General features: G+C 39.4%; 3 protein-coding genes across 3 annotated transcripts; all 3 read right to left on the bottom strand.

The window, feature by feature from the left end:
* Positions 1 to 35,379: 35,379 nt before the first annotated feature.
* LOC139467923 (uncharacterized) lies at positions 35,380 to 41,143 on the bottom strand. Its single transcript, XM_071249511.1, has 6 exons — positions 40,876 to 41,143; positions 40,119 to 40,184; positions 38,854 to 39,041; positions 37,399 to 37,481; positions 35,830 to 36,037; positions 35,380 to 35,493 (listed from the first exon to the last, which is right to left on the bottom strand). Exons 1-6 carry the CDS (start codon positions 41,141 to 41,143, stop codon positions 35,380 to 35,382), a joined length of 927 nt encoding a protein of 308 aa, XP_071105612.1.
* Positions 41,144 to 51,033: 9,890 nt separating this feature from the next.
* LOC139467866 (uncharacterized) lies at positions 51,034 to 59,818 on the bottom strand. Its single transcript, XM_071249377.1, has 6 exons — positions 59,551 to 59,818; positions 55,020 to 55,085; positions 53,974 to 54,161; positions 52,497 to 52,579; positions 51,521 to 51,728; positions 51,034 to 51,147 (listed from the first exon to the last, which is right to left on the bottom strand). The coding sequence occupies exons 1-6, from the start codon at positions 59,816 to 59,818 to the stop codon at positions 51,034 to 51,036; spliced, it is 927 nt and encodes a 308-aa protein (XP_071105478.1).
* A 5,632-nt stretch (positions 59,819 to 65,450) lies between these two features.
* On the bottom strand, positions 65,451 to 70,242 carry LOC139467924 (uncharacterized). Its single transcript, XM_071249512.1, has 6 exons — positions 69,975 to 70,242; positions 69,236 to 69,301; positions 68,353 to 68,540; positions 67,585 to 67,667; positions 66,032 to 66,239; positions 65,451 to 65,564 (listed from the first exon to the last, which is right to left on the bottom strand). The coding sequence occupies exons 1-6, from the start codon at positions 70,240 to 70,242 to the stop codon at positions 65,451 to 65,453; spliced, it is 927 nt and encodes a 308-aa protein (XP_071105613.1).
* Positions 70,243 to 72,089: the final 1,847 nt, after the last annotated feature.

Below are 72,089 nucleotides of genomic sequence, written 5' to 3' on the forward strand. Positions count from 1 at the left end.
CAAAATAGTTTCATACAAATACAACGAGCCGTTCAAAATTGTTAGTGGCCCCTTTCAGAACCTAATGACATAGGACTTTTTCACAATTCACTACGATGCACAACTACAAACAGTACATAACAAATTTGAAGGATTATAAAATGATGCCCCTATCATAGGCCAAACTGACATTTCAGTTTGATGGGGTAGAATTGTGTAACTTGGCAGTCAGTACCTCAATCAGTCATTGTCCAGTGCATGTTGCACGGAAGGCGCTGATAAATCCTCACCTTTAAACGATTCATCCTTGTAAACAAGCACCTTTCCATGTTCGTCATTACCAGCTCTGTCTTTGGGCAATGACTCCAAGAGAAAGCACGTTCTGTTTGGGTATGCAAAGAAAGGTTTATTGAAAACAACTGTGTTAGAAGCACAGTCGAGAAGTGACTTTACCTCTGTGATGCTGACATGATCCCTAATCTTCTTCAAACCGTGTTTGTGAAAATTTGACATTGTTAGTTCTTGTGATAAGACATTTAAATATTGTAGAAGAAGGATAATAAAGGTTCGCTCAAACATCCTGCCACCTGTCCTTAACATGAGGTGTGCTGTGTGTGCGAAGTAAGGTTGAGTACACACATTTCAGTTTTATTGACCTTTAGTTAGTAATCTTTGACTTTTTATGAAGTGTTCTAATCAAAATAATTTTACTAACGGTATTGGCGTTTTATAAGACGAGAATCAATCAAACAGTGCTGATTAAACGTATAGAAATATTTGAATGTCGTTTTGTATGAATAATTCATAATGTGGTATTACGTTTAGGAAATAAAAATTGTAAAATATCCTACTTTAAACCGTTTTGTGTCGTAGCAATTGGATCTCGTTGTTTTATTGACTTGTCGAGCTCTTTTTGTCTCACGGTGTTTATCCATCAGTGCATCTATGAAGTCATAATGGCCTTAAGTACGTCAATGGCCTCCCATCCTTGTCACAAGAGTCTAGTTCAACATGATAAGGCTGGTTACAATGTGTAACAATTGTGTCCTGTGTGTCCATGGTTCGCCATAGCCAAATTAAACTTTATTGTATTGCGGGAATGTTTATTCATGAGATCGGTAGCAGGCGATATTTGATTTATTGGTGTCAAATATTACTTCTCACATGAATGATTAAGGTAAATATAAAACCTCACTGACGTTGAATAACCAATCTCGATTATCCTACGAAACGTTGGGTATAAAAGGCAAAATAGCGATGACAAATAATATATGAATGGACTATATATGTCTGTTGCCTGACACTGGACGACCCCCTCACATCCAAAATATGATTAATTAATATCATGCTTAAGACACAGATGCACATATTTTATGACCCGTATAGATCCGGGGTAGAATAGGTCTTCAGCAACCTATGCGTGCCGTAAAAGGCGACTGTGCTTGTCGTAAGAGGCGACTGAAGGGAATAGTTGGTCAGGCTCGCTGACTTGGTTGATGCAAGTCATCTCATCCCAATTGCGTGGATCGATGCTCATGATGTCAATTACTGGATTGTCTGGTCCAGACTCGATTATTTACAGACCGCCGTCAAACAACTGGAATATTGCTGAGTGCGTCGTTAAACAACAAACAAACAAACAAACATTACTCTGATATCATTACACTGAAGGTATGAATAATATCATTACACTGAAATCATGGCACTGATGCCATTCCACTGATTCTATTACATCGATGGCATTACACTGATGTTATTACAACGATGGCATTACAGTGATGTTATTACATCGATGGCATTACACCGATGTTATTACATCGATGGCATTACACTGATGTTATTACATCGATGGTATTCCGCTGATGCCATTCCACTCATGTTCAAGCCCTAGAACCATTTGGAGGTGGTTTGTATTACGGTTTGGGGCGGCATCTGTTGCCAAGTCAGATCTTGTGAATTTGGAATGAAGCATCACTAGGCAGCGTTAAATTGACCAAGTTCTCCGCCTTGTTGGACTATCGTTATTGCAACAAAGTACTCAGACCCTGTTTCAGCAAGATAAAGCTGCGCTCCATACATCACGTCTTTGAAGAGATTTCAAGCAAGCCATACCGTAAACGTCTTGCTTTGGCCTGCACGGTCCCGAGAATTACCACCTATAGAACACTTGTGGCGTTACCTTGACCCTAAAATAAGAGCATTTCATCCTTACAACAGGAATTGTTTATTACAGGCCCCCCGAGACGAATGGTGTCGAATCCCATTTCTTGTGATCAGACGTCTCACATCTTCTGCTCGTCGTCTGGTTAGGGTGAGCAGATGCCCGTGGTGAGTGTACACTATGTTGATCGACAAGTGTTACATTCTCAAGGATTAAATGGAGTTTTATGTGCTGATTTCAGGCTTGATCTCTGGTCGATGACTGAACAACTGACCCCATTCTGCAAACGGTGTATTTTGTTTTGAGTCACGGCATAACGTTTAATGGTGTTGTTAATTTTATGTACCTTCCTTGACTTGGTCTGTTTTAGGAACAAACAATCCTGGTTGGTAACTTTTCTTTTTCTCGTCGATTTATGTTGTAGGAGCAATTCACATATACAGTTTTTTTAATTATGCAAGCTGCATGGATTTTATGTGCTTTTAAGTCAGTAATGTAAACTGTAAAAGACAGTTTTCAATGCGTTTAAAAAAAATTCTCTTGAAGGGGAGGTGTGTTATGTGTAAGTAATTTTATCGGTGTAAAATCGTTATACATATTCTCTGAAAAAAATGAGACGCAAAAGTAGTGAAATCGTAAATGTCTGAAAGAGTGTAGCCCCATACAAACTTTATACCAAATATGAATTGGTCATTTCTGCATGAACTGGGATTGATTTGTGTGGAAAGAATGAGGTACTGCAGAAATTTGGTGAAAAGATTTTTAAAAATTCGCAAAAACACAAACATGTGAGAGCCTGGCGCTGAAACACACCAATATGACATGCACGTGCAACATTACTTGTTGGGTTATTAAACGTTAGGGGTTTTTTTTGCATGCCATCTCAATCTTACAGCAAGTGAACAGCGAAAACATGCCACGACTGACGGAAGCCAAACGCAACAATGTCATCGGCCGACTGCAAACAGGAGAATCATCATCTTCAGCTGTAGCCAGATTTTTCCACGACGCAACAAGCACCATCACAAGATTATGGAACCGTTATGAACTGAACACCACGTGAGCTCCCCAGATACGGTCGTCCATGTATCACTACGAAAGCACAGGACAGATTCATATGGCTACGTAACTTACGTGAAAGAACCATCACGGCCACCGCTACAACAATACAAAGGATTGCGTAGGATATCAGCCCAGACAGCGAGGAACCGTTTACGCACTGAAGGTATTCTCTCTAGACTAGACAGTTCGAGGTTTCATTTGATGGACCTTCATCGTCGACTGCGACGTCAAGGGTGGGAAGGTCACAGAATATGGCCACAACCTCGAGGGAGACAAGTTTGGTTTAGTGACGAGCCACGTTTTATGCGTCGTCGTGCGGATGGTAGACGACGTGTTTACAGGCGACGCGGGGAACGTTGATCACGAAACTGCATACAGAAAGTGGACAGATTAGGTGGCGGTAGTGCGATGTGAGCAGCCATCTCCTTTACTGATAGAAATGACTTGGTGCAAGTCTGGGGAAATTGACGGCACAACGTTACACGGTTCAGATTCTTTGGCCACGCGTCGTTCCCATTATGTGAACGTTATTTTCCAACAAGACAACGCCCGACTTTACACGGCAGGACTGACAACAGCCTTGTTTCAGAAATTACAACATCCAGGTCCTGCCATGGCCCTCCAGGTCCCACAAATCGAACATGTATCAACGACTGCGAGCACGTCTGCAACAACCACAGAACCTCCGACTGTTGGCACAAGCACTGAAGACAGAGTGGGTGTGCATTCCCCAGGTCACAAGTCGAGATCCGATTGCTTCCAGTGGACGACGATGCCAGTCAGTTATGGAATCGAAGGGTGTCTATACAAGATATTGGGATAGGATGACCTTCACCTTGAAAATCTACAGTCCGTGTGTGCCATATGTAACCTGCAAACTTAACGTTAGAAACAACCATGATCCCCGTGCCAAATACATCACAATCGAATAAACATTTCTTTTTTTTCACTTTTACCCACCATAAAACATAGAGGTAAATGCCAAATTTGAGCCGCAGTCAACAGCAGCGAATGGAACATGAAAATGCTAAGCGTGTTTGTTCTAGAAGTTTCTGGATAGGACACTTTCTAAATGGCTGTTTGTACATGCAAAAGAGGAACAAGAGGAAATTCAAGGCCTGTTTCGGCTTGATTTGTTTCTGATCTAATTGCCAAGTGCGGCTTGGGTTGTTACATATTTGGATTGAATACACTATTCTGTATACACGAACGGAGACGGGCCTCTTTCAAGACATTCACCAGTGACAATGATCTGAATATTCGAGAGGGTAATAACATCGCAACTTATATCACCCTTTGTATTACATTTCTACATGGGAAACCTAATAATGTGTTTGAATATAACTTATTGATTATTCATTGATCTTCAGTGGTATATTAATGATTTCACAATTCATTCTTTGTATACCGATTTATGTATTAACATTTGCCAATAACCTCGTAACATCATTAGGGGCAGTGGGGTAGCTAAGTGGTTAAAGCGTTCGGTCGTCACGCCGAAGAGCCGGGTTCGATTCCCGATATGGGTACGATGTGTGAAGCCCATTTCTGGTGTACCCCGGCGTGATATTGCTGTAATATTGCTAAAATCGGCGTAAAGACATATTCACTCACTCGTAACACCATTAGACTGATGTCATTACCCGTCATTAAACATCATATAATTTAATTGATATCATTAAACTTATGTTAAGTCATCACATCGAATTCAGAGCACTGATTTCATGCCATTGTACCTGTGTATCTGTTCCACTGAACATGAAGCGTGTGTTCATTCAACAACTAACTCGAGGAATGCTGTATTGTAGACTATAACAAGAGTAACAGTCACTTGTTGCGTTGGTACCTATCAAACTGCGGGCGATGACATACCTCGTTGTTAGAGCGTTAGCTCTGTCTCGCCAAATGGCCAGGTTCCCTTCGAGGCTAAATTGTGTGAAGCCAATTTCTGGGTTCTCATGTCGTGATATTACTGTAATATGGCTTAAAGCGGCGTTGAACCATGTTCGCCCACCTATTAAACTGGCATGTCCGTTAAAGAAAAAACTTACAAAGTATGCCATTCATTACTTAATATTTACTACATTGTTAGCATTGAGTTTCAAAGCCATGGATAACGAGTAAGGGTGTATGGTTTTACGTCGCTTTTAGCGAAATTCCAGCAATATCACGGCGTGGGACACCAGAAAAGGGCTTCACACATTGTACCTATGTGGGGAATCGAACCCGGGTCTTCGGTGCGACGAACACACGCTTTAATCCCTAGGCTACCCCACCATCCCTTTGGATAATCCTAATATGTTAGATAACGTAACGCAAAGCAGCTGGAAGCCAGCAATACATGCATTCCGTTTCAGCATATCTCCAGGTTACAAGGTCACATGTGCGAGAGATGGAGTGTCAAGGGTGATAACTCTCCAAGTCAATATCAAACAGGTGAAAGGTGACTCGACTGTTACTACGACTGGATGTTGCATTGAACGGGTTTCTATTCAGCAATCTTTACAGATAAATTTATAAATTTCATATTGTGATTGTTGATTTAGGATCAACAACACTGATGAACACCAATTGTTTGTCACAGAACGTTTTCATGTGTGTTTACACTGTGGTCGAATCGTTCATCTGCTTCAAATCCATTTCATGTCAAGTTTGTGTGTTTGTTGTTTAACACCACATTTAGCAATATTCCAGCTTTATGACGGCGATACGCAAACAATCGAGTCTGGACCAGGCAATCCAGTGATTGACATGAGCATCGATCTACGCAATTGGAATACGATGACATGCATCAACCAAGTTAGCAAGCCTGACCACCCGATCCCGTCAGTCGCCAATTACGACATGCATAGTCGCCTCTTACGGCAAGCATGGGTTGCTGAAGACCTAATCTATCCCGGATCTTTAGGGTCTTGATGTCAAGTATGTGCATGCATGTTGGCAGTTCGGCATATATAGTTGATACAACGTTGCTTGGTTTGGGAATGGAAATATTCACCCAAACAAAATAATTACTGGTTTGCGGTAAATGGAATAATTCGAAAAAGTAGAAACAGGATGACATTCATTCTTTCAAATCAGTTTAATTTCAGCAGAAACCATAATGCATGCATATCCACGTTCAGGCCTTTGCGTGTTGTGACGGGTGCCGCCGATGGGGCAGGATACGCTCACATTTCGCAAACACCTGGTACTAAACTAAGAGGCAAAAGGAGTGATAGGTTTTTAATTTTCAGTTTTTAAAAACAATTTAACAGCTTATGAACAGCAAATTGGTTCACTAGAATCGTCCAACTACAAATAATAAGAATCACATCGCTTAAACACAAAACGCGTTACTGTACAGCTGACGTCATGCAAAATGTGCCTGGAACGCACGAACTGAATTCGGGTATAAATTCGCTTAACTGAAGCTTTCGTATGACAGCTTAAAAATGCACAAAAAAAGACCAGAATGACTTCGGTGCAGGGAGAGAGGGCTAATGGTATGGCACAATGGGTGCTTTTTCCCGAACGTTAGTCCGCGCACAGTGTTGCGAAGAATACTTTTTAAAGATCGGTAGGAATCCGGGCATATCGTCCCCTGCGAGGTAACAGCATCGACGTGCCAGACAACTCTTGGCAAGACAAGTCCGTCGATGGCAAGTCGATGGTTTTGTTTATTTCGTAATGATGGTAGACAAAGAGTCAAGGTAAAGTGTGTGTGTGTGTGGAGGGGGGGGGGGGGGGGGGGGGGGGGAGAGAGGAGGCAATATGGCAACGAGAAGACGCGCTGAGTCATAATGCAGGACAATATGAATGCCATTAAGTACAGGCAATATGTGTTGTAGCCGGTCGTACTCCCTTTCTTGCAGAACCAGCCACAGGGGATGATTCTTCAGCACGATAACGCCATACACCATACTGCCACAGCGACACAAGACTTTCCTAATTTGAACAACGCCAATGTTCTTCCCTGATCTGCATGTTCCCGGCTATGAATCCGATAGAACATTAGTGGGATCAACTTGGCCGACGAATTCGTTGTCGTCCTCACGTTCCACAGAACAGACAAGAGCTGGAACAAGCACCGAGAGAAGAATGGCAGCGAATACCAAATCACGTCATCCGACGTTTGACGTCATCCATGAGAAGACGTGTGATTGCATGTATTAATGCACACGTTATTACTGCTAAGATAGATTAATAAAATAAAGATTAATGCTTCATGACATTGCAGTCAGGTTCACATATTCGTAAAATGTCCCCACGTGTTTTTCTGATGTTATCTTGAATGTTGTGGATGCCGGTCTTAACGACGAACATCCAGTGATTACTTCATGCCATGACATTACTTTGAAACAAAAACCTATTTTTTTCTATATGTTTTATCCAAATTTAAAACCCGACCTACACTTTCTTTTGCCTCTGATTTTATAAAGATCTGATTTAGCTATAACAGCCGTACAGTGGACTTTTACGCAGCAGGGTTGTCTTCCTTTATGGAAAGGGTTTTGTAGCTTGTCTTACCATCTGTTCGCTATTTTAATGAACATGGGATCTTTATCCTGTGTTAGATAACAGTGACTTTCTCAATCCGCATGTGTTTCTTGCCATAGAAATTAAATGCATACGGCTGGCCTTTCTTCCTGTGTGTGAATACGTACGCTTCCTGTTCATTAAAGTACACCTGCAATGAAAACGAGAGAATGCGAGTTATACGAGTAAGATGAACGTTTATCTATCGTTTATATAATAGCACAGCAGTCCATTCTTATTCAGTGAAACATCGAAACGCTAACTCATTTACATTTGACTTGCTATTTTGTTGACAACGACAAGACCTTCCCTGCACCTGCTACAACGACGGCACAGCTTGTCACGAACTCGAATAACTCGATATACTTTCAATAGACGAGGCGTCACTGTATGTACAGTCACTTCAACAGATTTAAGTTATCAGTTTGGAAGTTTTTACCTACTCTTATTTTAGTAAACTCTGAATTTTGTCAATCTTAATTCAGTTAACTCTGAATCTAGACAATACATTCAATTCTCTTAATGTCAAAAGATAGTTTAAATTCGACACATTTAGTTGAGCCGTCATTTAGAATAAATAAACGTCTGAGACTCGCATCTTCGGGCTTCCTCTCACATTAACCTGACACGCCGTGATATAACTGGAATACTGTACAAAGAGGCTTTAAAATCAACTCGCTCACTCACTAACGCAACGACAATTAGGTAATGACCGAACCCCCTTCATCTCGAAACCCTGACAACTCGATTGACTGTCAGTACAATACTTCGAGTGAATCAGACAACACTAATATGGGAACCAACCAACTACATCTGACATGGGGAATTTCCGACTTCTGGTCATGCTTATTGATATGCTGAATAAAAATCAGACTCATGTTCCTGATTTCATAAAGCTTGAAAGTGAGTCAGTTAGAATTAACGCCGCTTTGAACAGTATTTCAGTTTTATCACGGCATGTCAACTTAATGTTGGAAGAAAGAACAAAGTAATGCAGGCGTACCGGGATTCCATTCCACGATCATAGGTTTCTGACGTGCCCAAGGGACGCAACTCTGCAAACCGAATGGGGCGTCTGAAGCAACGTGGCCACCTGTGCCCCCTTAGTTTGAAAAAAGTCGACAATGAATAGCTATAACCTGAAAGGTCATTCATTAACAACTTACCTGGAAACTATCTCGTGTATAGATTAGAGCGTATTTGAAGAGGACATTTTTCTTAAAAGTCGACTTTACTCGCACATTTCCTTCAGAGGTTACCTTCCCATCGAACTTGCATTCAAAGTAAATGATCCGTAAATTAACTATGAAGACAGTTCTAATGAGAACATTGCCTTTTCGGTCAGAAATATCCAGGAAACACCTGTTAAAAAATAAAAGGATTAATTTGATTATAGTCAAATATGCAAGAAAGTGAATGAGTTTGGTCTTACGCCGCTTTGAACCAGTTAATAACAGTTATGTCAGCTTAACGTAAGAGGACAGCCCGACGTGATGCAGGTCCCAGACGTTTACCACTCTGGTGAACCCAAAAGCTCGGGTATGGTGCTGACAAACCTGGACATCAAAACTTGATGTCTCGTCCGAAACATTGCTTTTATAGTTGCCTCAGCATAGATTAACGCTACTGAGAGTATGATGACATGCGGGGACTTCAGTCCAGAAGAAACATCGACCCAGTTCAAATAAACATAAAATGTCAACGCTAGAGAAGAACCTTTCTTTATCATCTGCCGCAACAGATCCCATCAAATGATGCTTTCGTAAGAATAATGTCCAGAAACATTGTTTATAATTTAAAATGTATGTATGTTTTATAATAATAGTAACAATAAGGGCATGATGTATGCCTCTCCGTGGTGTGCATGGATAGGGGGGATGTGTTCTCTTGAACCAAACGTACATCACCCAGTTTGGGCTAACCCCCCAAAGCTGGTTATCAATGGGTTACAGAACGACATGAAGAAAATAATCTTTCAACTCCGCAGCCTAGTCAGCCACCCTCCGGTACACAAACCAACCAAACTGGAGATGGGACTTCCCCAGGGGGAGGCACAGAATCCACCCAAGAATATCTTGGAAGCACCAGCTAAAGTCCACACTTGAGTATGCGAAAGAAACAAGAACTGACATTGGGAGAGTAACCGGGTAGGCTGCCAGCTGCAGGACTACAGCCATTCTGACAATCTGGATAATGCAGAAGGCTGCAGTGTTGGGGAGTCTTCACACGCTCCGAAAGGTTCTGGGTGGATTTGACTTGGCAGCGCTTCCTGGGAGAAGTCCCATTCGCTGTCTGGGCTGCGTAGAGAGGGACAAGAGCCCTTGTCTTATGATAAATCTAACCAGCATGACTGTGCCAGGATCACCCTAAGCTCAGATTGCTTGTACACACCGAGTGAGTTAGTACTATTCCAGCAATATCACGGCGGGAGACATCAGAAATGGGCTTCACCTATTGCACCCGTGTCAGGAAAAGAATCGCAAACACCTGCATGCACGTCGCTGTGTAAATGCAAAACTCTTGAACCAGACGTTAAACCTCATTTTAACGAACACCTCTGTGCCAAACCGTTAACATGACTAGTTTTGTTTGTTTGTTTGTTTGTTGATTAACCCTCACTCAGCAATATTCCAGCTATATGACGACGGTCTGTAAATAATCGAGTCGGCCAGCCAATCCAGTGATTGATATCATGAGCATCGACCCACGCAACTGAGATATGAAGACATGAAACAACCACGTCAGCGAGCCTGACCACCCGATCCCGTTAGTCGCTTCTTACGACTTATCATGACTAGTAATAATGTCTCTTAATCATACTTAAACCCCTATAGTAAAGTACGCACGGTAGTTAATAAGAGTCCGCTAACGGGATCTTGTGGTTCAGGCTCACTGACTTGCTTCTGGCATGTCATCGTACTTCTTTTGCTTCATCTATGCTCATGTTGTCAATCACTGGATCACCTGGTCCAGACTCGATCATTTATAATATTGGAATTTTGCTGAGTGAGGCGTTACACAGGAAACAAAAAAGTAAGACGTCTGAATAGCTATGTTAAAAAATACGACGACCAAAAATATTTAAGTAATAAAGAAATGATGTCTAAGCTGTGAGACATTAAATCCACGAAAGGCAGTGTCGGAGTGATACTTACTTGTCCAGGATGGGGTAAGACAGAGCAATGGTAGCTGAAAGTGTTGAACCATATTTGAAGCCGCACGGGAAAATGGCCTTTAAGGTAGTCTGAAGCAAATGCACAACTGTGAAAATTTAAATTATACAACACAGACTACAAGAGCAATTGTTGCAATACATAATACTTAGAGTTCAGAGTTTATGTTAAAACAACCATTTGTTAGTCCTGAAAGAACTTGTGTTAAAGACTTTGTACATGTTGAGTATGTCGATATGCAAATACCAGAGAACCAACGGTTCTATGATTTTTCTGTGACCACCAGTTTATGAATAATTAGTTCTGTAATAACACTACAGTTGTCTCCCTGGATACATGTTGTCAACGATTCGTATATGGGAATATTTGAATTGGCATTTTTTGAGGTATGATAATTAAGTGAGTGGGATGTGTTTAACGCGGCTTTGAACAGTATTCCAGTTATACTACGGCGTGTCAGCTTAATGTGGGAGGAAGCCTGAAGTGATGCTGGTCTTAGACATTTACCACTTCGGTGAAACCCATGGGTATGGTGCTGACAAACCAAGAAACAAAATCGGGGCGAACGGTGATTCCAACCAACGATCAGGTTTCTGGCGTACAAAAGGGACTAACTCGTCACCGCGAATTGCGGCGCCAAAAACGACTGGGCGACCCCTGAACCTGCTTGAAATCGAGATCAAGAGTCTTGAGTGTGTGACCACCTGAACTTCAATCAAAACACAACTAAATATTGTCATTACAACGATTCGTATAAATTTGGAATGTTTGAATTTGTTTTGTTTGGGGTACGATAATTTAGACCAAATAACTCGAAGTATTGCTTCTATGAATGTCATACATGTATATAAGATAAATAATGATGTTTATAAAATGCTCAATCTCATGATAGACTGAATGCAATTATAGTTTTGCAACACTTTAGTAGTCCAGCCCTAGCAATACAAGAACAATTGTGCGCTTTGGTTTAAAGCATAAAATTTTGCAAAGTCGCGACATGTCTTATGTAGATTATTTTCAGATATAACAGAAATATGTTAAAATGTATGTGGGATCATATACTCAATTGTGTGACTGTGAATAAGGAGTTGTGTTGTGAATGATAACACATATGTTCCCTTCGAACATCTTGCGTTCTTGAGTCCTCTGCTGAGCTCCTTCTCCATTGGGGGGCACGGGTGGCCCAGTCGTCTAAGGCGCCGCGATTCGCTGTGCAGAGTTGCGTCCCTTGGGCACGCCAGAAACCTATGATTGTGGGTTCGAATCCCGGTTCGCCCCGATTATGTTTCTAGGTTTGTCAGCACCATACCCGTGCTCGTGGGTTTCACCGAAGTGGTAAACGTCTGAGACCTGCATCACTTCGGGCTTTCCTCCCACATTAAGCTGACACGCCGCGATATAACTGGAATAATGTTAAAAGCGGCGTTAAACCAAACTCACTCACTCCTTCTCCATTGCATTCGGTGAGTGGCGAGTTCCTCCCACCTCACGTCGCCCATGTCCCACTTGCAGACATCTTTGAAGTGGAGGTGGAGACGTCCAGGTGTCCATTATCCAGTTGTGACCTCGCAGTGCACGGGGTCCTTCGGGGTCCCCCCGTCCTCCGTGCCACCTGCAGCAGACCAAGAAAGGGTCCGTGTTGCAGTCGGCGCTGAGGTACAAAGATCTGATGAGCATCCCCTTGGTGAGGTATGAAGCTGGTTGTAGAACTCGTCCTGTTTGCTGTATGGGGCAGAGGGTACGAGAGTTCACACTGATGAGGTTGACACAGGTCCGTCGGATTTGAGGAGTCAAATCTGGGTCCGAAGCTCTCCAAGATTATGATTCTGATACAGCGTGGTCTCCTGTTTGATCACCTCCCTTTCATTTCTTCGTACGCCTCTCACGCTGAGTGCCGGAGTCCTGCCATCCGGAGGTCCTTCCTGGTGCGAACATTTCAGCGTCCCAACCTGAGAACCTGCTTCATGAGTTTATTTCTTCCCTTTTTCTTTTCTTTTCTGATGCAAGGTATACAGTCTGTATGGAGACTGGCATATTAATTAATAGAATGAGCTAAAAAAAAAAAAAAAACCCCGAAAAACACCATGCAGCAATGTAATTTGTGTTGCAGACAATTTCCATTTTAGAAAGTATAAAGCAAACTTACCTTTTCAAATCATTTTCGGGGACAGTTTATTATTTATCGCTACTTCGTCAACAGAAAAAAATGTTGACGAACTATAAATTAGGTTCAAAGTAATTAATTGATTATGTGTAACATTACATGTATATCATTTGACAATAATTAAATTTTCGTTGTCTTCATTGAAATTCCTGCATTCTGATTAGCTGAATTGGTCACGTGTTATTGCATTCATTTCCCAATGAATGTAAGAAATTAAGCCACGCCTATCCAGGCGCACTTCTTGTATTACTGCGGAATGTCGCGGAATCCCAATATTGCTCGCTCGCCTGTTTTTTTCCCCGCTCGCCTCGATTCAACTTTCATGTCTTCGGGTTTGATTTCTAACTAGCATTTTTCCAACTGTGTTTTACCGTAATCAGGGAAGTAATGTTTGAATCTGGCGGTAACTGACCATGTCATTTGAAACAGCCGCCTTATCCCGGTTCGTTACAGTCTGACTGTTGCAGTTCTTTTCGCCTCTTAACTGACAGGTCCAATGAACATTGTTTTGATCCTTCTCTCCGTTGATTGGCTACTGACTGTGTAGCCGTGTCAAGTTATGTGCATAAATAAAACGATCACCTGATTCATGTCACGCCACAGTATGTATTCCTACAACTGGAATGTTTATCAATCTCGTCATATTTGTCTGTTTTGATGTATACAACTGTTTTGGTTTAAACTATTGTAGGTAAAACATGTTTTACGTTGTTCAATTTAATTATAAGCATTGACTCTGTATTTGTTTCGGTTTTCAGTCAATCCTTAATTTGCATGTAAATATAAGGAATCTTTTTGGCTTATATTCCGCATAATATTGTGTACTATGTAAAATATGTCATATGTGATTTCTATAGACTGAACAGATGCATAAAATGCATATCCCACTGTTAAAATGCCATGAAATTGAATGTTGATATTTGCAGAGTATAATTTTCATTGTGGACAAGAATAGTTGCATTGTAATAAATTATAATAATATATCAATTGTTACATGTTGATTCGAAAGTTGATCAATGAACAATCAAGTTATTATACTGAAATACAGGATCATGTTTAATAATACAAGGTAAGAAATATGTTATAATAAATGAGTCAAATATGTGGCAATATAGCAATATATAATAGGCCGTATTCCATTATAATTCAGTGCCTTCACGAATGTCCAGTATTTGGCACAGCTGAATGATTGGTAGAAGGCACGTGCTACGCTCTTGAATCCAGGTAGAAGCGTCGGTACATTCTGACAGGTATCCCGTCGGCACTGGGCAAGAAGACATTCATGTAAGTCGCAAGTCAGGTCACAGTAGGCCTTGAATCGCCCTAGTCTTGCTCTCACACAGGTACATCCAGCCTTCCAGAAACTCCCTAAACAGTGTCGTCGCTTCCATTGTCGATACGGGGGCACGGGTGGACCAGTTGTCTAAGGCGCCGCGATTCGCTGTCCAGAGATGCGTCCCTTGGGCACACCAGGAACCTATGATTGTGGGTTCGAATCCCGGTTCGCCCCGATTATGTTTCCAGGTTTATCATCACCATACCGTGCTCGTGGGTTTCACCGAAGTGGTAAACGTTTGAGACTTGCATCACTTCGGGCTTTCCTCCCTCATTAAGCTGACACGTTGCGAAATAACTGTAATACTTTTAAAAGCGGCGTTAAGCCCTACTCATTCACTCACTCCAGTGTCGTTATACAGGGTGGATGACGCTCATGTGTTCTTGTTGTTGCATACCGACAATAAAAACAAATCTAGAAACTAGGGACGCTTGATATTTTACGAGCGCTTCAATCTGCAGCCACTAGCAAACTTGCAGTAAATACTGCTACAAACTCTCTACCACAAGCCCACGGGGCGGTCGCATATCTGTTAAGAATATTTCGATATAATTATATTTCTTGTGGTATTTAAGTTGAAATATCATCTAATAACAAGGTCTCATGCGACGTTTAATGCTTTTGATACAAAAACTGAAACAGATTTACATTATACATTTGACTTGTTTGTTTGATTAAACTTTGTTGGTGACATTTTGAAAACGGCGGTCATATTGAAAAACATAATTGGTCCCGTATCTAAAAATACACCATGTAAGTAATGCTAGTATCTACCACCATGCAAAGATGCATGCCGTTGCACTGGTGTCGTCACTATTTGATAGGTCATTGAGAAAGAACGAAACATCGTTTATTACCCATATGGGCTCAAATATGCAGTGTAATAACTTTTTGATATTTGCACAGTGTGCAATTAGTGATTCTCGAAGCAGATTGGTCAGTGGAACAAAGAACAATTTTCATTGGACAACGGAACTATTTTTTTCTCATCCCATTCATTCCCAAATCCACGCCTTTCCCTTCAGATGTTTTACGTGCTACAATCTCACTGATTCGAGATTTTTAAGACAAGACACATAGTTTCATATTCACAACATGATTTCACAATATCATTTTTTTCATTTATTTCACATGATTTTCATTTTACAGTAAAAACCAAAACTACGTCCCCGTTTGTAAACAAACATATGGCTGGCCATTTGAGACCTGTCAAAGTAAATTACCTCGGAGATCTGACTGACATAAAAAGTTATTCGTATAATTCAACCTCTGAACACATTTAATGTCTTTGTTGTCAAAACTGCATATGGCCAGATTGAAGTTCCAAGATTCAGATTGTGATGGCGCCAAGATCATCACCACCAAGTCCTGGTTTGCGTCTGTGTTAGAGGGTTTGCTGTTCGATGAATTTTTCGACACCCCGAATCCAAAAATCGGACTTTGTATAGACAGGTTTGCCTTTGTGAACGATGATGACATCGATAACTGCCAATGAAAATGAAAACACAATGAAAAAGACCAAACTTGTGAAGTTGACATGAACTTAGTTCACAAATGAAAAACACGAAAAATATGACTACTAACACTTTCAACGATGGCATGAGAATAAAAACAAATTCATTTTGCAACAACATTTAGACTTTCCGAAAGACATCATAAAGATACACTATTTCGTACAATTTTGTAACGTTGTGTGAAGAAATAAGAACGTGACACTTTTTTATACAATGTATACGTTTTTCGTAACCGCGACGTCTGCAAAGTACGGCGCTGAGCGGTATGCAGGCTGACTGACGTCCGGGGACAATATGACTATGAGGTTAATGACACAGGAAAGGTGCAACTAAACATTATTATTTGCATCATTTGCAAATGTTTCATTTCGGCATGCACATCAGACAGTTCAGAATTCAGATCAAGGGTAGCATAGAGAGTTACCTTAGCGACATGATTACCAGCATCTGGTTGCGAAATCGATGCACTTTGCTGAATTCGGAGAGGTTTTGAAATCAAAACAAAAATAATTATTAAAAATACAAAGAAAAGAAAACTTACCCCAGCGAGCTGATCTTGTGTCCGACACTGAACTAAATGAACTCCGTGAATGCGGACAGCTTAGCACCAAGTCTCCAGATACCGTGATTGTCTATCAACAGGTATTCGACCATTATGAATCACATCAAAATATCAACAAACTCCCGTCATCTGACTGTGTCCACTCCGCGTTTGACAAATCCTCCTGAAATCCCACATGCACATGTTTCCCATCAGTGACACTTGTCTCAAATCACACACGATGTTAATCAAACTTGTTGTCCGGATTAAACTGTAACTGGTTCTCTTGTCATTCCTGGTTTCGGCTGTCTCATATCTGGGTCAAATCGGGTCATTCATTCCGACACTGTGACAGCAATCGTACTTTTCAAAGTTTACCTTCTTTTCGTAACTTTTCTCTAACAAACAAGACTTCTGTACATTCCGTCTATGTTGTTGTTATTGGTTTTGGCATTTTTGTCAAATGACATATAAAAAAATTGACAGGTTTTCCATGTTTCCTCTTCTCAATGTGAAATGCATGTATCTGCCGATGCACGACGGGGGCTGTCTGTCAGTGACGAGATCTTGTCAAAACAAGCTTTGATTTAAAAACCTGATGAACCTTTTTGGAAACCTGTCTTCTTTATCAATGCTAAATAGTGTACGCTGTGTAAATCGGACAGAAATATAACTGCAATAATGTGATCTTTACATTTTTTTAACAGAACTATATTTTTCACGCGTAACAACACGTTAATTGAGTAATGCGGTTGGAATGAGTGGACAGTGTTTTTTCACAAGCGGATTGATTCAAAACAGCTGATTCTTGATCGGCGACAGTAGATTGTTTTTTTCTTGAAACATGTCTTTAATAGGAATATGGGTAATAAATAGAATAACCCACTCGGTACGAGTGATTACGGAAAATATGTCACTCGTGAAATTAATGTTTTAAGTTCCTCGCTAAAGCTCGGAACTTAAAACATTAATTTCACTCGTGACATATTTTCCGTAATCACTCGTACCGAGTGGGTTATTCTATAAGTATTGGTGACAAATAGTACAAGATGGCTCGGAGCGGCTGCACGTGCAGTTCGATAGGTCGTGGGTGCAAAACGTGAAAGAATCACTCGAAGATGAGACTTTCCGTTATTTGGCTGACACTATCGTGGGAATGAATGCAGGGTTAGAACAAGAGTGTGACCAAACAAGAATTATTGATAGTTTCTTAATTACATGCTTATGATATAGTCGGAATCGTACAATGGACATCTGCTTTTATGGAGATTTTGCATGGAAAAAGTTTGCTACTGTAGAGTGAGACATGCTTACCCTTCTGTTTCAGAAGATTATCGGGAATGATTAATCTCTGTGGTTGACGTTTAATTAAGAAATGAACAACGGGTGGGAGTTGTTTATCGTACAATAAAACACTGCAGGGAGAATAAACTATGAGGGGCGCAGCGATCTTTCGGCCATCGCGTTTATCTGCGAAGCCCAGCTATATCTATGGAGAACAACTCACTAGACACTCCCCTCTCAAAAATAACGTCGTCCAATATAGGACATCATCAAGCTGCGAGCGCATGTTCGAATCTCCAGAAATGACGTTATTTGAAAACAATGTTTATCGTGAAATAACCACACCTTGTTCTTTGCGATTTATCGCGTAGATATTTTATATTGTTTTATGTAACACAGTTTAGTTTCGTCACGAAATGGCTGGACTCTATCCTTCTTAATGAAACGACTTACCAGCCTTTCCCACTGTGTCCGGACCTCGGTGCAGTTAACGCCTGTTGACCATGAGCCGGAGTCCAGACAGGTGGACGTGTTGCTTCCATCACACAGACTGTATCCATCATTACACCTGTACATCGCCTCCGCCCCTGCATGTAGTCCAGGCACACTGACCAAAGTTCCGTTGCCCACCTGTGGAGCTTCAGGGCATACATCTGAAGCATGATAGAAGGGTGGGCCCGCGTTCAACAGAGCGATCTTAGCTCTACGACTATCGTACGTCCTTGTTAGAGTAGAGGAGTTACGACTGTCCTGGCGCTGAGATCGATACTTGACGTTAAAGTGTGTCCAAGCTGGTATTGAACTTATACGAATAACTGACATAGTAACTGACATTTGAGGAAACATTTTGACATGTTGGGTCCAAACCCTGAACAGAGTTACTCATCGTTGAGAATCAGTCGAAAAATAAAGACATTGCTGAGTAATGCACGTGCGAAAGCGCCCACATCAAGGGAAATTGAGTTTGCTGTGAAAATGTTGCTCCACGTGCAGCATACAAACCAACAAAGATAGGGGTATAAAAGGAACGATGTACTGTTCATTCGCACCCAAACGGTTGTACAGAGACACTTAACATGCCCATTATAACGCTTCAACAACAAGAACAAGATGTTGGTATGATACATCAAGAAGCAACGCATGACCACATCGCATGACATCGACCTGTAACCAAAAGACACTGTCAGCATCCTCATGGCGCTCAGACATATTCACAGACGAGAGCAAATTCCAGCTTTTCTGAACAGATGGAGAAAATCGTGTTAACCGAGGAGAAGGGACGTCACCTTGTTGCACAAGACGTCACGTTGATGCACAAGACGTCACGTTGTTGCACTAGACGTCGAACCATTTGGTGGTGGCGGCATCTGTGGCCAAGTCAAGAAAGATCTTGTGATTTTGGATCGAAATATGACTAGACACCGTTAAATGGACCAATTTCTTCTCCCAGTTTCAGCAAGATAACGCAAGGCACCATCAAGAAAGCAAATAACGAAACATGCATACTGGGCGGACGGGGGACAGGCGTCGGAGTGGCAGATCGGTTGACCGCTACTAACACATCACTGGCGACTGACAAATATCTTCCTGTTAGTTGCTGGACAGTCTCCAGACGATTGGGTCGGTACAGTAGCAGAGCTTACAGACCACGGGGATGTGAAATAACCCTGACACCAGAACACCAACGTCGAAGACATCGAGGGGCTCGAACACACACATTGGCTGAACAGAACAGAAACTGGCAATGATTTCAGCTTCTCAGAGCAGATGGAAGTGTTCGTGTCTAACGCCAACGCAGCGAACGAACGTCACATTATTGCGGAAGTCAAACCCTGGATGTAGTGGCATACTGGTTGGGGCGGCATATGTGGCCAAGCCAATACAGATCTTGTGATTTGGAAGTAAATATGACCGGACATGGTTAATTTGACAAAGTTCTACGGATCCTGTTTCAGCAAGATAACGCCAGGCCCCACACAACACGTCTTGGAAGTGATTTCAAGCAAGCCAATAATGTAGACGTCTTACCTTGCCGAGTATGAGCGTCAGACAAATTGCCTATAGAACACGTGTTGGGTCACATTGAACGTGATGTCACATTAGAGCACGATCAGTTCGCCCTCACTGATAAAGCAAGTTGACTTGATCATTGAATGTTTGTACGTTTGAATCTGAATAATGTAAGGTGCAGGTCAATTTCCACATTTTTTTAATTGTGATTAGTTGTATAAAGTAACAGTATTTGAAAGTTCCTGAAGGTATTAAAGAACTGGTGGCGTGGGTGTCCCAGTCGTAATTCGAGTTGCCTACCTTGGGCACACCAGAAATCTATGATTGTGAGTTTAAATCCCGAAACACCCCGACAATGTTTCCACGTTTGTCGGCACCATATCCATGCTCGGGGGCTAGATGTATGATGTCAATTTCCGAGAAAGAAAATTCATTACGTTCGTAGAAAGTATGTAAATGTCCATATGAAAGTATGGTAATCGGCTTCGAGAACAAATCTATCTGGGGACGTGTCCTTATATGTTTCCAGGTTTGTCAGCACCATACCCGTGCTCGTGGGTTTCACCAAAATGGTAAACGTCTGAGACCTGCATCACTTCGGGCTTTCCTCCCACAGCAAGCCGACACGTCGTGATATATCTGGAATACTGTTCACTCACTGACTATATATGCAGCTATGCATTCGTGGATTGTTGATTTTGTAGGATTATTTTGATGTAATGTTGAACACGTGTGTTGCTGCAATTTTCCAGATCCAGTTACGCAGTTGCTTTCATCGTTTCCGTCTGATCTTTCCGTCCGAGAATAATGGATCTACTTCGTGCTGGTTAAACGGCCCAACGAGTAGCCTAGGAAAGTTTCGCGATAATGTTCAAAACGTTTCTCACAACAGTGTTGGCCAAGAAAAGGAATCTGTTTTATAGTAAAAAATACGTTGTCTGTTCCGGTCGTGCCCACAACTCAAGCTCAGTTGAAACTGCGTTACAACCTTTAATTTTTAAATTAAAGGTTAAAATTTTACATTAAGAGTAACTGCCCGCAACCCTAAATGTAAAAAAAGGTTTTTTTTACACTAAGAGTTAATATTGTACATATCGCCCCTTAATGTAAAACATTCTTATAAACAAAGTTTGATTTGAAATATAGGATACGTTTTGCTATGTTCCCGTTTTTTATTGTTTTTGCTCGGTTTCTTGCAATTATTCGTAATAAGCGTAATTCGTAAAAGGTCCAAGTTCGGGAGATATTCGGGAGGAATACCTTTGATAAAATATTCAATGGTCAGACGTAAGATTTTCGCTACAGATAACATGCTATTACTATTCTGTTGGATAAAAGTATGTTTGGTTTCAGTAGCGCTACATTATGTGTGTTTACATATATCCAGCAGGAGAGATCGACCTGGTAATAATAACAAAGATAAACAAAATGGGGTAGATTAATGAGTACACTGGAAGAAGACCCAGCTGTTTCTATCATTGTACTTGGATTTATTTGTTTGTTTGTTTGTTTGCCTGTTGTCTAACGCCGCACTCAGCATTATTCCAGCTACATGACGATGGTCTGTAAATAATCGAGTCTTGACCAGACAATCATGTGGTCGACATAATGAGCATCGATCCACGCATTTGGGATATGAGGACATGCTTCAACCAAGTCAGCGAGTCTGACCACCCGATCCCGTTAGTCTCCTCTTACGACAAGCATAGTCGCCTGTTATGGCAAGAATGGGTTGCTGAAGACCTATTCTGCCCCGGATCTTCACAGGTCCATTGTACATGAACCGTAGAACCGGTGTGACGCGGGACTATGTGGAGAAGGATGTTATTCACCATGTTGATAGTAACAATTACTGAATAGTTGTTTTTACACAATTTTAGATGGAAAGATATTCATGTGATAATTTACTTTGGAAAAACTCTTTTAGAAATGTGTTCAATTCTGAACATACATATTGTGAATGGAAGATTTAGAACTGACTATCAAATCGGTGACTGAACATTTATTTGGCATTAAGTGAGTGAGTGAGTTGGGTTTAACGCCATTTTAACCGTATTCCTTATATATCACGGCTTAATGTCAGTTTAATGTGGGAGGAAAGCCCGAAGTGATGCAGGCCTCAGACGTTTACCACTTCGGTGAAACCCACGAGCACGGGTATGGTGCTGACAAACCTAGGAACATAATCGGGGCGAACCGGGATTCGAACCTACAATCATAGGCTTCTGGCGTAGCCAAGGGACGCAACTCTGCACAGCGAATCGCGGCGCCTCAGACGACTGGGCCACCCGCGCCTCCTATTGGGCATTTAGGGTGTAGTGTGATAGATTATGGTTTGGCATCGAGTGACATGTTCCCCGATGATGATAAAAACACGAACGGTGCCATTATGTAAATGCGTTCAGAAATAACTAAAGATAACTCATACCTTATTAAGTAAAACAAAGTTTGCAATGAATACAAATAATTGTGTGGAATCAAGAAGGACCAGTTTGCGCAATGTAAAAGGAGTGACCTAGAAAATGCAGCAGCGGTAGACTCTAAACGTTTCTGGGACATCATAAAACGTATGTCTGGACGACCGCAACGACCCAACCCTATTGATATACAAGACTGGGGGACTATTTCTCGTCGCTGAATTCTGAACCAATGGGTATTCAGGATAATCTTGGTGAGGTGGGGGACATAGTGACAGGTCATGGTTATGTGCAAGAACTGACAATTGACATATTAGAATCCAGATCCGAACTTTTTGAAAGCATCACTGCCTGGAAACATAATAAATCAGCTGGCTTGACGACATATATGGAAGCCATTGTACAAACATGGTTTCAGTGTTAAAATGGGTAAAATGTTACAATCCTTGTACAGTAATGTAAAGGCCGGTGTTCGTTCAAACAACAGAGTATCTGGTATATTTGTTGCTTCATGGGTGTGAGTCAAGGGTGTATGCTTTGTCCCTTTTTGTTTCAGTTTTTTTCATAAACGAATTGGTTACAAAATGGAACAAAACTGTCGTTTTGGTGTTAAGTTACATTCGGAATTTATTTATATTTTTCTACTTCTATTAGCGGAGGACCTTACTGTGTACAAATGAAGTTGAATATCTTACATGATGACTGTTGTAAATGGGAAATGCCAGCCAATCTATCGAAAACAAACATAGTTGTTTTTAAAAAAATAGGGGAGGTGTATCACGTTATGAAAAAATGGTATTGTAATGGAAATGTGTATGAAGTAGTTACTGGATACAGTTATCTTGGCTTGTATTTTAGCAATAGATTACTGAGATCGAATGCTTAAATAATATTCCAATTGAGGCAAGAAAGGTGTTCATGGTCCTGTTAATTAGTATACATTCCTTGAAACCATACTCGCCTCACTTTTACTTAAAATGTTTTGATGCAAAGATAAGACCAATACCTTTATATGGGGATGGATTTGGGGGGTTCAATGACATAGAACCGAGTCTGGCAGATGTTCTATTCAGTCGCTCGCTATTTTGAAATGTGTCAACTATTGGCTGTCTCTTTATAATATGCAGGAATCTCGTATACCCCAAAAATGTTACAATATGCTGCAGTTGTACGATGAACAAGGCCACGTAGATTGAGTAGCGAAACTTAAATCTGTTACTTTCAGATTAGGATTTGGTGATGTCTGGTACTTTCAAACATGTGGTAATAAAACCGCGTTTTTAAATATGTTACGTCAGCGGTTAAAACCTTTTTTTCAGGTTTGGCATGGTAATGTATGCGCAAACCCCCAAATAGCTTATGATGCACGGTTTAAAACATCCATTTCATGTGAGAAATATTTGAGTAGTATAACTGTAAATAAAATCAGGACTCGTTTTGGGTTCAGTTCAATATTTAGAAAATGTAAAGTTTGTAACCTAAACTATATCGAAAATGAATATCACTTTTTAAAAAAACATTCTATGTTATAGCCATCTGAGGCAAAGTTTTTACATCTTTCCAAATATTCTGAAGTTTAATACACTACTGTCATCGCAAGACCCTATTATCAATATGAATACAGAAAAGTACTTATTTTTACGCCAATGCTGTAAGAACACAAATACTCCAACTTTGATAATATGCAATTATGTTAAAACTGCTTTTTCAAAAATAAAATGCAAAGGAATGTGTTCTATTTTATACTGTTTGCATCTGAATTGTATTTCGTTTGTACATAAAGTCCCGTGGCCTACAAGAACTGAATAAAGTGAAGACTAATGATTCGTAATAGCTTCCTTCAACTGTGCGCGTTTATTCAGGAACAGCAAAAAGTAGAGCCATCGAACTTGTGCAGTACACCTTTCATATTCCAACAAGCTCTCAACAACGACAACCTGGTCGTTATTTACAGGTTTTCTTTATGGGTCATTACTGACGATTTTGAAATCTTGATACAAAGGCGTATCTAGGGACACTATACAATACGACGTTATTTACGTTACTACCTTGATTCCATCGTAACGGAAAGGGCATCTGCAGAGCTGACTAATCGATATTCAGAGATTTACCATCATGGCAGTATAACCGAGGCATCTGATTGGTCGAAATTTAGCTTAAGTCAGCTCTCCTTTCCTTCGTTACGGTATTAGGATAGTAACCTTGCCTTGCAGAGCATCGAAACATAATCTTTGTAAAACAGCAAGTTTGATAAAAATCGGTTAAAAGCGTTAGGGGTCATAAACCCTTTCATGGAGCCTGAATATAACAACCAGGTGGTCGTTGTAAAGAGGGGATCTAAAAATGATTAGTCATTTGCACATCTACACAAAGTAACGATCAATTGAATCTGCGAAGTTTCATGAAAGTTCGATGAGTATTATTTCATAGTGATAACCCTTAATGTAAAAAAAATATTATCTATGCCTTCAACCCTTAATGTAAAACTTTTTTCATTAAGAGTATTTTTAACATTAAGAGTTGTAACAAGGGTGAACCCGCAACTCTTAATGTAAAATATTTTTACATTAAGAGAGATTTTTACATTAAGGGTTGTAACAAGAGTTAACCCGCAACCCTCATGATTCGAGTGTAGCGCCACCAGTTGCGATTACCGTTATGTCCCCTCTATGTCGAACAAACAAATTCCGCCTCTTTATATCACTTGCATTTGATTCAAAGAAAATGGAGGCCCCCAGTCAAAATTCTGTTCGTTATTCAAGATCTTTTTTGGTTATGATACAGGTCTTACCTAGTGAAGTGCATCAAATCACTTGAGCAACTTGTTTAAAAACATGAAAAGTTTTGGAAACCATCTATCCACGCCCATTGGACGGTACACATGCTCTGCAAATCCTGCAATCGACACGGCAGTTCCCAGGGTGTTCATTAACTCAATGTCGATTTCGTTCCCGCGATTTGGAATGGACTACATGTATGTACTCGTTAGTCCAGCCAAAATATAACTTCATGAGTCCAGCCTAGTTCGGCAAAGGTGGAAACTGGACTTCTACAGTCAGTTAACTCCATTGCTTCGGGAAGATTGCTACCGTAGGAGATCAGATATTACATCACAAATATTCTGACAGGGATTAAACCCGAGAAGATTGAATGGGGTCCTACTTGTCCAGCACCTTTGGGGCACACTATGCCACTGGATAGTGGGCCGACGTGGACAACCGGAAGATTTGGAACCGTCGAACGGTCAACGAACAGCAAATCATCTCGTAGGGTGGCATTCAAACCTGAAGAAACTTGGACTTAGAAATCCAAATCTGTGCAAAGTCATTGAGTTACAATAAGCAAGACAATAAGCAAGAGAGCATTATCATCCAGCTTCGATCAGGTTGTTCGCGCCAAGAAGTAGACGTTTCAGAACCGAAACCATGCCATTGAGAGGGAGAAGGGAGAACTTCTTGCCAAGCAGACACCAGTGAACGATTATCACAAAGCCGTTTCACATCTAGTCGGACTACGAATTATGTAAATATGAAATATGAAGCGAAAGGGCAGTTACTTCTCTTCTCTATTTAACTCTTTAGATTCTCCCGACCCACCGCACTCCCTGAAGCTCAACAAGAAGATTAGAAGTCACAACATAATGATAACCTCCATAAGATGTCATGGGATTTTGTCAGCTAATGATACAGAAATATACGTCTCACCTTTTGAAATGTCAGATATGTCATTCGATTCAAATATAAACTTGACATAACATGAAAATCAGTTTTGTGTTTCATGGAAGAATAAAAGATATCCCTTTCAAAAGTGGAGAATTAAATTGTAATAAGATAGAGAATATAAATAAATTGCTATTGTTGATATACCGCAGATAGCAACTATATGCTACAACTTGGGTGAATGGGGGTGACATGTTTATGCTTACCTCGGATCGAACTATCCTTGTATACCATCACTCGACTATTTCTGTCGTGACCATGAACGTCGGATGACAAGGTCGACAAGGGGAAACAACTTCTATTTGAATATACAAAATAGCTTTTCAAAGATGACACTGCCAGAGATGCACATCTGATGAGAGTGTTTAGCTTTGTACTTTCGTTATTGTCAAAACCGTTCATAACTCCATAAATGTGAAAGTGTGCCACTGGGTCACTCTTGGATGTACTGACTGTTCCCTGGAGAAAAAAGATAATAGAGAACAGCATCATCCTCGATGTAACTTGCTTAACGCAGAACATTTCGTTGAATGTTGTGTATTCCAGTTCAGCTGGCCTAGTGTTGCATTTAACGCTTGAACACCTGACGTTCGTAACGTCATTCTATCGTCCAGGCTCAGATTGATGTTTCTTTTTGGTTTATGAAGTGACTTACGGTGCAGATAACCTTATGTGCAACTAATTGAATTACATTAATTCTACAAATAAGTCGAATTTAGAATGTCATACAAATACCAGCATCTCCTAGATATCAGCCCAACTGCATTAAATGATACTCGGCGTGGATGTTATATGAGGCATGTAGAGATAAGGAACGCAAATGAGTAGTTGACATTAATATTCAGTAGACTAGCGACTCAAAACATGTCTGTGGCGTAGAAGAAAGATGTAACGACTGAACGTTTTTATCTGTGTTGACATGTTCACTGAAAGTAGTATCGACGTTAATGTTGTGTAAAAACGTGACAGAAAGAGACAAACTTTCAAAAAGTTGTACTCAAAATATTTAGTTGCAAATAATTGTTGATTTATGGATTTCGGATCTGGGATTTTGAACCGAGATTAGACATTTTTTCAGCTACAGACAGAATAATGTTTTCATTTAGAACTAGGAGCCTGATTTTTTAAATAGAATTTTCGAGAACAGATTATTTGTTTGATGATTCATGTTTAAATAATCCACTTCAACATGCAGCCTACATATCATAACTTATATGTGTGTTTTCTTTATATGTATATTGAACCATGTGGATAATGATCTGCGGTGGTCAGGCTCGGTGACTCGACTGATGGTGTATCCTCGTACCGTGGCATCGTGGACCGTAGTTCATAACATGAATCAGTGGCTCGTCTGGTCGATTATCTACAGTCTGCCGTCAATTAGCTGGAATATCGTTAAGTACAGCGTTAAACAACAACAACAACAACCACACACCCACACACACACACAAACACAGACACACATCCATACACCCCCACACAGAGACACACACACACACACACACACACACACACACACACACACACACACACACACACACACACACGCACACACACGCACACACACACACACACACCTCATTACGACTATATACGAGTGAGGGGACTGGTGCAGTCACGTTTTAATAACATCCTGTGTACGTTCTCTGATCTGGGATTCATAGTTGTAGCTACGACGTCTAAGAATGGCCCTGTTTATGAACATTAGTTGGTCAGCCCGGTATCTATTAGTTTCATCATTAGCTTAACTAAGCTACTAATCAAAAGAGGCTCTAAATTCATACTACAAAGGCCATGATTGATGAAACCCTGATCAACAAAATTGAGCAAGAGCCGTATGACGCGTACTCGATTGTTGTGAGAAATACTGATATGTAGACACCAGCGACTTGATTTGCTGGAACATTGCCCAATATTAAGAGAAAAATGACTATTGAAAAGATAAAGTTATCCCCCTTGTTTTACACTCTTGTAGAGAGTATGTTTTGTCACTCTGAATCTTGCATAGACCTAAATAAATATGAAACAGATAAAGCCGTTTCACTGGTCTCTTTTATTTCCAGTTCAGGTCGGTAAATCAGTGGAAGGGAACTGGCTATTTGATAGGTATTGAATGATATCAGATCATAGATATGCCTGAAGCTGAAGTTATACTTCCAGTATCCCTTGGGCGCCAGAAATCTATGATTGTTGGTTCGAATCCCGGTTCGCCCCGATTATGTTTCTAGGTTTGTCCGCTCCATACCCGTGCACGTGGGTTTCACCGAAGCTGTAAACGTCTGAGACCTACATCACTTCGGGCTTTCCTCCCACATTAAGCTGACACGTCGCGATATAAGTGTAACTGGAATACTGTTAAAAGCGGCGTTAAACCCAACTCACTCACTACTATAGTTCATCTGCCATGACAGATTAACTGCCAGTAGAGTCATATGAAAGAATCAGGTGTTTCTTAACTTCCTTGGAGTAGCATATGTCATGAGTTCATAGGTATTGTTAATAAGCCATAAACTTCAAATGACAGAGTCTACTGGAGAACAATGTAGCACATGTACCGTAATCAATGTAATTAGCGTCCCCGATTTTTTCACCGAATGAGAGGCCATCAGGCCACGATCCAGGTGCTTTTTAATCAATTCATTTCATTCATTTTGATAATACAACATTGAACTCAACAAATATGGAGACCGAGTGAAGAGGGGGAAGGTCTCACCTGTATGAGTGGCAGTATTAGGGGAAGTAATTATGTTGATTACAGCGCACAGGTCAATGAGCCTACAGACCTCCATTTTTGTTATGCAGTATGTTCTAAAGCAAGCCGAAGGAGGTTCTCATTGTAAAGACCATACTTAATTTTGTCCAGAATTATATTTGATTGCATGGTGTTGTTGCAATGTGTGACATATGTTCTAATGTTGTAGAATGAAAAAAGTCTAGGGAGTTTTACTGCTAACTGGGTCTCTTAACTAAAGGGAGATAACTCCTCTCGGCTTGCTGTGACTTTATCATTTTCAGATCTCTTGAAAACAAACGAAATGATTTGCAGGTTAGAAAAACTTACTCCACAATGCAGGCAGTTGCTGGAAACTGAAAACTGAACACAAGATTTGATACAATGTGTTATCAACTGTCCTCCTATCTTTGCCACAGGGTACTGGTTACTGAGTGTTGTAAATTTAAGTGTTTTTCCTCGTCATCAAAACTACCTGAATATGGATATTCATGATATTAGTATTCTTATCCTGACACAACACACTGCAGTTCCCTTTTGCACTTTGATCCCTTAACACAGAAACCAATATGTGCCTCTTCCTCCTTCAGGGCGTCCCCTTCCCTTGGTTGCCAACAAGAGTTATCTGTCCCTGACCCCTTCACTTCCTTCCCATCGCACACTATGATAGTCATGTGCTGGGGATTTGGATTCGATATCTTTGTTTTGGGGACTTGTTGATGTTATGACCGAAAAATTCTACGTCAGATATCCTTTTGATTTGTTTGTTTGTTGTTTAACGCCGCACTCAGCAATATTCCAGCTATATGTCAGCGGTCTGTAAATAATCAAAACTGGACCAGACAATCCAATGATTGATAGCATGTGCATCGATCCTCGCATTCGGGACATGAAGACATGCTTCAACCAAGTCAGCGAGTCTGACCACCCGATCCCGTCAGTCGCCTCTTACGACAAGCATAGTCGCCTTTTTAGGCAAGCATGGGTTGTTGAAAACCTCTTCTACCCCGGATGTTCACGGGTACTACACCATGTTATGTGGGCCTTTTTTTATTCAGCAAAACTGCCACCTTTGGTGTTCCAGACAGTTTTAAAGTGTTACTACTTACCTAGCTACCGCCATAAACGCTAATTTTTGGCACTGGACTGACTGACTGACTGACTGAGTATGGTTTTACGCCGCTTTTAGCAATATTCCAGCAATATCACGGCGGGGGACACCAGAAATGGGCTTCACACATTGTACCCATGTCGGGAATCGAACCCGGGTTTTCGGCGTGACGAGCGAACGCTTTAACCACTAGGCTACCCGACCGCCCCTTTGGCACTGGAGCCATGAGGATGCATATGTACTATTTATGTGCTGTACCGGTAGTTAAGATAGTATTCTAAACTATTACAAGTCCAAATGTCAAATAAAGACACAAAAAGTATTCTATCCAGAATAACTGTGAAAAAAACTATAAAAATAGAAACTGTTCAAGTGAGTGCACTGCATGACTTAAGGCGAAGTGTTTCATATTGTTGTCTAGTTAATAACAAATCTCCCATCAGTCATTTGTCATATTTTTCTTATCCTTGTTAACCTCCCCATCCTCTCTCCGAATAACCCTCTCTCCAGCAATGTCAGCTTTGTTGCCAAGCAACATGATTACAACGTCTTCTTGTGCATTTCATTAATTTCAGCTTGCCAGGCCTGAAACATGCCAATACCGGGATTACAAAAGTTCATTTATGATGGCTTATGTGTACATTGCTAATGAGGTATATACATTCGGCCACTGTTGGGTAGGGTGTCTTATTATTATAGGAGGCCAGAGCTGCAGATAAGCAGCAGTTTTTGCATAAAATACCCCCCACCCCCCACCCCAAATATTCCAAACCCAATTACTTTTAATAAACATGTGTACAGAAATGCATGCATTAAATTAAAAAACTCAAATGTATACTTAACAACAAAAGTTCATGTGACACCAATATCTTAGTGTATTTTTCAAACAAGTAAATTTTGGTTTTCAATATTGTAGTACATGTATGGAATCAAGTCACAAAAACGCAACTGCTACAGAAAAGCATACATTCCATGCAAAAGTTGACTTATATGCAAGCCCCACGCATTTCACTACCCAAGAATGGGTATAAAACCATGTGCGTAAACGGGATTCCATATGCATTGTTTAGCATCGTGCTGACAACAACCACTCAGAAAAACAACAAAATTATCCAATCATTCAACATTACGAACTGCCACGCCTGTCTGAAAATTAGGGTCTCCGAGCCATTGGTATGCTTGAAGCAGGATCGCATCAACGTGATGTTGCAAGACAATTTAACGTCCACAGAAACACCATTTGGTGTTTATGGCAACGTTGGCATCAGACGAATGCAGTCAAGACAACTGGATTCGAACAGCACACCTTCGAAATCAATTTCAGCGAGCAACGGTTACTGCAAGAAGCATCCCTGGCCTTCGACAAATATCTTCAGAAACCGTACGTCGCCGCCTCGGATGTGCAGGGATTGTTGCCAGAAGACCCGCCAGACGTCCCATTTTGACAGGAAACCACCGTCAAGCACGTCTACAGTGGTGCAGACAGCGTCTACGCTGGACGACCATGCAGTGGGGACAGGTTCTATTCACTGACTAGTCTCGTTTTCACCTCAGCCACAAGGATGGACGGATTCGAGTGTACCGACGTCGAGGTGAACGTATACGTCAATCATTCTGTAATGGAAGAAGATCGGTTCGGGGCGGCAGCGTTATGGTATGGGGTTGGATTACAGCAAGACAGAGGACACGTTTGATAGTGGTAGAGGGAAATCTCAATGGACAGCGCTACCGCGAAGAGATCATCGGCCCTGTTGTTCTACCGTTTTTGCGTCGTCATGGCCCAGGCATTACCTTTCAACATGACAACGCCCGGCCTCATGTTGCTCGACTTCAGGATTCCCTTAAACAAAACAGCGTGAATGTCATCCCCTGGCCGGCTCACTCCCTTGATCTCTCACCAATCGAGCACATGTGGGATGAGATGGATCGGCGCCTTCGACGTCAACCACGTGTTCCATAGTCACTCCAGGAACTTCGAAACATGCTCCAGCAGATATGGACAGATATCCCACAGGACTTTGTGCGACGCCTGTTCCATTCCATGAGACAAAGATGTGTTGCTTGCATTGCAACCAGAGGTGGACACACACGCTATTTATTTGTAAATTGACATTTTGGCATGTTAATGTTTTTTTTATGAAATCACGCATTTTCTAAAGTCAGTATGGCAAATTAAACCATTGAACACTTACAGGAGTTTTTTATCTGATGCAAACCGAAATTGTTTCAGATTTGGTTAAAAACATAACTTTGCATTAAATCTTATTCAATGTCACAGGAACTTTTGTTGTTCAGTATATATAGAGAGTTTAGAGTTTTAAAATGCTTTATGTCCAACAGATTCAATTCGTCACTGTGACATAGTGTTATGGGAGAAGATATCTCCTGGATATCTCGTCTGCTCCACTCTATTAATTGTTTCTCCACCTAAGGTGAGGTTATATGACAATGGCCTTTTAACGTTCATGTTGAAAGCAATGATACAGGACGGGTTGTAGGTTAGCCTCCATATCAGAGCATAGGCGTATACAGTGTCTGTTTGGTTCTGCATGCGTCTAAGCGTTGTACTAAGTACCGTCATATAGCTGGAATATTGCTGAGTGCGGCGTAAAACAACAAACCAAAACTAAGTAGGATAGTATCATCTGTTAGTAGTAAGGTCGGAATGGTCATGTTTGCTGTTTGGATGCCAGTGCCTGTAAGTTTCAATTCTCTCATAAGCTCATCAATGTAGATCAGAAAAAGCCATGCTGATAGGACTCTTCCTGGTCCAACACCTATACGTATTGCAGACTATTCTGATTACTGACCTTGAAATGTAATATAAGTTGTTGCTGTGGTATAAGAATGTTTGATAAATCGCCACTTTCCATTTATTCCACGTGTGAATAGTTTTTTCAGCAGTCCATTATGCCAAATCTTATCAAATGCCTTTTCTTTATCGAGAAAAGTGCAGTAGAGTACTGATTGGCATTAATTGAAAATACACTCTTGCAGAGTTAGTGCTGCAAACTGAGCCCCACTACTCTTCCGAAATGTCATATGTCGACCATCACCAGATTGGTTACAAGGCATCAACAGACAGGCAGTGTTCAAGACCGGCCTGGTCTGACATCGACTAGTGTTTTAATTCCCTGCTTATAGTTTGTATTTGAATATTGGTCAGCTTTCCACATAACCACCGATGTCCAAAGTTATGACAAGAATTCTGCTAGGGAATCATGCAGGAAGCAGAAGCACCGCAAGTCCCCATGATCTTCAGTAGCTTTGGATGTTATTGGTCTAGCCTTATTTTAATTAGTTAATTTATCTATTGAACAATTATATATTTTATTTTGACCTGGTTTGTTTAATACGTAATTTGTGCCTTATTATTTGCCTTCCTGTTTTACAGTCTTTTGTCGACAGGTATTTAACAATAAGTAACATTGCCAATGCGATGTAAACTGTTAACTCACTCATCAGCTGGATTGACCTCCTTTCTTATGCTGTACATATTTAAACAATTAGCATTGATAATGTTCCATATCTTTAATCTTAAATTTTCAAATACGTCTATATGAAAAGGTTCACGGCTGGGTCACGTCAACAAGTAACATGTCAGATCGACCAGTGACAGAAGTAGGGCAGAAAGTTTGCTTCAAATTCTGTTTAACTCATGGGAACGTGGGTTTGTAATCGCGCTTGGGATTCAAACTACCAATGGATGCTTGAAACAAAATACAGAAACAAGGCATTGTGTTACTGCTGCAGGAAACAATTGATATTGGTACAATGGGAGAAAGTGCGCTAAAGTCTCACAGACGATGTCGTCACCGGTAATACCGTCAGTCATTGGTGGGATTGGATCTACAGGATTTGGGCGTTGTTAAACGAAAACCACTGAGTTCAAATATCGTATATCAGTAATGTAATACTTGAAACGAAAGCGGTCACCTAAGGAAATGGCCTGATAAGTCGACCACCAAGTTTGACCTATAGGGCGTCCTTGATGACTGGTTCCATCACTGCTAGTTTCTCATATCTAGACACGAAACACTAAAGGTAGAATTTATTTTTACAATATTGAAAGTTATGACACATCTTGTTACAAGTCAAATGAGAAAGTCAGTGCCTTATTTTAGGTCATATTATCTGATGGCAAGATTGCATCTAAATTCTGTTGTGGTGAAAGGGAGATCTGCTATGTGTGTGTCTTCGGCATTGCACAAATAAAAGTCAGTTTTGTGGTTCACTCAACAAAATATCTTTAGGAAAAGCAAATGGATCTGCATGTCTGATACTGGACGAATAACGCGAGCAGAGTATTGACAGGATGCCTTGATTTCCAGCGTTTAGGTGAGTTTTGTTTATCTTGATAGATCAATATTCTAATTTTAAGTGATACAAATATAACCAACCAAACTTTAAAAAAATAAATCATGGACTTAATACTAATGAAACTTTTAGATTACATGTTGAGTATTTATTTAAATCTTACATAAACCAGTTAATAGAAGAAAACTGCAGATATCTTCATAATATAAAATGCAGCAATTCTTTTTAATTATTAAATTGGGATGTGAATCAGTGACTGAATGTAGTTTTGATTGCTGTTAAATAGCTTTTAAATGAGTTTAAGTCTCAGCAAGACCAGTGAAGAATTACGTATATTTTATATCCTCAGGTCAAGTTACTGTAAAGTCTAGGCATTTCAAGGAAGCAGTTACGGGTCAACTGAATGTCAGACATCTGGTCCAGATTAGTATGGATGGACCTACTGTGAATTGGAAATTCCATGACATCATGCAATCCCAAATACAGAATGACTATGCACATTCATTTTTCCACGTAGGATCCTGTGGATTGCACATACTTCACAATGCTTTTAAGGCAGGAGCTTTTGCTATTTAGTGAATGAATTCAGACTTGACTGTAACAAAATAGTGAAAGGGATTTTAATGAAAATGCTTTGAAGCGTTCCATTGTGTCCACTTCAATCAGTTTCTGGATAAGAGTCTAGAGGTTCAATATTGTTCACAGGCGCTGATGCCTACAGTTACATACTGGCCGAGTTCTATTTGACCCACTTGTGTGTATGGAAAATTATTTGGATTGGGATTTTATCCGTAAAAAATAAATTATCTCCAAACATTCTGGAAAACAATAATAGGTCTTTTTTTCCGCATACTGTCTGTTATTTGTCATGTATTGCACGTGCATGGGCTAAAACACCAGTTGCGTTTATGCCTGAGTCGGGAACTCCGCTCAGTGCAATTGTGTTTGTTTTGACAGAGCTGTTATCCTGATGAGTGTTCATATATTTTCTGAAGAGTTTATTACACACAAGTACAGTGTGACAACAAACAACAAACACACATATGTTTTCTCACTCCATCCGATATTTAATTTTCAAAGCAAATTTTACGGTTAAGTGGTGAAGCAGCAGTGCCAACGTTGATACAACAGGTTCCACTGAAGATTGTCATTAAGGCTGCTTTTCGCAAAGAAAACATTAAAATATATCTTATATTCGTAACTTCAAAAAGGCCAGGAGATTTTCTCCTGGATGATATCTTCTCTCATAAAACCACCAAAAAATATTTTTTATTTGTACGGAAACTTAAACAGCTAGAATTCTGCTGTGGAGATAAAATGTGTAATGGAGAAAGAACGTATACTAGATCCGGACTTTCATGCTGTTCACCTTCATCTGTCCATGAAGTACCACGTATTGCGGCATTTCGTTGACTCTATGCTTGAAGTCGAAGTAATGATCGCCATTGACATATCCCTGAAGAACAAAAATACGGAATTGGAATACCGAAATTTAAAGTTCCGCACTTGGTAATTTGATTCTTTCAGAGTGAGTGAGTGAGTGAGTATAGAATATGATCAAGACCTGATAAAATCACTATTTCAAAGCGATTTATACTTTTACTACAGGTGTATTTTGATCAGGAAAAGATTCTTTGCAGCTTTTATTTAAATATGCAAATTAAAAAGAGTCGGTGAATGACAAATACGAGAATTACCTGTGTCCCGTCAGGACCAAACACCAACATTTCAATTTTGACAGAATCCAATTACGTTTTACCCCTCATAAAGCATATGAAGCATAACTTCCTACCTTATATCCAATTTTGTCAAGGACTGCAGTGAAGTTGAAGGGTTGTCCGACTTTGATGTTGAAAGGTGACAGATGTGCCCTTTCTTCACGTCCGTAATGGCCATTCTGACGAGAGTTTCTTACTATTGTTCTTGGCTTTATTCGGATAGACGTATGTAACAGCATGTCCGCTTTATAATCTCCGTTTTTCTTGAAGTCAAAGATGGACCTGGAAACAGTTGTTATCTGAGGATATTTCTCTATACGGAAATGTACATTACAGAAAGTAAACAGGGTGGGATTCTCTGTCAGAATAGCTGTCAGTGGACTCATAAATATGCATATAGTAAGGGGTCACTAAATGGATCTTATGGACTGTCTTAATGGCTTGGTTGATTGCATGTCATCGTACGTCAAAAGTTGCTCATAGTATCAATCACAGGTTTGTCTGGTCCAGACTCGAATATTTTAAGGCAACCGTGATATAGATGGAATATCGCTACTTTTTGCCTTAACAAATTAACTGGAAAAAAACCCTCAAGTAATACAGGATTACAAGACTTATAGTTGCATGAAATGGATCGACTGAGCACTGTTTTATATACTCCAAAGGCGTCCTCGTCTACATAAAATATAAACGTCACTCTTAAGGGGTGATTTACCTAACACATGGTGCCGAATGGGTTCAGGGTTCTGATCGTGATAGAAGGGCATCTTACCGACGCAAGGGCGTAAACTGACTATTGGAAGTCAATTTTCAACCTTGCCGAACTAGGCTGGAATTTCCAGGCTCGATTGTTGCGCCACCGGCGGTTATTACCCTAATGCCCCTTCTATTTCCCTCCTATTGACCAATCAGATTCAACCTCTCATATCACTTGCAATTGCTTCCAACAAAATGGCGGCGCAGAGTTAAGACGATCTGATCGATAATCAAGAGACATATTGTATTGTAACGGGCCTTTACTCGCGAAGTGTATAAGAATACTTGAGCACCTTCATTCAAAACATGAAAAGATTTGCAAAATATATGCGGAACACGTGCTTTGTAAATCCTTCAGTCTACCGAAATGTGCACGTTGAAGTCCATGTTGTTCACGAACCGCATGTCTAGTTTTTTTTATATTTTGATTGGACTATGCATAGACTCGTTTTTCAAGCCAATATGTAACCTCGGAATTCCAGCCTAGTTCGGCAAGCGTGGTAACTGGACTTTTATTGTCAGTTAACGCCCTTGCCTCGGGAAGATGTAGAAGGGAGATACACTCGATAATCAGGTATTTGTCTTTGGAAAGCGAGTGAGTTGGGCTTTTAACGACGCTTTCAACAGTATTCCAGTTATAACACTGTGAGTCCACTTCATGTGGGAGAAAAGTGGACGTTTCCCAAATTTGGTGAAACCCACGAGCACTGGTATGGTGCTCTCAAACCTAGAAACACAATCGGGGCGAACCGGGATTCGAACACACGATGATAGGTTTCTGACATGCCCAAGGGACACTACTCTGCACAGAGAATTGCGGCGCCTTAGACGACTCGACCACAATAGAGATTGTTAACCAAATGAGAAAAAGAGTATCATCACAATACGTCATTGCTCCTGTTCCAAAGGGCTCGGCAATAAACGTCACAGCTGATCCGGGGCCAAATGTACTGGGAAGTTTGTACACGCCCTGAAAGTCAGAAAAAGGCATACTAAATATATACGTATTCATAATACATATACATCACTCTACATGATACGAGTCAGTGTATTTGGTTTAGCACCGCTTTGAACAGTATTTCAGTTAGATCACGGCGAGGAATGAGGGAGGAGAGAACGGTGTGATGCTGGTGTAGCGGCCATAAAAGTTCCGAGTCCCGTGATGGGATTCGAACCACGGACCTTCTGAATACAGGTCGGACGCTTTGTCTACTTGACCAAAGAGGTTAACCGCGTCAGCAAACTGACAAGGTAAGAATGTCATCTGTGGGGTGACTCCACGCCCTGCTGCACTGGTATAACACGTTCCTCACGTTTGGGAATCCCGCGTGCACGGGCACGGGTATGGTCCTGAGAAATCCAGAAACATAATGGACACTGTAGACCACTTTGCCTCCTGTGCCCGCTACCTCATCACAGCTCATCAGTCATTAGACGAGATGAAGCTCGACACATGAATTCGGGACAAATTGCTACGTGTGCATGATTTCATAATTAAGATTTCTATGATTTGGTTGGTTGGTTGGTTTGTTGTTTAACGCCGAACTCCGCTATATATCAGACGGCGGTCTGTACGTAATCGAGTGATTGATATCATGAGCATCGATCCATGCAATTTGAATCGATGACATGCTTGACCCGTTCCCGTTAGTCGCCTCTTACGACAAGCATAGTCGCCTCTTTCAGCTAGCATAGGTTGCTGAAGACCTATTATGAGGGGTAAAACGGAATTGCATTCTGTTTACAATATTAAACAAATAGGTTCGGCATTGTCAGGTCAAAATTGTAATGTTGTAAATTTTCTACCCCATTTTACCATGGCACTTTATGCAAGTGTAATAAAAAAGGAGACTCGATAGATTCCTGGCAAAGAAACTATGACAAAACATATCTCGATCGCCATGAAACATGGTATGAACAATGCGTATACATTGTATGTAATGGTTGGTTTGTTGTTTAACGCCGCACTCAGCAATAAAACAGCTATATGACAGCGGTCTGTAAATAATCGAATCTGGACCAGTCAATACAGTGATTAATATCATGAGCATCGATCCACGCAATTGTCATCAACCAAAGTCAGCGAGTCTGACCACCCGATCCCGTTAGTCGCCTTTTACGACAAGCATTGTCGCCTTTGACGGCGTGATGAAGCATTTAGTAACATTAAAGTCCATTTCGGATCGTTTGAAACGAATTTTAATCAATAACATGACCTTCATCATCTCTATTCTAGTCATCCATGGCAGAAAGGTCATGGGTTAATAACGCTTACACATTAATGTATAGACATCAGACTATATTACTGAATGCAGAAGGTTTACTATACAAATTTCGCTTACAAGTGGTGGATTTTCCCAATATGTTTGCGAACACTGAGATTTGGCATCCCATTCTCCCGTCGCAAGACACGTGAATGCTAGCTTTAAGCCATTGGCACACTGGAACTGCACCTGGGCACCAACATGGCGTCCTGTCGACTTCAGTACTTTTCCTCCTTCTATGGACGACGGGTTTGGGCATACCTCCGCTGCCATAATAACAAATTGTTTCAATTATTTTATGTTCGCAACAAGTACATTTGATAATGGCAGCCCTTTTTATGATTACATAAGGTACAGCTACAAACATGATTATCTATATCGATACCTATTGTTTCTAAACTAAACAGTATTAAAACAATGTTCCTGTATGTTTATAAGATAGTCTGATATGCAAGGATGCGCATTGAGTTTGACTACACAAATAGTTATGTATCGTAGACAAACTTGAATTGTGATTAATCTTTCAAGTTTATTGGAATGAAAGTGAATCAAGGCTAAAGGCGGAAAATGACCATAACTGGTTCTATCAATCATTTATTTTCTTCGACTAAAAGGATATAAAATATTGGATACGCCCCTTTAACGAAATTTGAATCAATCAACCAACCAATACACCAATCGATCGACCAAATATTTTATTTTTACTGAAAGGTCATTACATTTCATCGGTGTTCACATGTACTAAAAATACTAGATTCTGTTCTGGTGAACATATTTAGAAAGAAAATTTTCTATTTATTCCACAGGTTTGCTTTTATATAACTTTTTTTCTTGAATTCATCTCAACAAGGCGACATTAAACAAATATCAGTTCAGATAAGAGATTATACTAGAAATAAAAGTAAAGTTTAGAAACGTACATCATTCATTACACTTATAATACAGGCAGTCAGTCAGTTTGTTTTTCAGTAGTCTTTAGCAATATTTCAGCAATATCATGGCAAGGGACGCCAGAAATGGACTTCACCTAATAATTTCAGAAAGAAAAAAGAAATCAGATCGTGTTAACGCTTTAATCACTAGGCTAACCCACCGCCCCTCATCTTATATAACAGGGATACGTGTCAGAGGAAGTACCATTGTTTCGAACGTGTGTTTTTACACTGTTATATGCGACACGAAACTTTCCCGGTTCTGCTACTCGTAGCATTGAATTATGGGACTTCTTGTTGGCAATAGATAATAGCCACAAAACATTCCTATAATCAAAAAAAATATGTGCTAAATGCAGTGTCGAGAGTACGACTCCATAAAAAGCAAGACAATAACATCTCTCATCCCACCTATCTTATCCATCACTTTCCTGACACTGGACAGTTGGCTGTCTTCAGGTAACTTGGTGTCGTTTACTGCAATGAGATCATGGAGAGAGTGAGTCAGTCAGTAAGCAGAGTTTGATACCCTTACAAGCGGAAATATTATTATGCTTTTTACCACAAAACGGAAAAACAAATGATACCAAGCTCTTAACAGGTTCATCAGTATGTCATTTCATTACTGATTATTCACAGGATCACTTTAGAGATTTTGAATTCTGACCTCCAATGTTTGTGTTTTGAACTCTTGTGAGTCCCTCAATAATACACAAAAAATGCTTTATGTATTCGAGTTATGTGAGTTCAATTGTAATTTAAAATTATGTGGGAGAGATGCATCCACTGCAGGGTATTATGTAGATGTGTCTTGGGGTTTTTTTCCAGAAAAAGTGTGCTTCCAGATAAAATGAAAAGGCATTGTGGATTTTGACAATTGACAATTATGACTAAAGCCTCACGTCCAGGTATGACAACGTGAATGAGGATTCAAACCCGGACAACATTATTGCAATGTTGGATGCCTCCATGTACTTGTGAATAATTATACATATAATGTCCTAAAATCTCCATTGTTACAAATAATGAAAGTAATAATATAATATAATGATAATGTGCTAATAAAATATCCGGCCAATTCTTGCATGAAAGATAATCAAATACCACTTGCAATTTATGTATGAATCTGTTAACCAAACCAGACATGTGTGCTCTGACGATTTGTAACACGTTTTTTTCATTTCTGTCTCCAGGACAGTTATTTTCGCCTCCACCAGGCTCTGACTAGTCTTAATGTCGTCTCCCAGCTCTTTCAACTTGACATCAGTTTTCTCTTGTAATTCAGTAATGACTTTGTCCACTTTCTCTGCGGGATTGCTTGGAACGAAGCTCATTGCATGGAATGCTTTCGCTGTATTGGTATGAAAGCTGTTGGAATCCACAACCAAGTTTGCCAAGACGACAAAGAGAAATCCCATGCTCCACATGACCCACATTCTGCTAAATAAATACAACTTAGGGACGTGAGAATGACAATGTTCACGAAATATGACAGAAATGAAATACTTGACAGCAATGAAACTTTCAATTTAGTTCAGTAAGAGGTCAGTAAGAGCAGCAAGTAATTAGCACTAGAGCACTTAAGCTACGCAACCTTATATGATTATAAGATTGGTTATCCAGTCAAATACAACAGAATCACTTTACAACTTATGGATTATTGTTATCTGTTGTGTAAAAATCAATCTATTGTCATTTAAACTTGTATAAACATCAATAATCCACATTTACATGTCCTTTCAACTTCACATTTCTGTACTTCACTTTCTTGATAACAGTGTTAGTATCTACTTCGAAACGTAGCGTTCATTGTAATGATAAAGTTGAATATCAATAGAACCATCTCCCTTTTTCATCATGCTAACTTCTAAATGCGAACTGAAGAAGTTTCAACTCAATATAACACTATCTAATATGACAAAATTAAGGAAAAGATTCATTCCGTGATCCATTGGACCATCTTACAAAACGTAGTGGCTATAGATACAGTTACATGTCTATCTACAGAGGTTCGGGACAATTTGTAAAACATGAATGCAACAGATATCGCCTCAATAGTTTCTTAATTAAATCTCTGCACAAAGTATGAACACACTCTCAGAAAGACTGTATGACAAGAGGAATGGCATCAACTTTCCAATAGTCAACTTTCCCTTTTTGTTTACTAATCTTTCTGCACTCAAGCCTTTCGTGTGTACATTTCACAACGTTTGAGGTACAATCGAGCATGCTCTATCTACACAGATTTTAAAGAGCGTCATTCGACCCTTGCTCAAAAGTTGTTTGATCAAGGTTACAACATTCACGTCCTCGGTAAAGCTTTCAAAACGTTTAAAGGCAGATTGGGGACAAATTTGAGGTATTTTATTATAAGCATCTTACCTTGTGTGTTCCCAAAACGAAAGGTGGCATACAATGTATGTCAGTTATTCTTTATAACGTTCTTTATATAATTATGACTGAAAGAGAGATATCGTGACCACACTAAACTCGAAATTCTCAAAGCCAACTACAAACGATTTACTGAATACCTTAAGGTTTCAGATACAATCTAGCATCAAGTGACATGTACAATGGCAAACAATTGACAAATACTTCGAAAGAAACTTCAAAGCAGTAAGAACAATGGCGTCTAGTCACGACACACCTGCGATGAAAACATCAGTGGCCGGGACAGAATCCGCATTATTACATGAAGTCCTTCTGTTTATTTACAAATTCAATGAAGGGATGAGACTGAAACATTTGGTAGGGTGCTGTTCAAATCTACATTTTAGTTTATCTGTTAAATAAACAAGAATAAATAATCATACAGTCGAAAGCCTTCAAGACACAATAGACTTGAAATAAAGTCAACAAAAACCTTCTGTAATCAGAAGAAATGTTTGCTAAATGTCCATTTATGGTTCCGATTGCATCATGAGCAATTGTTTATGACAGTAGTGAATGAAGTGGTTCCTTCAGTGGTATGGACATTATTTTTCAGAAATGGTGTTAGCTCCTTTATGTTCAGGAAAGGATTCAGCGTGTAAATGTGCATCAAAATGTCATGGAGATAGATGAATGAATTGAGGGAGACTAAGGTTTGGGAATATTACAAGATTGTACAATAATAAATGTTCAAATCTAAATTTTAGTTTATATGTTTAACAAACAAGATAGCCCAAAGCCTTCAAGACCCAAAAGACGTTAAATAAAGGCACCAAAAAACTCTTTTCAGTTTCTGTAGTCAGAATAAATTATTTCTAAAAGGCCATTCTATGGTTCCGATTACATCATCAGCATGTGTTTATGACGGCAGTGAATTAGGCGGGTCCTTCGCTGGTATGGAATTATTATAGATTGTAACATTTTTCCCAACATAAAGCTCCTTTATGTTCAAGGAAAGGATTTAGCGTGTAAGCATTTTCGCATGAAAATGTCATGAAGATTTGGATTGAGGGTGACTAAGGTTTGGGACTATTACGAGATTTTACAAGAATAAACGTAACGTGTTCTTATAACAAGATTGTTTGTAACAATACCACTGCCGGTTTGTGCAAACAAATGCCAAAAGCAGCACAACTTTTAAAATACATTGAAAGCACTTCTGTTTAAATTACAACACCTTCAGGATAACACATGCTCGACACAAAAATTTTGTACAGTGAGCTGTTCAAAACTCTTCTCGCATACCTTTGGCACCCGCAAATGTAACTATGAAAGGCAATCGTACCTTGAAACTTTAAAAAAACAGTGGGCATGAATATGAGACACATCCAAGATAACACTATGCACGCTAGCATAAAAGGTAAGTACATGTTTGATGTATAAAGGCGTCCTTATAATGAATAGAGAGAACAAATGTATCAAGGCGTCCAGCAGCTCCAGCCTCCGTGTCTACATTTCAAACTTTGGAGTTACAATCGAGCATGCTTTTTCTACCACGATTTCAAAGAATGTTATACGATACTTGCTCAGAGGTTGTATGATCAAGGTTAAAACATTCAGGTTCTTAGTAAAGCTTTCAAAAGGTGTCATGGAAGGCACATGGAGGACATTTCCAAATTTGAGACATCAGTGCCAAAAATGATGTCCGATACAATTCTCTATTTTCATTTGTACCATCATGTTTGTTCAAGCAACCAATTGACACGTCTTTGCAAGTGCTTGTGACGATTGCCTTCGGAGGGGCAGGATACGCTCTCCTTTTCTGGAACACGTGGTATCATCACTATTTGATTCAATCTGGTGCTACACCTGACAAGCGTTTGGACGGGGATCCAAATCCTGCTGTGTCTCTGTTGTTTGCTACCGCTGCGGAGACAAACACGAGGCCACTGACTGCAGGAAGGATGTGAAGTTTTCAAACTGTGGTGGGAGCCATATGGTATCTTCCAAATCCTGACCTGTGTGGTAACATGAATTACAGATAATGAAAATCAAGACTGAACAAAACTTCTACTTTGAAGCTAAAAAGAGGGTTGTAGGTTCCACTGCAACCACTTCTTCTATCTCTTACTCTGCTGCTGTCACCAATGTCGACTGCCAGACTGATCTGACATGGGCCAAATCTGTTCAGCCACGTCCAACTACTTCACTTCAAAAAAACATCTGTGACAACCCCAAAACCAAAAACCGTAAAAAATGTCGAGATCTCAGAATCCAAAACCAGTAACAGAGCCAGAACCAGAAATTGTCAAACTCACAAACAGGGAAAATAAATTATTGAAAAAGAAGCAGCAAAAAGAACAGCTGCAAACATCGAAGGCCACCTCTCCTTTAGAGGTCCCAGTAGAGATCTAGAACTCCTTTGGTCCTCTGGACATGGATGTAACTCCATCTCCACATGAAACCGATAGGAGTACTACAAAGCCTTCCTCACGTTCGCGTGGTATTTCTCCAATGGAAGCACCACCATAAATCCACAAACATAATACAATGGAATTGCAGAGCTCTTAAGAAGAAATTTAATCCAAGGTTGTAAACCGTCAGCTTTTTGTCTCCAAGAAACACAGATCGATTTGATATCCAGCAGTACAGTTCTTACCACTTGTTTTCCCATTCTGTTGATCAAGTTACAGGGGGTTCTTCTATCCTGGTGAAGCAGGGCGTAATCCATAGCCCTGTTCCACTCAATACTACTCTACAAGTTGTTGCTGTCCGTGTTACTTTGAACATAGTGTTTACAAGGTGATCACTGTATCTTCCACCTTCCTGAACTATCCGTCAATCAGATCTTCAGACGTTGTATGATCTGCCCCCGAAGCCCTGTATCATCATGGGCGATTTAATCGGTCATAATCCCCTATGGGGGAGTACTGAAACAAATAATTAGGGAAAAGTCCATGGATATTTCATCTCAAACAATGATTTAATCATCTTCAATGATGGTGCCAATACCTATCTTCATCCTGCCACTGGCACATACTCTGCCCAAGATCTTTCACTGACAGATTCAAAAATGAATTTGAATGGTCGGTCCATGATGACCTTTGTGGAAGTGACCATTTTCCAACAATACTAACAACTACTGTAACATAAAAGTAGGTATGTTCCCTGATCTGATTGGTTAAAAAGTGTTGTCAAATGAGCATAACATCGCTGAATTTATGGGGTCTCATCACAGTGTATGTATACATTAATTAATGGAACTATTTTTGAAATCATCAACATGGAGGAACAGATGGAAATTTACCCTGACTTCCACATCGGAGATTTCGATGAAATAGTGAGTGAATGGGATGACGAGACATTTTCTGAGATGATTCAAGAATTTGAAGGTAAATGAAATTTACCTTTTTCCATTAATTACACAATCATAATCATAACTAATGTAATGTTCTTAGGCTTGGCCAAAGGAAAAAACAAAACAAAGTCAATTTTTAACAGAGTAGAAAACATTTATTGCAACTCTGTAATAGTTAAGACTTTCATACACCCACCTAATTTTGTTCTTATTATAACCCACAACAGCTGTTGAAGCCGAAAACCATTCTGAGATGGCCCCTGAACTAGGAAATACAGCCAGCGTTTCCGTAGAGCCCAAAGTTCAAACGTCCAGTGACCGCTTCGCGTCCCTTGATGCAAAAGCAGTACAGGACATCGTGGATGGGAACCTCTCCAAATCTACTGGGCGTAATACCTCCTGGGGAGTTAAAATATTTCGACGTAAGCCATTGAAACATAAAAGAATACTTAAAAACATACCAAAAATTCCTATGCAGATTCGATCAACATCAGCGAGAGTTACCTCCCTTACACCATTGCCATGATAGCAATGTAAAGCGTGAACAATGTGTCATCGGAAAAAAATTGGCAATAATATAACGAGATTGACCAAAATTTTAACATAAGTTAAATATTTCGTTTTGTAAGATTTGAGATATGTTATACTAAATGGATATATGGAAAATTCGTTTAAACACGACACCATAATAATAACAAATTACTCGCACTTACTGTCACATTTGTACCCTGAACAAGGCAATCTTTTCACTTCCAGAATGGCTTGGTTTCCGAGTTTTTTAACCCAAGTTCGAAGAGCTTCCTGCTTTTCAACTGAATGAGAGACTGAGGTTCTTTTATACCGAAGTCAGAAATGCTGAGGGAGACCTTTACTCAAAATCGAGTTTTGTTGAGTTGCGTGCTGCCATACACAGGCACATCAGGGGACTGGCATTTGAGCGCAGTGTAAACATTATCCAAGACCGGGTATTTCACACTGCAAACAATGTCTTTCTGTCCATGATAAAAAACCTTAAGCACGATGGTCTTGACCAGACAACACATCATGCTGCTATCCCCGAGAATGATTTAAAAACAATTCGTGAAATTTTGGATACGGAAACTCCTTCCGACTTGCTTCGTAAAGTGTGGTTCGACCTCACACTCGCTTTCGCTCGTCGTGGTAAAAAAAACCAAAGAAAATTAACTGCATCTTCCTTTCGTGTATCCACTGATGAACAGGAGTTCGAGTTTATTGAAATGACACACTCCTAAGTCACTAAAAATCACAGGGGGGACCTCAAAGACTCAAATGGGCCCAACAAACGCATTAATGCAACATCGGACCAATTCTGTCCTGCACTTTCATTTAAAAAATACGTCTCTCCTCAATCCGAACAATGGGGCTTTTTACCAGGCTCCAAAGAGACGAGTCCACGTCGACGACACCGAATGGTACACCACAAGGCCAGTTGGTGTAAATGTCATTGGCAACATGATGAAAGATATTTCTATCAACGCTGGTCTCAAAGTGTATACAAACCATTGTCTTCGGGCAACTGCCGTCACTTTGCTGTCAAACGCAGGTATTGAAAACCGCGAAATTTTGCAAAATTACCGGCCACAAAACCGATGAATCGTTGGAAGACGTATTCCATTGACTCGAGCTCGGCTCAAAACGACATTATTCGAACATTCTTCAGGGACAACAGCAGCTCGCTAACGAACGTAATTTGGTACCTGTCCAAGATACAAATATCCTGCCACTGTCCACTGCTCCCGTGAATAACGTCCAGGTTAATTCTTCTGCTAATTCCCATGGTCTCTTTCACATATGTAATTCCACTGTAACAGTAAACAACTTTTTCCATCCCAGCAAAGCTGCATGTCAAAAATCTCGCACATGTTTGACGTCTCTTGTCACCACCTCAGTTTCAGGCGAGTTGACACTATCTTGTACAGAGGCCAAACAGTATGTACGTCTTTTCTAATTTTGATTATTTGTATTTTATAGATACGCATAACTACAAATTACAAGTAAGATGAGGAACTGTGATAAAGAATTGAATTTGTGATATTTCCTGTTGTTTCTTTATTTTCTGAGAAATGGGCTTGAACAAGTGACCACCCCTTTCGTAAAATGGATCATCATTATTTGAGTACCTCAAAATCATTGGTCGGTTTCGCGGCACCCCATATCATGCATCTTTTCGAAGGTAGGCACGAGGAGACGTATTACTAACGACAATCTTCTTGTGTCATGCGCTCAGTAAATTAGTTCCTCCTAAATATCGATTTTAATTAACGTTCATGTTACAATGTCGGTAAATATTTCGTTTTGTAAGCTTTGCGTGATGTTATGCTGAATGGATGTACGGAAATTTTTCATTGGAACACTCCACCTTACGAATTAAGAAAAATTTCCGTACATCCATTCAGTATAACATCACGCAAATCTCACAAAACGAAATATTTATCTTCTAATTAATCCGTCTGACGAACCACCTTCAACAAGGTGGAACTGTACAAAGGCCAACTGGTCTTTATTCCAAACGTTATGTACTGAAAAACTAACACCTGAAAGTTTCAGGAATGTTCCTGATCCTATACAACTTTTTTCAGATATATTGAATGCTATTGGAGACGAAAGCATTCCTAAGTCCTCTGCAAACCCTCATATATGTAAACCTTGGTTTGATAATAATTGTAAACAAGCTAGGAAAAATAGTAAGAAAGCCGACTGTCCACAACCTGAATAACGTTCAAATCACGGACGCTAAAGCGAGACGTACCTTTAAACAAAATAAACGTCAATCCAGGAGGAAATATGTATCCAAAATCAATTCCCGCACACCAACGCCAAGGTGTGGAACATGATTCAATAGATTAAGGGAAAAGGCTCAAAATCTGGAGTTCACTATCTCAAAGATGGTAATACACTTTTAACCACCAAATCTTATATTGACAACACATCATTCTTCATCATCAAAATATAATCCTCATTTCCAGAGGTTTCAAAAACAACATGAAAAGAAAAGTTTCAACACTGATAATGGTGAGGACTATAACTAAACATTTTCACTCCATGAATTATATACTGCCCTAGGGCAATCTCATGACACTGCAGCAGGAGCCGACATCGTCCACTTTCAGCTCCTGAAACACTTGCCTGATTCATGTTTGGAAACGTTACCGAATATATTTGATGAAATATGGACCACCAGGAATTTTCCTCCTTCGTGGCACAATGCTATTATTATTCCTATTCCAAAGCCTGGGGGGGGGGGGGGGGGGGGATCACAAGATCCATCCAACTACCTGTGTTAAAAGGCGTTTGAAATTCTGAGTGGGGTGGGGATCAGACAACCCTCCTTCACTTGTACAGATCGCTAATACGCTCGAAACTAGACTATGGTTCCATTGTCTATGGTGCAGCCTGCAAAAGCAATTTAGGAAAATTGGACGCTATACACCATCAGGACCTTAGGCTCTGTCTTGGAGCTTGTAGGGCCTCTCCCGTGGACAGTATGTATGTGGAGGCTGTTGAACCTTCACTCGAACAGCGCCGCATTAAACTGTCACTGCAATATATCACATCACCATCTTCTCTGATTCGTTGTCGTGCCTTCAGGCACTTAAAAGTGTCTCATCATATCACCTTTTTATTCTAGACATTCTTGAACTCTATAATGATCTTTCTACTGGCCAATGTGACATCGTCTTTTGCCGGTTACCATGTCATGTAGGCATACGGGTAACTCAAAAGCCAATGCTGCAGCTGAAGCAGCTCTTGACAAACCGTTATCTCCACTGCTTATCCCGTACAGTGATTTCAAACCAACCATCAAGAGTTATACTCGGGATCTCATGCAAAAGAGGTGGGACACCAAGGTAGGAAGCAATAAACTTCACAAATTAAAACCAACAATCGGTCATAACTACTTGGGTTGTCAGTCAAGACATGACGAGGTCGTTTTACAACGATGGCGTATTGGCCGCAGTCGGTTTACCCACGAATATCTGCTAAAGACAGACGAGGACGAACATCCTAAGTGTATCCCTTGTGATGAAAGGTTCACCGTCAAGCATATATTGCTTGACTGTGTGGACTTTGCAATCACAAGGGATTCACGTCATCAAAGCGTAAATCTGAAAGTGTGTTTTGGGCAGATATTTTTGATGAATATGGAAAGGGTTTTGACGCTTATATTTAGCAGTGATTTCTTATTATCATGAAACGGGTTTTGTCGCACTTATGTTTATAGAAAGGTTTTTGTCACTTTTATTGAAAAGGCTCGTGTGTCTTAATTGCTTTTGACAACCTGAATAGCTTCTTTATTTTAAAAATCGTCACAAGTCTATTTTATTTGGCAACAAATGCGTGCCATGGGCATTCCAGGTCAGAATGCCTTATGACCAATGGAATCTATTTCGGCAGATTGTTCTCTGGTTTGTGAGACTGTCGGAAAAACATGTCTTTCAAAAGTATTTTAGTTATATCATGTTGTGTCAGCTTATTATCGGACAAGCCCTCGTGTGGTAGACGTGTTCCAGAATGTAGAAACCCACGTGCATGCCTACAAGCGAAGGATCATAAACGGAGTGAATATTCTTTATTGGAATTTGGAATTTTATGTAAAATGTTACATTTACAATCAGTATATTTGACTACCTTATGGTCAAAAATGCATTGTTATTAATTCGTTTAATGTTTTCGTTCAATTCGTGGCACGTGGCAGTATACTGAGTGAGTGAGTATGGTTTTACGCCGCTTTTAGCAATATTACAGCAATATCACGGCGGGTCAGCATACTGACGCGAGCAAAGTGTTTATAGTATAAATTGATTGTATAGGTGCCACTTGTCAGTTAATAATTTGGTCTACCACCCACAGTATGCTAGGGGCGGTCGGGTAGCATAGTGGTTAAAGCGTTCGATCGTCACGCCGATCGCGAGGACCCGGGTTCGATTCCCGACATGGTTACAATGTGTGAATCCATTTCTGGTGTCCCCCGCCATGATATTGCTGGAATATTGCTAAAAAAAGCGGCGTAAAGCGATACTCACTCACTCCAGTATGTTTGACCTTAGGCAATTATGTTTATGTGCTTTATCCCCAAACCTTAGTCTTGCGAACATGCCCCGATCGACGAGTATATGTACAACTTATTAGTGAGTGACTGAGTGGCTGCGAGCATGCTATGCCACACGGAGGAAACACACTGATAACTTCGCCCCCTTCATGTATATCTTAGTTGGGAACACCGCACAGCGTAATTGTGTTTGTTGCGACAGAGCTGTTATCCTGCTCAGTGTTCAGAGGAGTTTATTACAGATTACATACATGTACAGGCGGACAAACAACAAACAGATATAATAAGGTTTTCTCACTCATTACAAGATTTAATTGCTTACTGCAAATTTTACGGTGAAGTGGTGAAGAATTTTTAATATATGTGTAACTTTATAAGATCATAAGACTTTCCTCCTCAATGATATTTTCTCTTACAAAAAAACAAAAACACTTTTCATATGTAGCTAAAATTCTGCTGATGAGATTCTGAGATGAATTGTGTGATGGAGAAAGAACTTTTTGATTCCTCAATATTCAGGACGTATCCTAGATCCGGACTTTCATGCTGTTCACCTTCATCTGTCCACGAAGTGCCACGTATTGCGGCATTTCCTTGACTCTGTGCTTGAAGTCGAAGTAATGATCACCATTGACATATCCCTGAAGAACAAAAATACGGAATTGGAATACCGAAATTTAAAGTTCCGCACTTGGTAATTTGATTCTTTCAGAGTGAGTGAGTGAGTGAGTGGAGATAATGCTCAAGACCTGATAAAATCACTATTTCAAAGCGATTCATACTTCTACTACAGATGTATTTTGATCATGAAAAGATTCTTTGTAGCTTTTATTTAAATATGCAAAATAAAGAGAGTCGGTGAATGAAAAATACGAGTATTACCTGTGTCCCGTCAGGACCACACCCCAACATTTCAATTTTAACCTAACAATGCTGAACCTATTTGTTTAATATTGTAAACAGAATCCAATTACGTTTTACCCCTCATAAAGCATATGAAGCATAACTTCCTACCTTATATCCAATTTTGTCAAGGACTGCAGTGAAGTTGAAGGGTTGTCCGACTTTGATGTCGAAAGGTGACAGATGTGCCCTTTCTTCACGTCCGTAATGGCCATTCTGACGAGAGTTTCTTACTATCGATCTTATCTTTGTTCGGATAGACGTATGTAACAGTATGTCCGCTTTATCATCTCCGTTTTTCTTGAAGTCAAAGATTGACCTTAAAACAGACAGACTCGATTGTTGCGCCACCGGCGGCTATTACGAGAAATGTCCCGTCTATTTCCCTCCTATTGACCAATCAGATTCAACCTCTCATATCACTTGCAATTGCTTCCAACAAAATGGCGGCGCAGAGTTAAGACGATCTGATCGATAATCAAGAGACATATTGTATTGTAACGGGCCTTTACTCGCGAAGTGTATAAGAATACTTGAGCACCTTCAAAACATGAAAAGATTTGCAAAATATATGCGGAACACGTGCTTTGTAAATCCTTCAGTCTACCGAAATCTGCAGGTTGAAATCCATGTTGTTCACCAACCGCATGTCTAGATTTTATATTTTGATTGGACTATGCATAGAATCGTTATTCAAGCCAATATGTAACCTCGGAATTCCAGCCTAGTTCGGCAAGGGTGATAACTGGACTTTTATTGTCAGTTAACGCCCTTGCCTCGGGAAGATGTAGAAGGGAGATACACTCGATAATCGGGTATTTGGCTCTGGAAAGCTAGTGAGTTGGGCTTTTAAAGACGCTTTCAACAGTATTCCAGTTATAACACGGTGTGTCAATTTGATGTGGGAGAAAAGTGATAAAGGTCTTGGACGTTTCCCACTTTGGTGAAACCCATGATCACTGACAGGTTTCTGACATGCCCAAGGGACACTACTCTGCACAGAGTATTGCGCGCCTTAGACGACTCGACCACAATAAAGATTGTTATGAGCGTGAACCAAATGTGAGAAAGAATATCGTCACTATACCACATGTGTCCTGTTCCCAAGGGCTCGGCAATGAACGTCACTGCTGATCCGGGGCCAAATGTACTGGGAAGTTTGTACGCGCCCTGAAAGACAGAAATATATAATATATATACGTATTCAAAATACATATACATTTCACGCTACATGATAAAAGACAGTGTTTGAGTGTATTTGGTTTAGCACCGATTTGAACAGTATTTCAGTTAGATCACGGCGAGGAATAAGGGAGGAGAGAATGATCTGATGCTGGTGTAGCGGACATAAAATGTCCGAGTCCCGTGTTGGGATTCGAACCACGGACCTTCTGATCACAGGTCGGACGCCTTGTCCACATGACCAAAAAGGTTAACCGCGTCAGCAAGCTGACAAGGTAAGGATGTCATCTGTCGAATGACTCCACGCCCTGCTGCACTGGTATAACACGTTCCTCACGTTTGGGAATCCCACGTGCACAGGCAAGGGTATGGTCCTGATAAACCCAGAAACATAATGGACACTGTAGACCACTCTGCCGCCTGTGCCCGCTACCTCATCACAGCTCATCAGTCATTAGACGAGATGAAGCTCGACACATGAATTCGGGACAAATTACTATGTGTGAATGATTTCAGTATTAAGTTATTTTATTTATTCTTAAGGATTTCTATGGTTTGGTTGGCTGCTTGGTTTGTTGTTTATATATATAACAGATAATATATCAGACGGCGGTCTGTACATATTCGAGACTAGACCAAAGAATCCAGTGATTGATATCATGAGCATCACTCCATGCAATTTAAATCGATGACATGCTTCAACGAAGTCAGCGAGCCTGACCACCTATCCCGTTAGTCGCCTCTTACGACAAGCATAGTCGTCTCTTACAGCAAGCATAGGTTGCTGAAGACCTATTCTACCCCATTTGACCATGACACTTTATGCAAGTGTAATAAAAAAGGAGACTCGATAGATTTCTGGCAAAGAAAATATGACAAAACATATCTCGATCGCCATGAAACATGGTATAAACAATGCGTATACATTGTATGTAATGGTTGGTTGGTTTGTTGTTTAACGCCGCACTCAGCGATAAAACAGCTATATGACGGCGATCTGTAAATAATCGAGTCTGGACCAGACAATACAGTGATTAATATCATGAGCATCGATCCACGCAATTGGCATTAATCAAGTCAGCGAGCCTGACCACCCGATCTTGTTAGTCGCCTTTTACATGCATAGTCGCCTTTTACGACAAGCATAGTCGCCTTTTACGGCGTGGTGAAGCATTTAGTAACATATGTGATGGGAAGTCCATTTCGGATCGTTTGATGAAACGGATTTTAATCAATAACATGACCTTTACCATGACCTTCATCATCTCTATTCTAGTCATCCATAGCAGGAAGGTCAAGGGTTAATAACGCTTACACATTAATGTATAGACATCAGACTACATTATTGAATGCAGGAGCTTTACTATACAAGTTTCGCTTACAAGTGGAGGATTTTCCCAATATGTCTGTGAACACTGAGATTTGGCACCCCATTCTCCCGTCGCAAGACACGTGAATGCTAGCTTTTCGCCATCGGTACACTGGAACTGCACCTGGGCACCAACATGGCGTCCTGTCGACTTCAGTACTTTTCCTCCTTTTAAGGACGACGGGTTTGGGCATACCTCCGCTACCATAATCACAAACTGTTTCAATTATTTTATGTTCCATACAAGTACAGTTCATAACGCCAGCCCTTTAATTATGAAATTAGTTCCAAGTACAAGTACAGTTCTCTGTATCAATATCAATATTTTATCTAAACTAAACAGTATTATAGCAATGTTCCTGTACGTTAATAGGATACCCTTATATGCAAGGCGGCGCCTTGTTTTGACTACACAAATAGTTCTATTTCGGACTTCAATGAAGATGTGCAATGTTGTGATTAATCTTTTATTTTCATTGGAATGATAGTCAACTTAGTCTAAAATCTGAACATGATCGTAATTGGTTCAATCAATCATTTATTTTAATTTCTAAAAGGACATTTTTCCAAATAGAAGCATACGCCCCTTAAATATAATTTAAATCAACCAACCAACCAATCAGTCAGTCAATCGAAATTCGCCCAAAGCATATGTTGCATTTTAATGCATATGGTGTTCTCAGGAACTTAAATATATAAGATTCTGTTTTGTTAAACACATTTTGGAAATCCTTTTTTCTATTTATTCTACAAACTTTCTGTTATGAAACGTTTATGAGAATTTCAGTTATGAAACGTTTATGATAATTTAATCTAAAGTGGGCTAATGCGAGATTACGACTATATAAAAAGCAAGACAATAATATCACTTTCCTGACACTGGACATGAAATTAAATAATTGATATGTTTTGTTAAAAGAGTCAAAGAATTATCCGTCGGTTGTGTTGGCAATAAATAAAAGTGACAAACCTTCCAAAATCATAAAAATAATATCTGCAAAATGCAGTGTCGAGATAACGACTCCATAAAAAGCAAGACAATAACATCTCTCATCTCACCTATCTTATCCATCACTTTCCTGACACTGGACAGTTGGCTGTCTACAGCTGACTTGGTGTCGTTTGCTGCAATGAGATCATGGAGAGAATGAGCGAGTAGGTCAGCAGAGTTTGATACTCTTACAAGCGGAAACATTATTATGCTTTTTACCACTTAACGGAAGAACAAATGATACCAAGCTCTTAACAGGTTCATCAGTATGTCATTTCATTACTGATTATTCACAGGATCAAACTTAAGATATTTTGAATTCTGACCTCCAATGTTTGCACGCGTGTGCCTGAATAATCTAATGAAATTGCTTAGTGTTTTCGTATCCTGGGGTCCATTTGTAAATTTAAATGATGTAGGAGCGATGCATCCACAACATGGTTTTGTGGAGATATGTCTTGTTCTACCGGAAACGAGTGTTTCCTTAAAAAGATATACTGAATCCCCTTGAAAAGGCATTGAGGATTTTGACTTTTGATAAGTAAACAAGTTTCTGATAAGTTAATAAAAGTAGTCGAGAAAATTTTATTCCAAAATGTTACCATGTGCAACCATCTGTCCCAAAATTTATCAGTCTTCCATCTACTAGAAATGATCGTGTTATTAAAAACCTGTCCATATATTTAAAAAGACATTACCTATGTAAATACAAATATCAAAAAAGATGAACGTTTGTTGTAAGAAATTTCTTCATGTGCATAGAATATATTATTCCTGTAAATGAACTCTGTGGCATGTGGCCTTCATTCATAAATAAACTTCTTCTTCTTCAAGTTTCTGAATCCTCAGGTCCAGGTATGACAACATAGATGAGGATTCAAACTCAGACAACATTATTAGTATTTATTAAACTACACATTTAGATACCATAGGTATCCAGGTACTAGTATCTGCTCAAATGCGGTTTTATTGTAATTGCAATGATGCATGCCTTCAGGCCTCACTACAAGATACAAATGTCTTCGTTTCCTCTTAGTTGGCTGACAATTATTTTCTTTTTTTCACTATCCGTTTACATAGTATATCAGAATACAATTTTAGTTGTGTACTAGAAGTGTTGTTCATACAATGTATACATGGGCTAGATTAGTGAACACCTTTCACTTAATGTGGTATATATGTTGAAAAATATTCATACACAAATCAACTGTGACTATGAATATATATTTATTCTCCTTGTTGTATTTCATTAAAGTGATACTATTAAAACATATAAATACCAATAAGGCAAGATAATATCAAGCCAGGATTTTGCAATGTGTGTATGTATCCACATACGGTCCTAAAATCTCCATTGTTACAAATAATGAAAGTAGTTATAATAATGTGCATATTAAAAATGCGCCAAATTCATGCACAAAAGCCAGTTGAATACTACTTTCAATTTGTGAATGCTAAGAGATAAGAGATTATTATAGTAGAGTTTAGAACATCATTCAGTGCACCTATATTACAGTCAGTCACTAAGTCAGTCAGTTTGGTTTTCTGACGCTTTTTGTAATATACCAGCAATATCACTGCGAGGGATATCAGAAATGGGCTTCACCCAAATTATCCAGGTGGGGAATAGAACCAAGATCTTCGACGTGACGTGCTAACGCTTTTACCACTAGGCTAACCCATCGTCCCTCAACCATATTTCACCTATTTTACAGGAAACGTGTCAGACGCAGTACCATTGTTTCGAACGTGTGGTTTTACACTGTTATATGCAACACGAAAATTTCCCGGTTCTGCTACTCGTACCATTGAAATTAAATAATTGATATGTTAAGTTAACAGAGTCAAAGATTTATCCGTCGGTCGTGTTGGCATTTAATAAAAGTGACAAAACCTTCCAAAATCATAAAAACATATCTACTAAATGTAGTGTCGAGATAACGACTATATAAAAAGCAAGAAAATAACATCACTCATCTCACCTATCTTATCCATCACTTTCCTGACACTGGACAGTTGGCTGTCCACAGCTGACTTGGTGTCGTTTTCTGCAATGAGATCATGGAGAGAATGAGTCAGTCAGTCAGCAGAGTTTGATACCCTTACAAGCGGAAACATTATTATGCTTTTTACCACTAAACGGAAGAACAAATGATACCAAGCTCTTAACAGGTTCATCAGTATGTCATTTCATTACTGATTATTCACAGGATCAAACTTAAGATATTTTGAATTCTGACCTCCAATGTTTGCACGCGTGTGCCTGAATAATCTAAAGAAATTGCTTAGCGTATTCGTATCCTGGGGTCCATTTGTAAATTTAAATGATGTGGGAGCGATGCATCCACAACAGGGTTTTGTGGAGATATGTCTTGTTCTACCGGAAACGAGTGTTTCCTTAAAAAGATATACTGAATCCCCTTGAAAAGGCATTGAGGATTTTGACTTTTGATAAGTAAACAAGTTTCTGATAAGTTAATAAAAGTAGTCGAGAAAATTTTTTTCCAAAATGTTACCATGTGCAACCATCTGTCCCAAAATTTATCAGTCTTCCATCTACTAGAAATGATCGTGTTATTAAAAACCTGTCCATATATTTAAAAAGACATTACCTATGTAAATACAAATATCAAAAAAGATGAACGTTTGTTGTAAGAAATTTCTTCATGTGCATAGAATATATTATTCCTGTAAATGAACTCTGTGGCATGTGGCCTTCATTCATAAATAAACTTCTTCTTCTTCAAGTTTCTGAAACCTCAGGTCCAGGTATGACAACATAGATGAGGATTCAAACTCAGACAACATTATTAGTATTTATTAAACTACACATTTAGATACCATAGGTATCCAGGTACTAGTATCTGCTCAAATGCGGTTTTATTGTAATTGCAATGATGCATGCCTTCAGGCCTCACTACAAGATACAAATGTCTTCGTTTCCTCTTAGTTGGCTGACAATTATTTTCTTTTTTTCACTATCCGTTTACATAGTATATCAGAATACAATTTTAGTTGTGTACTAGAAGTGTTGTTCATACAATGTATACATGGGCTAGATTAGTGAACACCTTTCACTTAATGTGGTATATATGTTGAAAAATATTCATACACAAATCAACTGTGACTATGAATATATATTTATTCTCCTTGTTGTATTTCATTAAAGTGATACTATTAAAACATATAAATACCAATAAGGCACGATAATATCAAGCCAAGATTTTGCAATGTGTGTATATATCCACATACGGTCCTAAAATCTCCATTGTTACAAATAATGAAAGTAGTTATAATAATGTTCATATTAAAAATGCGCCAAATTCATGCACAAAAGCCAGTTGAATACTACTTTCAATTTGTGAATGCTAAGAGATCAGAGATTATTATAGTAGAGTTTAGAACATCATTCAGTACACCTATATTACAGTCAGTCACTAAGTCAGTCAGTTTGGTTTTCTGACGCTTTTAGTAATATACCAGCAATATCACTGCGAGGGATATCAGAAATGGGCTTCACCCAAATTATCCAGGTGGGGAATAGAACCAAGATCTTCGACGTGACGTGCTAACGCTTTTACCACTAGGCTAACCCACCGTTCCTCAACAATATTTCACCTATTTTACAGGAAACGTGTCAGACGCAGTACCATTGTTTCGAACGTGTGGTTTTACACTGTTATATGCCACACGAAAATTTCCCGGTTCTGCTACTCGTACCATTGAAATTAAATAATTGATATGTTTAGTTAACAGAGTCAAAGATTTATCCGTCGGTCGTGTTGGCATTTAATAAAAGTGACAAAACCTTCCAAAATCATAAAAAAACATATCTACTAAATGTAGTGTCGAGATAACGACTATATAAAAAGCAAGAAAATAACATCACTCATCTCACCTCTCTTATCCATCACTTTCCTGATACTGGACAGTTGGCTGTCCACAGCTGACTTGGTGTCGTTTGCTGCAATGAGATCATGGAGAGAATGAGCGAATCAGTCAGCAGAGTTTGATACCCTTACAAGCGCAAACATGCTTTTTACCACTAAACGGAAGAACAAATGATACCAAGCTCTTAACAGGTTCATCAGTATGTCATTTCATTACTGATTATTCACAGGATCAAACTTAAGATATTTTGAATTCTGACCTCCAATGTTTGCACGCGTGTGCCTGAATAATCTAATGAAATTGCTTAGTGTTTTCGTATCCTGGGGTCCATTTGTAAATTTAAATGATGTAGGAGCGATGCATCCACAACATGGTTTTGTGGAGATATGTCTTGTTCTACCGGAAACGAGTGTTTCCTTAAAAAGATATACTGAATCCCCTTGAAAAGGCATTGAGGATTTTGACAAGTTTGTGAAAAGTTAATAAAAGTAGTCGAGAAAATTTAATTCCAAAATGTTACCATGTGCAACCATCTGTCCCAAAATTTATCAGTCATCCATCTCTATTGTTACAAATAATGAAAGTAGTTATAATAATGTGCACATTAAAAACGCGTCAAAAGTCCTGCACAAAAGCCAATCGAATACTCCTTGCAATTCGTTTATGTATTTGTTAACCAAACCAGACGTGTGCGCTGACGATGCGTACCAAGTTTTTTCATTTCTGTCTCCAGGATAGTTATTTTCGACTCCGCCAGGCTCTGACTATTCTTAATTTCGTCTTCCAATTCATTCAACTTGTCATCAGTTTTCTCTTGGAACTCTGTCATGACTTTGTCCGCCTTCTCTGCAGAAAGGCTTGGAGCGAAGTTCTCTGCTTTGAATGGATTCGCTGCATAAGAATGAAAGCTGTTGGAATCCACAACCAAGTTTGCCAAGATGACCAGGAGAAATTCCATGCTCCACATGACCGACATTCTGCTAAAAAAATACAACTTAGGTAGGTGTTAATGACAGCATTCACGAAATGTGACAGAAACATATTATACTTGACAGCAATGATAATTTCAATTTAGGTCAGTAAGTGGTCAGTAGGACTCGACAAGCAGAAAGTAATTAGTTACGCTCTGCGCAAGATCCATTTAGCTACACAACCGCATATACGCAATGATATATGTAAATAGAGAATACTACACTCATTCTCGTTAGATACCATTTTTACGAAACGAGTGGACTTTCTATGGTATCTGACCGAGCGAAAGCGAGGTCAGATACCATAGAAAGTTCACGAGTTTCGTAAAAATGGTATCTAACGAGAATGAGTGTGGTATTTTATTTATTACCCACGTTAAATATATATTTAAGTGTAAATACATAACAACTTTCGTTCATTGACAGACCAAACTGAAACCGGTTGCAAAATCTGGTTGCGCATGAATATTGATATATGACCAAATATGGGCATTGTTGACATGTTTATGCATACGCATTAACAACATGCGCCTGCTGTTCTGTTTGCAAACAAACCAGCACCGAGGCTCAAGATCCTTTTCGAAGAAAGTCTTCAACTTATGGTAATTCAAGCGCCATGTTGTTAGAACGCAGGACACCGAAAAGAAAATTTGAAACGTAACATTAGCGCCGCGCTTTGAATATCGGATCAACAGTCACACGCATCACACTGCCTGGGTCCCGTCTGTGCATTCAAAATGGTTCGGTTTCCTTGATCTATCAGCTGAATTTATCTCATGTCCGTACCATTTTGGAAGAAGGAAATCAGACTGTTCGCCAAAGACATTCATGTTAACTGTACCACCCTATATACTGAAGACGTGAAAATCAACAAACTCAAATCTGCTTGCATGTCAGTGACAGCTTCGAACGATCGAAGGGCAAGGTCGCCAGCGGAATAAGAAAAGACAACCGCGATCCACTCACAGCGTTTTACGCTAGAGATAGGGAATGTTACTGTTCACATTTGGGATGTTTGGGGCCACAAAATTTGAAGTCAAGCACACTTCCACGGAGTTTTCCAGTGATTTGTATCGGAACTGTGAACTGTAAGTGATCTGGTCGTGCTGCCGTGTTCGTTCATTCATGAACAACACCTCCCGAAACAGCGCCATAAAATACGCTTCAAAGGGGACACCGATGGCACAACCGGCTCATCCCAAGTAAGTCTAGATATCTGTCCAGATAGTTTAAACAGACTTCATTTCACCACGCTTATCCTTTTACGTTAAATCAAATTGAAAGTTGCGAAAATGGTCGGGTGCGTCACGCTCAAGGGACGCGCTCGATCGGCAGTCGTACATTGTAAATCGATTTATAGATCTAGCTCGATTATATGTCTGTAGGAGTTCTATGCATAACTTATATAGAATGCAAACCGAATTTGATGCGTGTGACTATCTTGTTTGGTTTAATAAAGTGTTTGTAAATATCTCTCGTTCTCATGAATTTCTTAAGTTCTGCCTTGTAATCGCAAAATGAATGACGTCTCGCGATTTTTTATGAATGAAAAAAGTAGTCCCGGTGTGACAGAGGTCACGGTTATCCAATCAAAACGAATAAAACAAGGTCAACCTTGTACGACACACGTGTGACGTACGGATTTAGTATCTTACCACCTGTATCTTCACCACGTGGGTAATAAGGTTGATTATCCAATACAACAGAACCACTTGCAACTTTTGCATAGTTTTTTCTGAATTATTGTTAACTATTGTGTAGACATCAATCTATCATCTTTCAACCTTGTGTAAACATCACCTATCTACATGTGCATGACCTTCCAACTTCACATTGTTGTACTTCACTTGCTTGATAATGGTGTTAGTATCTACTTCGAAACGTAGCGTTCATTGTAATAAAAAAAAGTTGAATATCCACAGAACCATCTCCCTTTTTCCTCATGCCAACTTATAAATTCGAATTTAAGAAGTTTGGGGGAGGGAAAATAAAAAAACTCAGCCTCCATATGCTTAGAAAATAAAACCGCAGCCTCAATATGGCCATCAATAACAGATCATTTACTGAGCAAAGCCATAATCTTTGTCAGGGAAATGACCATTAAGCATCATGTACCCTCATTTGGTAATAAAATACAATATGAAGTTTGAGATGCATCAGTTGTGAGGATGAAGAGTTTGTTTTGGTCCGGATATGCAATAATAGGGGGTGTTGTACGGGCCTGTTTTAGCTTTTTGATTGCCTATTGGCAATCGTTGGACCATTCGAAAGACGCATCATTTTTCAGAAGGTTGTATAGAGTGGAGGCAATGGCAGACGAACCTAAGAAATTACCCATGTCATGGATATTTTTAGCATCGACATGGATGCCATATTTGCTGAAGATATGCCCTAAGTAAGTGACTTTTTTTTGTCGTACATTCACATTTGCTTGGTTTCAGAGTGAGTCCGGCTTCTTTTATCTTTTGGAATACTGCCTTGAGGTGATTCATATGTTCTGAAAACGTTTTAGAAAAATTATGATGTCATCTACATGTATAAAATGTCAAGCCAATTCATTTCTTTTTGTGCCTGAAATTGTTTGCTAAATCATATAGGTTTGAAACTGCATTGAGGCGTCTATAATCTACGGCAAAGTGATAGGAGCTATCGCGGTTTTTAAGCATGATGACGGGAGAGTGCCATTCAGGAGAACTGGGCTGAATGATATTGGATTTTGACATTTCTTGCACCTGTCTGGAACATTCTTTCCTAATGGCTGCGTTTTGCTTATACAAAAGGAGTCAAATGGGTCTGGCGTTTGCTGTTTCTATTGTGTGATGATGTAAGTGAGTATGTGAAAATCCTGATCAAGCAAAGAGTGATCTTTGAGATTGGAGAAATGCATTTTACTTTATACTTGTCCTTTCATTATTGAGGACAAAAGTTCCACGGTGTTCATGAGTATTGTCATTGTGCAAAACCACTTTAATAGGTTTCTTTCTTTAAAACCTCATTTATCCAAAATACCTAGTTCTTTCAATATGTTTCTAAAGTGCACAGAAATTCTATCTCCTTTTTTATTCAAAGTTTATCCCCTCCAATCGAAAGCCCCCTCTGGGCAGGACACTTAATCCCCAGCGTTATCTGTAAATGTCACTTAATACGTTTACGTCTTTCATTGTATAAATTTAAAAATTTAAAAATTCTTCATAGGTTGAATTTGAAATGGGCCGTAAAAACATTTCAACCCCCACAAATTTCTTTTGAGGTACTTTTGAGGTACAATGGAGCATGTTCTTTCTACATAGATTTGTAAGACCGTCATCGACTCTTGCTCAAAAGTCCATTGCTATGGGTTACAACATTCAAGTCCTCAGTAAAGTTTCAAAACGTTCTACGGTAGACAGAGCACATATAGCGTTGGGGTAGGAGAAAGCTATGTAACGAGATATGCTTAGTTGTATGCACAGAACATGTGTTTATAGAATTATCTCCGTTAGAAAGCAAAAAAAACGATTCGAAGTGGCAAAAGAATTGGAGAATTGGCAAACTGCGATGTTTCTATGAAAATGAAGAGGAACCATATGCACGGTGTTCACGGAGTCTACGATGTGTGTTTGAGTAACTATATTTGTTTACGGATGTGCGAAGGCTCCCGTATTTGACATGCATCTTAAAAAATTCTCGAACTTTGAATTTTGTGTTTACTGCGAGTTGCACACGGAATGACTTACTACCAATTCCCTATGTTTACCTAGAGATGAACAATTGACTTGCCTTTGCATGTGTTCATGACCGGTGCACCAGTTTCGACAGGATACGCTCATCTTTTCGCAAGCACCTGTATCATTACTATTGGATGGTGATTCATAAACACTTATGCTTATGAACCATACAATCGATTCTGGTTTTAGATTAATGCTAATGTCAATTTCTCCCCAAAATGTAATATACTCTAGACAGATGCTTCCAAAGAAAACACAACTGTGCATGTAAACATCAGCGGCCAGGACAGAATATGCAGGTTCAAGTGACCTTATTCCATGGTTTCGTCCTTCGAATCGTTTTTCGATCCACAACCATCGGCGTCTGGCATGCAACTTCGCAACTTTCAACTGGTGAAAGACATTCACTGGTATTTTATCATAAGCGTCTTACCTTGTGTATTCCCAAGTAGAAAGGTGGCATATGTCAGCTACTTTGGAAAACGTTCTTTATATATTTTGAGTTAAAGAGAGATATCGTGACCAATCCATATCGAAATTCTCAAAGCCAACTACAAACGGTTTGCTGAATACCTTAAGGTTTCAGATTCAATCTAGCATCAAGTGGCATGTACAATAGACTTTAAAAGGAAATATAGCATACACTTCACAAATAGTTCGAAAGAAACTTCAAAGCAGTAAGAACAATGACGTCCAGTAACAACACACCTGTGAAAAATCTTTCTGTTTATTTACAAATTCAATGAAGGGATGAGACTGAAACATTTGGTAGGGTGCTGTTCAAATCTTCATTTTAGTTTATCTGTTAAACAAACAAGAAGAAATAATCATACAGTCGAAAGCCTTTAAGGCACAATAGACTTTAGATAAAGTCAACAAAAACCTTCTGTAATCAGAAGAAATGTTTGCTAAAAGTACATTTATGGTTCCGATTACATCATGAGCAAGTGTTTGTGACAGTAGTGAATTAAGTGGTTCCTTCATTGGTATGGACATAATTTTTCAGAAATGGTGTTAAATTGTAACATATTTACCAACATAATGCTCCTTTATGTTCAGGAAAGGATTCAGCGTGTAAATGTGCATCAAAATGTCATGGAGATAGATGAATGGATTGAGGGAGACTAAGGTTTGGGAATATTACAAGATTGTACAATAATAAACGTAATGTGTTCTGATCACAAGACTCAATGTAACAACACCACTGCCGGTTTGTGCAGATATTTGCCAAAAGCAGCACAACAATAAAAGATACTCTGAGAGTACCTGTGTTTAATTACAACACCTTCGTATTGAGGAAAACAAATGCTAAGAATGTGTTTTTTACACTTATTGGTCTTGCCGCATACCTTTGGCACCCGCAGATGTAACTGGGAATTGTACCTTGAAAATTTAGAAATCAATCGGCATAAATATGAGACACATCTAAGAAAACACTATGAATGCTAACATAAAAGGAAAGTGCATGTTTGATGCATAAAGGCGTCCTGATAACGAATAATGAGGACTGATGTATAAAAGCGTCCAGCAGATCCAGCCTTACGTGTCTACATTTCACAACATCACAGAGATCATCACCGATTACATTCAAGTACAGGGTAACAACAAACAACAAACAGGCATAGGATTTCTCACTCCATGCCAGATTTATTTGTTCAATGCATATTTTATGGTGTAGTGATGAAGCATCAGGGCCAACGTTGATACGACAGGCACAACAGAAGATTACCATTACAATGCAGGCTGCTTTACCCAAAGAAAACATTGAGATATATATTTTATGGGTAACGTCATAAGAGTTTTTCTCCTGGACAATATTTTCTCTCACAAACCACAAAAACATTTTTCATTGGGAGCTAAAATTCTGCTGTGGAGATAAATTGTGTGATGGAGAAAGAACTTTTTGATTCCTCAATATTCAGGACGTATCCTAGATCCGGACTTTCATGCTGTTCACCTTCATCTGTCCACGAAGTGCAACGTATTGCGGCATTTCGTTGACTCTGTGCTTGAAGTCGAATGAATGATCGCCATTGACATATCCCTGAAAGACAAAAAAACGGAATACCGAAATTTTAAATTTCGCACATGTTCATTTGGTTATCTCATAATGATAGGTGAGTGAGTGAGTGAGTGAGTGAGTGAGTGAGTGAGTGAGTGAGTGAGTGAGTGGAGCGAGTGTCAAAGGAAATGCTCAAGACCTGGTATAATCACTATTTCATAGCAATTACTTCTTATCAACACATGATTATGATATAGTCGGAATCGTACAGTGAACTCTTTCAGTACAGATGTCGCATGATTGTGAAAAGGTTCTTCAAAGCTTTTATTAACATATGCAATAAAATAGAGTCAGTGAAATAGTGTGATCTGTGAGGGCAAGACAGAAACAAGAATAACCTGTGTTCCGCCAGGACCACACAACAACATGTCAATTTTGACATAACAATGCAGAACCTATTTCCAATTACGTTTTACCTCTCACAAAGCATATCAAGCATAACTTCCTACCGTATATCCTGTTTTGTCAAGGACTACAGTGAAGTTGAAGGGTTGTCCGACTTTGAAGTTGAAAGGAGGTATATATGCCCTTTCTTCCCTTAGATAACGGCCATTTTGACGAGAGTTTCTTACTACTGCAGTTTCCCTTATTCGAATAGACGTTAGAAACAGTATATCTGCTTCATCATCTTTCTCTTTCTTGAAGTCAAAGACTGACCTGAAGAAAAGGATATTTCTGTATATGGATACATACATAACTGAAAGTAAAGAGGGTGGGATTCTGTGGGATTTTAAGGTAGCCGTGATATAGATGGAATGTCGCTGAATTTAGCGTCAACAAATAAACTGGAAAAAAGCTTACGTTACGCAGGATTACAAGACTTATGGTTGAATGAAAAGGATTAATTGAGCACTGTATCATATACCAAGGTGTCCCACTCTACATAAAATATAAACGTCACTCTTATCTTTCAAACGTTGGAAATATATATACTCCAACACAGGTTTACTATGATCACGGGCAAAATAATTTTGTTGTTACTTTTCGTCCACCATAAAATGTTTGCAATTTGTACAGATTATTATAACGTAATTCTAGTACAGCTTCGTTGTGAATACAACTAAAAATGAAACTACCGTAAAATTACGTTACACTCATGAGTGACAGATTGAGTGAGAGGCAACATTTCCCTAGCACATGGTGCCGACTGGGTCCAGAGTATTCGTAGTGATAGAAGGGCATCTTCTCGAGGCAAGGGCGTTGATTGACTATTGGAAGTCCATTTCCACCCTTGCCGAACTAAACTGGAATTTATAGACTCCATCGTTGCGCCACCGGTGGCTTTTACGAGTTATGTCCCTTTTATTTTCCTCCTATTGACCAATCAGATTCCACCTCTCATATCACTTGCAATTGCTTCCAACAAAATGGAAGTCAAGACGATCTGATCGATAATCAACATATATATTGTATTGAAACGGACCTTAACTCGCAGAGTGTATCAAATCACTTGACCACCTTCATTCAAACCATGAAAAGATTTGCAAAATATCTGTTGATGCCAGATGGCGGAACACATTCTTTGCGAATCCTTCATTAGAGCGACATCTGCACGTTGAAATCCATGTTGGTCACGAACCGCATGTCTAGATCGTTACGCGATTTTGATTGGACTATGCATAGACTCGTTAGTCCATGTAGCTAACTCCGGAATTCCAGCCTAGTTAGGCAAGGTTGGTAACTGGACTTTTATAGTCAGTTTAATGCACTTGCCTCGGAAATAGGTGAAGAAGGGAGATACACAGTATTCCAGCAAGTCAGCTTGATGTGGGAGGAAAGTGATGAAGGTCTTAGACGCTTACCACATTGATGAAACTCACGAGCACTGGTATGGTGCTCCCAAACCTAGAAACATAGTCGGGTCGAACCGGGATTCGAACACACGATTATAGGATTTTGACATGCCCAAGGGACTTAATTCTGCTGCGCTTTAGACGGCTCGACCACAATCATGATTGGTATGAGTGTTAACCAAATGTGAGAAAAAATATCGTCACTATACCACTTTTTTCCTGTTCCCAAAGGCTCGGCAATAAACGTCACTGCTGATCCGGGGCCAAATGTATTGGGGAGTTTGTACGAGCCCTGAAATACAGAAAAAAAACATACTATATATAAACGTATTCATAATACATATACATATCACTCTACATGATAAAAGTCAGTGTGTGAGCGTATTTGGTTAGCACCCATTGAATAGTATTTCAGACAGATCACCGCGAGGAATGAGGGAGGAGAGAACGATGTGATGCTGGTATAACACGTTCCTCACGTTTGGGAATCCCACGTGCACGGGCACGGGTATGATAAACCCAGAAACATAATCGACACAGTAGACCACTTTGCCACCTTTGCCCGCTACCTCATCATATTTCATCAGTCATAACCCGAGATATAGGTCGACACATAACTCGGAATAATGACAATGTATGCATGATTTCATAATTAAGTTATTGTATTTATTCTTAAAATTTCTATGAAATGTGACGATGACAACTGTTATATCAAAGGGGACTCGAAAAAATTCTGGTAAAGACAATATGAGAAAACATATATCGATGGCCATAAAACATTGTATTAACAACGGCCATTTCGGATCGTTTTATGAAAAGGATTTTAATCCATAACACTGATTTACTATTACCTTCATCATCTCTATTCTTGTCATCCATTGCAGGAAGGTCAAGGTTCATCAACACGTGTACATTAATATCTAGAACTCACATCATATTTTTAAATACAGTTGGTGTACTGTACGAGATCCACTTACAAGTGATGGATTTTCCGAATATAACAGTGGACACTGAGATTTGGCATCCCATTCTCCCGTTGCAAGACACGTGAATGCTAGCTTTTCGTCATAGGTACACTGGAACTGCACCTGGGCACCAACATGGCGTCCTGTCGACTTCAGTACTTTTCCTCCTTTTATGGACGACGGGTTTGGGCATACCTTAGCTGCCATAATAACAAATTGTTTCAATTATTTTATGTTCGCAACAAGTACATTTGATAATGGCAGCCCTTTTTATGATCACATAAGGTACAGCTACAAACATGATTATCTATATCGATACCTATTGTTTCTAAACTAAACAGTATTAAAACAATGTTCCTGTATGTTAATAAGATACTCTGATATACAAGACGCGCATTGTGTTTGACTACACAAATAGTTATGTATCATAGACAAACATGAATTGTGATTAATCTTTCATGTTTATTGAAATGAAAGTGAATCAAGGCTAAAGGCGGAAAATGACCATAACTGGTTCTATCAATCATTTATTTTCTTTGACTAAAAGGATATAAAATAGTGTATACGCCCCTTTAACAGTCAGTTTGGTTTTCAGTCGCCTCTAGCAATTTTTCAGCAATATCATGGCAAGGGACGCCAGAAATGGACTTCACCTTATAATTTCACACAACAAATGAAACCAGATCGTGCTAACGCTTTAATCAGTAGGCTAACTAGGTTATATGCGACACGGAACTTTTCCGGTTCTGCTACTCGTAGCATTGAGTTATGAGTTTCGTGTTGGCAATAAATAACAGACATAAAACATTCCTATAATCATAAAAAAAATATCTGCTAAATGTAGTGTCGAGATTACGACTATATCAAAAGCAGGTCAATAACATCTCAATCCCACCTATGTTATCTATCACTTTCCTGATACTGGACAGCTGGCTGTCTACAGCTAACTTGGTGTCGTTTGCTGCAATGAGATCATGGAGAGAATGAGTGAGTCAGTCAGCAGAGTTTGATACCCTTACAAGCAGAAACATTATTATGTGTTTTAAGGAAGAACAAATGATACCAAGCTCTTAAGAGGTTCATCAGTATGTCATTTCATTACTGATTATTCACAGGATCAAAAAGCAACTTTTGAGATTTTGATTTCTGACCTCCAGTTTTTGTTTTTTGAACTCTTGTGAGTCCCTCAATAATACAAAAAAAATGCTTTATGTATCGAGTCATGTGAGTTCAATTGTACTTTAAAATTATGTGATGCATCCACTGCAGGGTATTGTGTAGATGTGTCTTGGGTTTTTTTTCCAGAAAAAGTGTGCTTCCGGATAAAATGAAAAGGCATTGTGGATTTTGACAATTGACAATTATGATTGGAGCCTCACGTCCAGATATAACAACGTGAATGAGGATTCAAACCTGGACAACATTATTGCAATGTTGGATGCCTCCAGCTATTTGTGAATAAGTATACATATAATGTCCTAAAATCTCCATTGTTACAAATAATGAAAGTACTTGTAATAATGGTCATATAAAAAATCTGTCAAATTCTTGCACGAAAGATAATCAAATACGACTTGCAATTGATGTATGTATCTGTTAACCAAACCAGACATGTGTGCACTGACGATGCGTACCATGTTTTGTCATTTCTGTCTCCAGGACAGTTATTTTGGCCTCCAACAGGCTCTGACTAGTCTTAATGTCGTCTTTCAGCTCTTTCAACTTGACATCGGTTTTCTCTTGTAATTCCGTAATGACTTTGTCCACTTTCTCTGCGGGATTGCTTGGAACGAAGCTCATTGCATGGAATGCTTTCGCTGTATTGGTATGAAAGCTGTTGGAATCCACAACCAAGTTTGCCAAGACGACAAAGAGAAATCCCATGCTCCACATGACCCACATTCTGCTAAATAAATACAACTTAGGGACGTGAGAATGACAATGTTCACGAAATATGACAGAAATATGAACTGAAAAACTTGACAGCAATGAAACTTTCAGCTAAGTTCAGTAAGAGGTCAGTAAGAGCAGCAAGTAATTAGCACTAGAGCACTTTAGCTACGGAACCTTATAATATTAGCGCAATAATATATATAAGGTTGGTTATCCAGTCAAAAACAACAGAATCACTTTGCAACTTATGGATTATTGTTATCTGTTGTGTAAACATCAATATATTGTCATTTAAACTTGTATAATCAATTATCCACATGTACATGACCTTCCAACTTCACATTGTTGTACTTCACTTGCTTGATAACGGTGTTAGCATCTACTCCGAAACGTCGCGTTCATTGTAATGCAAAAGTTGAATATCCATAGAACCATCTCCTTTTTTCATCATGCCAACTTCTAAGCGCGAATTGAAGAAGATTCAACTCAATATAATACTATCCCATATGACAAAACTTCATTCCGTGATCCATTGGGCCATCTTACAAAACGTAGTAACCATAGATACAGTTACATGTCTATCTACCGAGGTTCGGGACAATTTGTAAAAAATGAATGCAACTGATATCGCCTCAGTTGTTTCTTAATAAAATCTATGCACAAAGTATGAACACACTCTCAGAAAGACTGTATGACAAGAGGGATGACATCAACTTTCCAATAGTCAACTTTCCCTTTTTGTGTATCAATATTTCTGCACCTCCAGCCTTTCGTGTCTACATTTCACAACGTTTGAGGTACAATCGAGCATGCTCTATCTACACAGATTTTAAAGACCGTCAAAATTTGTTTGATCAAGTTTACAACATTAACGTCCTCAGTAAAGCTTTCAAAACGTTTTAAGGTAGATTGGGGACAGATTTCAGGTATTTTATCATAAGCATCTTACCTTGTGTATTCCCAAGTCGAAAGGTGGCATACGATGTATGTCAGCTATTTTTTATAACGTTCTTTATATAATTATGACTTAAAGAGGGATTATCGTGACCATACTAAACTCAAAATTCTCAAAGCCAACTACAAACGATTGACTGAATACCTTAAGGTTTCAGATTCAATCTAGCATCAAGTGGCATGTACAATGGACTTTAAAAGGAAATAGAGCATGCACTGGACAAATAGTTCGAAAGAAACTTCAAAGCAGTAAGAACAATGACGTCCAGTAACAACACACCTGTGAAACATCAGTTGCTGGGGGGACAGAATCCGCAGATCATGTGAGTTTATTACATGAAGTCCTTCTGTTTATTTACAAATTCAATGAAGGGAAGAGTCTGAAACATTTGGTAGGGTGCTGTTCAAATCTACATTTTAGTTTATTTGTTTAACAAACAAGAAGAAAAAATCATGTAGTCGAAAGCCTTCAAGACACAACAGACTTGAAATAAAGTCAACAAAAACCTTCTGTAATCAGAAGAAATGTTTGCTAAAAGTACATTTATGGTTCCGATTACATCATGAGCATGTGTTTATGACAGTAGTGAATTAAGTGGTTCCTTCGGTGGTATGGACATAATTTTTCAGAAATGGTGTTAGGTTGTAACATATTTACCAACATAATGCACCTTTATGTTCAGGAAAGGATTCAGTGTGTACTTGTGCATCAAATTGTCATGGCGATAGATGAATCGATTGAGGGAGACTAAGGTTTGGGAATATTACAAGATTGTACAATAATAAACGTAATGTGTTCTTATCACAAGACTCAATGTAACAACACTACTGCCGGTTGGTGCAGACATTTGCCAAAAGCAGCACAACATTAATTACAACGTCTTCGGATTGAGGAAAACACA

This window comes from Haliotis cracherodii, unplaced genomic scaffold, assembly GCF_022045235.1.
Source record: "Haliotis cracherodii isolate W230 unplaced genomic scaffold, xgHalCrac1.p SCAF_2, whole genome shotgun sequence".
Classification (NCBI taxonomy): domain Eukaryota; kingdom Metazoa; phylum Mollusca; class Gastropoda; order Lepetellida; family Haliotidae; genus Haliotis; species Haliotis cracherodii.

What these genes read in the sequence shown, in the direction of transcription:
- LOC139467866 (XM_071249377.1), bottom strand. Translation starts at nt 59,818, where the DNA reads ATGTCGGTCATGTGGAGCATGGAATTTCTCCTGGTCATCTTGGCAAAC. An exon ending in GAAAGTGATGGATAAGATAG is followed by an intron (nt 54,162 to 55,019) that starts GTGAGATGAGAG and finishes TGATTATGGTAG; the next exon opens with CGGAGGTATGCCCAAACCCG. An exon ending in ATTGGGAAAATCCTCCACTT is followed by an intron (nt 52,580 to 53,973) that starts GTAAGCGAAACT and finishes TCTGTCTTTCAG; the next exon opens with GGCGCGTACAAACTTCCCAG.
- LOC139467923 (XM_071249511.1), bottom strand. Translation starts at nt 41,143, where the DNA reads ATGTGGGTCATGTGGAGCATGGGATTTCTCTTTGTCGTCTTGGCAAAC. An exon ending in GACAGAAATGAAAAAAACGT is followed by an intron (nt 40,185 to 40,875) that starts GTTACAAATCGT and finishes ATCTCATTGCAG; the next exon opens with TAAACGACACCAAGTTACCT. An exon ending in GAAAGTGATGGATAAGATAG is followed by an intron (nt 39,042 to 40,118) that starts GTGGGATGAGAG and finishes TTATTATGGCAG; the next exon opens with CGGAGGTATGCCCAAACCCG.
- LOC139467924 (XM_071249512.1), bottom strand. Translation starts at nt 70,242, where the DNA reads ATGTGGGTCATGTGGAGCATGGGATTTCTCTTTGTCGTCTTGGCAAAC. An exon ending in GACAGAAATGACAAAACATG is followed by an intron (nt 69,302 to 69,974) that starts GTACGCATCGTC and finishes ATCTCATTGCAG; the next exon opens with CAAACGACACCAAGTTAGCT. An exon ending in ATTCGGAAAATCCATCACTT is followed by an intron (nt 67,668 to 68,352) that starts GTAAGTGGATCT and finishes TCTGTATTTCAG; the next exon opens with GGCTCGTACAAACTCCCCAA.